Source organism: Colossoma macropomum, unplaced genomic scaffold, assembly GCF_904425465.1.
Source record: "Colossoma macropomum unplaced genomic scaffold, Colossoma_macropomum, whole genome shotgun sequence".
Lineage (NCBI taxonomy): Eukaryota > Metazoa > Chordata > Actinopteri > Characiformes > Serrasalmidae > Colossoma > Colossoma macropomum.
Window position 1 is genome coordinate 44408647 of NW_023494791.1, and position 60948 is coordinate 44469594.

The 60948-nt window shown below is 37.0% G+C and overlaps 1 protein-coding gene and 1 pseudogene across 1 annotated transcript; both read left to right on the forward strand.

The window, feature by feature from the left end:
- The first annotated feature begins 31189 nt into the window (after positions 1-31189).
- LOC118811104 lies at positions 31190-42866 on the forward strand. Its single transcript, XM_036575314.1, has 12 exons — positions 31190-31354; positions 32004-32348; positions 32690-33040; positions 34594-34695; positions 34778-34864; positions 34961-35053; positions 36186-36260; positions 37658-37759; positions 37880-37981; positions 40383-40481; positions 40786-40887; positions 42838-42866. Exons 1-12 carry the CDS (start codon positions 31306-31308, stop codon positions 42864-42866), a joined length of 1536 nt encoding a protein of 511 aa, XP_036431207.1. The 5' UTR covers positions 31190-31305.
- Positions 42867-49253: 6387 nt separating this feature from the next.
- On the forward strand, positions 49254-57190 carry LOC118811105 (annotated as a pseudogene).
- The last annotated feature ends 3758 nt before the right edge of the window (positions 57191-60948 follow it).

Consider the following 60948-nt stretch of genomic DNA (forward strand, 5'->3'; position numbering starts at 1 on the left):
ATCCTCAGAACACACTTCAGATTTTAAAGCTGCACTATGTAACATTTGTTTGTTAAAATTGAAAGAATTTGCATCACTGAGACAAGAGGAAAAATCTGCCAAAACATGATGTTCTTGCACTGTTGCAAGTCTCCCTGTAAGGTCTGAAATATTGAGTCAGAAATCAGGATTTGTCAGAAGTTCTTCAGGCCACATCAGACGTCTTTATGTATTGATGGCACATGCACAGACTCAGAAAGAAGGTCTGCCTTGATATGAGCTGGTTACCTGAGTGATGTTGTGGGTGGCGTAGCTCCCACTGCTGATCTGTGAAAGGACAAGAATCAACATTGGCTTGGTTTTTCAGGTGTGGTCACAGCTCCATGACCTGAAAGAACCTAGGAGCAATGCCCAGCTCAGAGCTCGGGCCCCCTCTTCCCTGCCGGCTCTTGTGGCTGCCATCAGGGCCCCGGGGAATGGGTGCACGCAACATACCCCCCCACCCAGCTCAGGCCGGGAACCCGGTCCGAACAGTTATCCACCCCCTCTCACTCACTGTTCTCTCCCTGCCGTCCTTGCCGGGGTTCGTTCCCGCTTGGAGCTCATCATTGGGTCCCAGGGGACAGGCGCATGCCAGAGCAATGTACCCTTGTAATTTTGAAGTTGTTTTAGCTGTATATCTAACATTAGCTGACTAATTTACTGATATCAGCCAGTTACTTGGCTAAATGTGCCTTTGTTACTCCATAGTTCAATCTCCACTCAGTTTGAGAAACTTCTTATTGTGAAGTTGTTTTAGTTGTATAGCTAATGTTATCTGGATAATATGCTAATATTAGCCGATTACTTTACTAATGGTGTCTTTTATTGCTTTGGAGTTCGTACCGTAATGTTTGATAAACCAGGCTAGCCATTATTCACAGATCAGTTTCAGTGCTACCATGTGTCTCCTTCCGTAACCAATGCAACCAATATAAAATATACTTGGCTAACATTTGCCTAAATAGCTATCTGACTGAGTGGAGGCTTACAAAACTAATGGACACATGTGACATATGAATAATTATGTTAGTTGGCCATCAGTTATCTGTGGTGAAGCAGATAACATATTCCTACTTTACCCATCAGTCATGAAAAAGATCAGTTCAGATTAATCTGCTCCTGAAAATGGACATACAAAGTGCAGATTTAATGTACAACTACTGTTTATTTGCTGAATTAAATATTTGAAAAATAAGAAATGAATACATAGCACAAAAAATGCAATGCATTCATTTCCATATATGGACTGTATGGACTGGAAAGTCAACAGTATGTCTTGAAACTTTAACAGTGTTTATGTACTGTATGAAATTGTTTTAGTTTTCCAGTCAGTTTTAATAAAATTAGTCATTGTGTGATAGAGAGATGGGCTTTAAGTACCGGTAAATTATATCAAGAATAAACCTTGTGTACTGATATTTGTTGAGTGAGCAAAAATATTAAATTCCTTATCATTAATGTAAAACATTAAAAGCCTCCCAATAACACTGCAAATCTCTGAAAACACTTAGCAATGATGGCCTTCTTTACATCCAGTGACTTCTTGCTTCATCTGCTGACATTTTTTCAGTGCTCACGTTGCAGGACACCCGCATTAGTCACAATGGCCTGCCATTTTCATAGTTATATTTCTAGGTATAGCCAATTTATAGATTATAGTAATTATAGTAATGCCTTAAATCTAGTCAATATGTTTAACATTCCCCATTTTAAGATTGTTGAAAGGTTCTAAAAATATTTAACTTATTTCCATTTTTTACTTGTTTTGAGTAATTTTATCAAGTAAAATCATTTACCTATATTGGCAGATAATTTTGCTTATTTTAAGAAATATGCTTGGAACCAGCAAAGTGATCTGCCAATATAATTCAATGATTTTACTTTGTAAAATTATTTTAAACATCTATACATTCTTTCATAAAATAAGTTGTAGAATCATATAATATTCATACAACCATCTCAAAGTGAGGAAATTTAGGTATTTGAACTAGATTTAGGTTGATTTCTAATGTGAATATATTTTTTTTTTTTGCAGTGAATAGGAAGCATGTACATGCAGTTCTTTCTGCTAAAGGTGGTACAACCAGTTGTTAGGTTTAAGGTGCAATTACTTTTTCACACAGGTGATATAGCTGTAGCAAAAGATTTATTTTTTTTTCCTTCAATGAATGGAATTCAGGATTTGAAACCATTTGAAACCTTATATCTCCACCTTTGCTTTATGTGACACTATCAAAAATGAATGCTGTAATTTTTAAAGTATGCCATAAAATAAGCATCAACACTTTTATAACTTTATTTGTTTAGATCTGTGAAATAGGCTACAGTATGTAAGCCAGTGAGTCAATGTAATGTTGCCATGCAGTTAAAATGTGCATGTTATAAAAAGTTGTTAAAATTACTTGTGTTATAGATTTTCTTCAGTGTTATCCAGCTTCAGTCCAATATGCTCAGTACCTCGGCACAGACATTAAGGAGATGTATGGGTGGTGCGCTGCCGTGTGAATCAGTGTGTGCAGCATGCGTGTGGTGCTAGCATCCCAAATGGTCGGTTTCATCACCTCTCCCAGTGTCCTTGTCTCCTAGCAACCTGGAGATATTTGCTAGCCAGCCTTGTTAAGTGTTGTCCCAATAGACAAAGAGACGAGTGGAGGAAGCTACATCGTCCTTCAGTTATCTCCTTCAGTGGGGGCTATGCTGAAGGATACTTGACTAAATGCTTCATGGAGGAGAATTACATCAATTACATGAGGTGACTCCTACGTGTGAAACAAACCTGTGTAAAAAAAAACAAAAAAAAAACACTGTTTTTTATCCTTCTTATGGAGCTGAGCAGGTCTTCAGACAGATGGAGTCAATACCAAGTTCAAAATACAGTTTCTAAACTTTATGATGAACTTGGTAAAGAATGTGTGGAAAGTCAAGGATGGAGAATGAAAGCAGGTATCAAACCACAAGGTCAAAAAGCATATTTTATTGATTTATTTATTCTTGGGAAGTATGTTTTTATTTTACATCACTACCTTCAACACCAGTACTGGGGAGCTACCTTCTTGGTAGTCTCAACCACAACTTGCCACATCTGCTCCAGCTAATCAACCTCTTCCCAAGTCTCTGATTGGCTGGATCAGATGTATTAGAGTTAAGTAAGGGGTGGGGCAGCTTATAGGATACACGTTGGAACTAAACTCTGCAAGAATATGCCTCTCCAACACCAGCGTTGGAGACCACTGCACTACGATATGAGCTCACAAATTGGAGACAGACAGGTTTACAGGTTGTCACATAATACTTGAACTAGGTAAATGGGACACAGTGGAACACAGATTTTCAATGTACTTTATTTTCAAGAAGAATAAAGCAACACTTTATTTTGAGAGACTACTGATGCTTTGTAGATGCTCACCTTTAAGGTGAATGCAAAATGTGGCTAATTGTGCCATTAAAGCCTTCAGACACCACGTGATGTGAAAAAATGCAATTAAAATGTGAAATTCAGATTTGGCTGCCCTTTTTTTGCATCAAAATTATACACATTAGACATGTCAGTTTTTGTGGGGGAATTTTGCTACGGTTTTTAAGCCTAGAAGCAAACCAGCAGGGAAAATTATATATATATATATATATATATATATATATATATATATATATATATATATATATATATATAAAATGTAATAAAAATATATAAAATATTCATAGCCATATATTGCCCACAAAATCCCCAGATTTAAATCCTCTTAAAAATTTGTGGGACTTATTCTGTTGGAAATTCTTGATGCAAAAGTGGCTGAACACTGATGTTGCCTACATCCAGAAACTTGTCCAGTCCAGGCAAAATTGAATCACAGCTGTTATTTGTGCTCATGGAGGTATTATACTCTATTAGGTACGTTTCAGTCACAGGTGACTAATTTTTTGTCCGGTGAGATTAATTAGCTTGTTTATTTCCTATTGCTCCACCTCAAGCAAACTGGTGCTCTAATGCAGTAAAATGGTTGAAGTATTATATAATTAAGTCATTAGATACCCATTTCTCATTTGGCTAAAATTGCAGAGATCCAATAATTCCCTCAAGTAGTCTGGTTGTTATGGGGCCCCACCATGTTATATTTGTCACTGAAAGTACAAACCACACCCATAAAACTGTCAATCATGTAAAATCTAACGACAGTCATTTAAGCAGTAAATAAACAAATCACCATACGACACTGTCACGATGATACATTGGGCTAGACGAGTTTGTGCATGTCTTTTTCAGAGATTGCTTTTGTTTGACAGCAATTGCAACTAAATTTGTATCAAATCAAAGGTTTTCCCAGCTGTAGACGTCTCCTCATCTCTCCTACTTCCCTCTATTGCTTGTGAACTTTGAACCTAGACTCAAATAACTGTTGTTCCAACTAAAGCTCTCTTCAATCAGCTTAACAGCAGCCTAAGCCTTCAACAGCAGGAGGCCGTCTGCGTGTACTCACCGGCTGTGGGCGTTCCTTAAGCATAAATCAAGCCTGCACTCTCTCAGAACGCTGCTATTTGTGTGATGCAAATGAGCTTGTTGATTCATAAGCTGCCACATTTACCGTAAATATCAAAGAGGAAAATAAATCCACTGAATTCACTCGCGTATTCCCATTTTATTGTCTATTGTGTGTCTCTGAATGTCAAGCTGTGAGCAATTTGAGTTATAAACGGAGAGCAGGTGCACTAAGAGACTTCCTATACAGTCATGCATGCATTTAAGGACACATACATACATACATACATACATACATACATACATACATACACACACACACACACACACACACATATATGTGTGTGTATATATGTGTGTATATATATATATATATATATATATATATATATATATATATATATAATAAGGGGAAAGCCCCCATTAATTGACTAAGATTCTGTCAGTCTACATACATACATACATACATACATACATACATACATACTCTAAACCACTTATCCTTCTGGGTCGTGGTGGGGTGCTGGAGCCTATCCCAGCTGTCACTGGGCAGAAGGCAGGACACACCCTGGACAGGTCGCCAGTCCATCACAGGGCAGACAAACAGACATACATTAACTCACACCTAGGGGCAGTTTTAGCATGTCCAATTGGCCTGTGGGAGGAAACCGACACAGACACGGGGAGAACATGCAAACTCCACACAGAAATGACCCTGGTCACCCGGCCGGGGAATCAAACCCAGGCCATACTTGCTGTGAGGCGACAGCGCTACCCACCGTGCTGCCCCTGTCAGCATACAACTCACATTTAATTTTTTTATTAATGTATTAACCTGTTTCTTCATTTGTAACATTTTATTTGAGGCCTAATTTTAAAGGGCCTATATAACACATGCATCAGCACTGAATCATGCATTTATGAAGCAATATTTGAATATTTACAAGGAGTTTATTTCAGTAATAACATGGCAATATCCATCCATCCATCCATCCATCCATCCATCCATCATCTAAACCACTTATCCTTCTGGGTCACCGTGGGGTGCTTGGGCGGAAGGCAGGATACACCCTGGACAGGTCGCCAGTCCATCGCAGGGCAGACAGACAGACAGATACAGTCACACACTCACTCACACCTAGCACGTCCAATTAGATTAACTGCATGTTTTTGGACTGTGGGAGGAAACCGGAGTACCCGGAGAAAACCCACGCAGACACGGGGAGAACACACAATGACCCAGGTCACTCAGCCAGGAATCGAACCCAGGCCCTTCTTGCTGTGAGGCGACAGCGCTACCCACTGCGCCACCGTGCCACCCACATGGCAATATCAAATGCTAAATAAATGACAGCATGTTGACACGTGGAACCTCAAACTAAACTGACAGCATTAGTTCTATTTATAACACTGTTATAAAGCATCATTCCAACTTATAATTCAGATGCTTAGTTAAGAACGTCTAAGATCAGTTCTATAGAAGATTTTGATGCCCTTTTACATATTTTGATACGTATGAACATACATGTACTGTACATATGGTTGTATAAAACCCCTATACTTGAGTGAAATTGAATAAATCCATAAAAACACCCCCTAAGACACTAACTTAATAATCATTTAACAGTTTATTAACAAATGACAATACATATGTTATAATTTCATATGTATTAACAGTGCTAGCATTTGAATTCTTAACTATATTTTACTGGCATATGGATAATGAATCATTATTGTAAATTCCAGAACTCTTATGAATTATGGCTTGTTCATAATGATTTAATTATTTGCTAATCATTACTCAAAAATTGTACTGCAATATTAAGCACTTATAATTAAACAATTAAAAATTATTAGGAAAGCTTTGTCTGTCCTGTTTTCAGTTATTAAATATTTATTTACTGACATGCTGCACAAATGCTTCCAAAATGCTTTGTTAATTATTAAGTTATTATACACATTTTAAAGTGTTAGTCATCATTAATTTGGCCTCCATTACAAAAGTATAATCATTAATTAAGCAAAATTACTAATTACAATTAAAGATAACATATCAAGAAAGTTGTGTGAGACTAAGATGGTAGTTAATATTTTAAATGGTTGCACTTATTAATGCAAAAGCACAAAAAAATACTGTTAGTATAAAGTGTTTGTTTTTCATGTGCATCAGTCCTGCACTGGATACTGAAGAACAAATCAGACACAGCCTGAGAAAATACTGTAAAAATTCTCTAAGTGGGTGCACTTACAAATATGTAATCGCTATAATTGGCATCTTACAGCACAACTTCTAATATGATGTAGGACTGAATATAAATGTGGTGTAGGAAGGAATGTAAATGTGTAAGACATGGTTCTACTGAATTGTAGCCAGTCATGCTTTAAAAATGTAATAAAAACATCCCACTGAGGCAGACATGGTTACATATTCATTTTATGTAATAGCTAAAATCGAACATGTGACTCACAAGCATAACCATATTTACAGTCTTTCTCTGAGATGAATTTGTCAAGCTGCCGGGGCTATTTTTTAGTGTACCAGCTCCTCCATTTAAGTAAGAGAATGTATGCTTGTTTGGATCTGCACTGGTCAGTCCTAAACTCATCACTATTTTAACCTGCTGAACTTTTCGACTGCACTGGTATTGATTCTTAGGCTGTTTGAGTCACAGTTCTGTTATAGACGTCTGTCATCCAAATGAGATGAATCAAGATGTATCCATCACTATTTATATGGGAGCACATTGCTAAAACTATATGATAATGTCACTGTAATGTGACTGAACTCTTAACCCTTAAAAGTTATTACTGTTCATTTTCTGTGCTATACAGATATAATCACAGTTCTATGATTAATTACATATTAGTTACATGGAATTACATAGAATGTGTCAAGTTTTAGTCTACACTTGTGACTTTTTTGTAGTTTTGACAAAAAACATGGCAAAAGATGTAAAGAATGGAGATTTAGCCTCTGTATTCACAACAGAGCATTGTTATTGCCAGCAATAACCACAGCTTTTAAGACACGTGTCAGGCTCCAGTCCTCATGGGCCAAAACACTTCAGACATCAGCACACTGCCCCATTAAACACATCTGGTTCAGCTCATCAGCTAATTAGCAAGGCCTTCATGAACTTAATTCAGAGCGTTAGATAAGGGTAAGCGCTAATCTTTGCAGCACTTTGGCCCGGAAGGTCCCCAGTTTGACACGCCTGTTCTAAAGGGTTAAACTAACATGGACTAACTTAGACATAGAATTCAGGAATTTTCTGTCATTTTGTGCAAAGAATATGCGGTTAGAAGACCACTCCCTAAGAATTTGTGATTTCTACAGTAATATACTGTATTCAAGCTAGTGTGATACTTTAAATGTATTTTATAGTTTTACACAGAATTGCATATTCAATTCTGGGAAAACATTTACAGTACAGGCAGACTATACTGTATCAAACACCATACTGTATGACCACAATAACCATACATCAGAATGTATATTATCATTGCTTTGCTGTACTTTTCTGAAACAGCAAGAAACCATGTTCTTCACTGCAATTTAATTTTGTTTTTCAGTTTTTGATAATTTAAATGTCAAAATAGCTGAGCTGCATTAATATCTGTGAAGTGGTGTAAACAAACATGTTTACACTTGCATAGTTCTAGATAGCTAATGCTAACATGATGTATAATAACATGCTAGCATACATAGCCCCGTATCAACATAAAGCACTGCTAAGATTATGGTAATTTCAGCTGGCTCAGGGATTCAGTCTCTATGGGATTTGTAGTGTCATATTAGCACCTAGCTAATGGTGGTGTACATTCACTTTCCCACATTTAGTTTGATGCTATACAGCTTGAGCTTAAACACTGCTGTTTGTAACATTTTTTTTATTTTATATCAGTTTTTAGTGAATAATTTCATAAATACTTCAACTATGAGTATTTTAGAGGAGCCTGTTAGTATGTTAGCATTTAAAAGAATAGCAAAAGTGTGTAAAAAAAATAATAAAAAATAAAATAAAAAGAAATCTTGAAATTTGACTCTTCAAAAATATTCAGAAAAGAAAAAAAAAATACAGTACAATGTCAATTTGCTGAACAAACATTGAGTTACTATGAGTTACAGTAACTACTTGGCAACTTTGGTGCTGGTAATTATTTTTAAATATTCAATTGTCTCTTTTGTTTTGCTTTGTGATTCTCCTTTATTGCCAATTCATTCATCTCAGGTCACTAACACATTTGTGTTCATTGGTTATAAACCAGAATAATCATTTGAATCATTGTCCTAATATTCATGTCGGCTAACTCTGATGTTCTGAAAGCAAGATCATAAACTCCCAGAGGCCCCTAGTCTCCTTCAGGCATCTCCCTCATTTTCCATATTCTCCAGGCCGCATCCTTATTAGGGCCGCCACATGCTTGAGTGAGTTAAAAATAATGAGGATTAAGAGATGAAAGAGCCTCAAAAATAATGGCGCTTTATCAGCACTGGGATATGATTTATGCCGCTCGCTTTGGCGTCTCACATGTTTTCGCTTGTTTAACACAGATTAATGAGAGACTCGGTCCAAACCGCTATTTAATTGTGGACAATTGGGATCACGATCTTGATGCCCTGCTCTTTGCTTTTGCTGAAGCTCTGTTCTAATGGGATTGAGAGAGCATTACATACCATTTTAAAGAGCTCTGTGTTGTATGTCAGACAGAGAAGACATTCACAGGCATCCTTTTAAAACTATATGTGCACAAGCTGGATGGTGTAAACTTCTAGACTTGGCTTACCTCAATTATGATAAGCCAAATTATTGAAAGAAACAAAATTTCTAGGAAATGAAGAGGTGGTGTTATATGAAAGGAGAGTAACAATTTAAATTAAGGGATATATATTGGGGGTTTATTAAAATCTTGTTTTTTGCTTCATCCTTTGCACTAAATCTTACTTAGTAAAAAGTATGTACAGGAAATAGGGATGGATGGACGGACCAGTGGGACGGGGAGGGATAGGGTGGTAAGGGGATTGTTTTTTTTTTTTTGTTTTGTTTGATTTCCTGCAGTTCTGTAATGTGATAAAATGCTGCTTGATTAACAGGAAACAAACAAAGAAAAAAAAAATTGATCACAAAAAAAAATGTTTTTTGCTCAATAAAACTCAAACACTTCTAAATGGTTTATTCACTGTGCATTGAAATGTATTTATTATGGTCTGTAGTAATACATAACCGGAGGTCTATTCTGTGAAAATCACTAATAGTTGTAATGATGCACAATAAACACTTAAGACTTTGTTATCCAAATTATTTAATTAAGCGTATATTTTCTTGAGAATTCACACTGTATTAGTATTAAGAATTGTATTACTATATGTTCTAGTGTTATGTGACTTCTTAATTGCCTTAGCGTTAATGAGTTTAATAAGATGTATTCCATATTCTAGAGTTTATCACAAATTAGAAGCTAAACATCAGATTCTATCCTATATTCTAAATTAAAGATAATTTTGGACTTTTTGGCAGTCAAATATATGTGCGGTATACATATTCAATATATATGCAGTTTATATTCAAAGTCAGAGTTGAAAACACATATTGGACTTTTAACTGACTTAAACTTTAAACTAAAATCCTTTTGCTTTGAGTGACCTTCTACCTTAATTATGCTTGTTTTACTGAAATAAATGATTGGACATTCCATTTTATCTCTACCAAAGCAATTGTAACACTACTGCAACTTTAACAAATGTTTTAGTATTGACACTCATTTTGAGCAGAACTTTATTATTATAATTTCATTAAAACACAATAAGCTTAACTAATTATAGAAGTTATGTTTATGTAGTAATTTTTCTGATTTTTCCAGACATTTACTTCAAACCAATAGGGTCTAAGGGCTCACCGTGTGGCCGAGAGAGAGAGAGCGAGAGAGAGAGAGAGAGCGAGAGAGCGAGAGAGCGAGCGAGAGAGAGAGAGAGAGACAGACAGACAATCTCACTTCTTGCTCTAAAATGCAGCCTATGGACTTAAACTCTTTGTATGTCATGTCGGAGCTGAAGCAGGTTGCAAATGAGAAGAGGCTTTATTTGGGGCAGTCCAATATACAGAGTCCATACAACTGGCAGGGGGCAAAACACAAGCAGACAATAGCAAAGGCAGATCTATATTAACAAAACCAGGAGACAAAGTGAGGGTCAGAACAGAAAAACAACACAAAAGAATTAGGCTTAAAATATCAGGATAGAAAACACATATTAGAGGGTCAGTTTTCAAAAGAAGGACACTGAGGTGAAAACTCAGGACATCTGAGTAATCAAGGCTACTATTTCAAGGTGTTTGATAACAGGGCATTCCCAGAGCATACTTGTAGTAATGCCAACTCAACCGATACCATGCTGTCACAGCTTCCACTCTTCTGAGAGGCTTTCTACAAGATTTTGGAGAGTGTCTGTGGGAAGTTTCACCCATTCATCCAGAAGAGCATTTGTGAGGTCAGACACTGATTTTGGACGAGAGGGTCTGGCTCACAATCTTCATTCTAGTTCATCCCAAAGGTGTTCAATGGGGTTGAGGTCAGGGCTCTGTGTGGGCCAGTCAAGTTCTTCCACACCAAACTCACCCAGGCATGTCTTCATGGACCTTGCTTTGTGCACTGGGGCTCAGTCATGCTGGAACAGAAAAGGTTCTTCCCCAAACTCTTCCCACAAAGAAGCATACAATTGTCCAAAATGTCTTGGTCTGCTGAAGCATTAAGATTTCCCTATACTGGAACTAAGGGTCCTAGGCCAACCCCTGAAAAACAACCCCATATCATTATTCCTCCTCCACCAAACCTTACAGCTGGCACAATGCAGTCAGGCAGGTAATGTTCTCCTGGCATTCAACAAACTCAGACTCATCCATCAGACTGTCAGATAGAGAAGTGTGATTTATCACTCCACAGAATGCATTTCCACTGCTCCAGAGTCCTGTGGCAGTGTGCTTTACACCACTCCATCTGTTGCTTGGCATTGTGCTTGGTGATATAAGGCTTGCATGCAGCTGCTTAGGCATGGAAGCCCATGCCATAAAGCTCTGAGCTCTTTAGAATGATCAATTCTTTCACAAATGGTTGTAAAGACAGACTGCATGGCTAAGTGCTTGATTTTATATATCTGTGGCAATGGGACTGAATAAAACACTTGAATTCAATGATCAAGAGGTCTGTCCCAAGCTGTTCCTTTCCTTTTCTTTTTGTTTAAATACCCACCTGGGCTAAGTAGTGTACCAGTCACCCCTCTACAAAGGTGTGACAAAGCTGTTGTTTGCCACAGCCTTAAGTAGAGGAGTCCACAGGTGTGCCAGTTTGGGCCTAATCAGCCCGAGGGCTTCTGGGAATTGGAGTTTCCTGAACTTGCGGTGCCTCACCACTGTCGCCCTCTTCTGGCCGCTGGTGGTGCAGGACTGGGCCCTTGTAAATAAGTAATATGCTTTTTAAATAATAGTTAAATTGTCCAATCAAATGTACTGATAATGCATTAAAGGAAAAGAATCTTGACATTATTCAAACACTCAGACATGAAAATCTACAGCAAAGCACAAACAGCTCAAAGGGCTGAACAGACATGCTGAAACACATCAGTCTTTGCTAGGATGATTCACTGGAATGATTTGAATATATGATAAGACCGCTGTGAAACTATTTAGGTCTGGTTCACGAAGCAGGTTAAACTGCTTTCTCGCAGCACCTACAAAGACCTCAAAACCACATCCAAAATGGTTTTGATTACTCTGTAGCATTCAGAAGTAAAACTACCAGACAAGCCAAATGTTTGTTTTTAACACAATGTGGGGAATGGCTCAGTTAAGGATCGTGGTGTATTATAAAGTGGTACAGAAAAGTGTTTAGAACCTAAACATTTCCCTCTAAAAAATGCTGGGCTATTTTTTTCTAGCAAAATGTTGGGTTCAGTTTTTTAGGGGTTATTTTCTTTACCCAGCAGTTGGGTTTCTGCTCCCTGTTGCCACTGCTTAACTTTCTGTGTGTACACATGCTTGAATTTGAAGAGGGTAACAGACAAATGGGAGATTTAGTGTGGCACATTTAAGGTGAGTTTCTTAATTTTATCAATGTAAGAGTGCAGTATTCCATACAGTACTTCAGAACTTCTTGCATTTCAGTAGTTATTGCAGAAATACTCAATGTCATATAGGATGATTGGTTGGACTCAGAAATCTGCCTAGCAACCAAAATGCATTTTGATTGGTCATATTTGAGCCAATACTCTTTTCTAATAAATAAGAAAAAAATGTCATCTGTCATCATTTTGTGCTGTCAGTATTCCATACACCAGCGTCCACATAAGGAGTGGTTTTCTGTTCAGTGTTTTTATGCATTTATTTTAAGTTTTCCGAAATATAATTGCATAAAAATGTACATTAACTGATTATACTTTTTTAATTAATTAATACAAACAATATGTGTAATGAATGAGGCTACAATGGGGAAAAAGCCTAGTAAAGTGAGGCAGTGGTGTGAAGCTGTGCAGCTGCAAGGAGTCTGCTAACCTAACTCAGCTGACGGCTGAAAGTGCATTTTAACTGGCCGAGAAAGTTTTCCCACCCCATTCACGTTCACATCCCTGTGTTTCCCCACCTGCCATTTTTGGGTTGCGCTGGGTGATGGTCACTGTTTACACAGATTTGATGTCCAAACTCAGCTTAGATGGTCCCACCAACCATTTTGATGGAAACAAGGATATATGACAATGTCTCAGATGTATCATGGATAAATGACAAGAAAGTGTTTTTAATTACACAAATAGGAAAAGTTGCAAGTGTACGGAATACTGTGCTCTTATGTTACTGCTTATGAACACATTGTTTGAAACAATTCCAACATTGCATTTTGTTTAATTATAGTTTTCATTTGGCAGTTTTTGTCTGTATGTTACCAGCAAGTGGTAAGTTAGCTAGCTTGTTGGGTTGGGTTGTTTTCAGCCCAGCCTTTTTAAGTACTGGATTTACTTTAAATTCTTTATAATTCTGTTCAATAATAGAACACATTAATATTGTTCTACAAGAACAAACAATACATACCAACAGTACATAAGGCCATCATGTCAAAGGATATCAATCTACATTAACATCATTTATATATGACTTATTCCAGTAGGCATTATTTATCATAAAGGCTAATGTTTTCAACATTTATGTCAATGTCAGTTGATGATTTTTTCTGACATCGATTCCTGTCATGACACTTTTTATGCAAAATGATTTAGCACATTCTGACAGCTGAGCTGCTGCTCATGTAGCTGAACACTACCAGTCCAGGCAGCCCCACAGCTGCAGTGCAGCATCATCAAAGCAGCCAGGCTAAGCTGCCAAGTACCTGTGATGTAGGGTAAAACCAGGGTGACCAGTCCAGGCAGCCTTGTGGCTTGGTACAGCATTACTCAAGTCATCAGTCCAGGCAGCCTCATTGAAATACACTGACACTTATGTGGCTGGTCCTGGCTGCATCATAGCTGCAATGTAGCATTGCTCAAACAAACAGCCCAAGAAGCCTCTGAACTATGGGTAGGAAATCACTCCTGGCCACTATCTCAGTGGATATGATGGCAAATCTATCAGCCAATGAGGGAAACATCCAAACATACAAACAGACAACATAAAAAAAAAGAAAAACTGTTATAAACCTGACATAGATATAGTCAAACTGATATGGAAGCTGACATATGCAACTTAAGTGACAAAAGATGCCTATTGTAATCAGTGTTTATAATATTTATGTAGGTCTATATCAGTTGTCCTGCAACCCAGAAGGATAAATGGCTTATAAAATGTATGTGTGTGTTTGTGTGTATTTCAATGATCATGAAGGGCTTATTTAGGTGGTATGTAGACTTATGAACACTGCCCTACAGTAGTGTTACCAAATATTATACAGCCTTTATACAAAAAAGGTTCATACAAGCAACGTCTTTCAATGTTAAAAAATGGTAATTAATTCCAACCTTTTTAACATTCTCATTGTACTTTGATTAATTCATAATATTACCCCACACTCTTAAAAATAAAAGGGCTAAAAAGGGCTCTCTGCATGATGCCATAGAACAACCATTTTTTAGCTCCCTTGGAAACCTTTCAATAGATAATTCTTTGTAGTGGTTTGCATGACCTACTGGGAGGTCACATGTGGGGAAGAATGAGTCATACGGAAGATTGGCATTTTTTGTTTCATTTTCCTATGATCGCACAACTCAATTAATCATGAGCCAGTTCATTTTTCTGAATTAGACTGCTGCCACTTGCAAAGTGCTCCTGTTACCAGGCTTTTTACACTGGGCATGCATGGCAAGTACGGCCTCACCTGCAAGAAGTGTGGTTATTAAGTTTTGCGCGAATGACAACAGATTGAACATATTGTCACAGCACTCAAAGCTTCAAATCTATATTTTTGCAGCTTGCTTTGAATTGCATTCCACTACAATCATGTAAAAAAGTTTCACTACTTACTCGCCACTGGTTATTTCCAAGTGATCACTCTTGGTGATCAAAGCACAGAGCTGGATAGCCTTATAAACTAGTTGACAGGATGGAACAGTAAAAATGTATATAATGTAGAAGTCATCAAGGAAGATTCCATCCAATAACAATGACGGTGATGGTGAAGGAACTTCCTAAAGTTCTCAAAGGAAACAGTATTAAACAACACTAGAATGGAAAAAGCTACAGAGATATAGTCAAAATCAAAACGTTAAACAATTCTGTCAAGGTTGATTAATAATATGGAGTTCAATAATATGCAAGTGGAAAGTTCATGGAACAACTGTAGCCATGTGCAGTTCTGTCTTCCACCTATATGGGAGAAACCTTAGGGACTACGCTCTTACACACATAAGAGAGAGGAAATTTCAATGGTGGAAGCAACCAGTATTTGGGAATCACATTGCTTAGGATTTGCCTCAACTCCCCTCAGCGAAACTGTTAATTATAAGGCTGATTTAAGTCAAAGCTGTTGTTTTTGCGTACGCTTGGAGCTGGATGTTTATTTTGGTTATGGGTGCCTTTTGGCTGTGAGATTTTGCTCTTGGTAGCCTGATAATGTTTGTTAGATGTCTGCATGATGCTAGGGGTTAACCTGGGTGAATATTGGCTTTGTGTTCACAGGAGTTTTTTTTTTTTTTAATTGGTTCTTTTCTACTGGTTACTGCATGTACTCGAACCATCACAGCAGTGTTCCACTCAAACTAACTCCTACTAACAATCCCACTTCTGGATGATTCTACCAACTTGCATAAGGCTCCAAAGAAAAAGGAAAGCAAATGACACCGATCCTTTGCTTTCTTCGATCAGTTTGGAGGATAGTTTATACAAAGACTAAAAGACAATAATTGTGTACATTGTGTAAATTATGTAATCAGAACTATTTTGGAACATTGTATTCTGCTCAGACAAAACAAAAATACTGGCAATAGTTCAGTGCATCGCGTTTGGACAAAGAATGGAGGAGTGTATGATCTCAAGAACAACATACTCAGAGTGAAGTATGGAGCAGGAGGCATCATGATATTGCTCTGCTTCTCTGCAGACGGTACTGGGGCATTACATGTTACCAAAGGAAACACGAAAGGAATGATGTACCAGGAGATATCAAAGGAAAATTCAAAGCTTTTCTGTTTTGTCCCTTTCCTTTAGTATGTTCTATAGCTTTTGTGCAAAGTTACAAAGCTCAACATACATGCCAGAGACTCTCTTCCACAGAAACTGCTTTTCTCAGCTGCCTGAAACAAATCGTTGGAGTTCCAGCCCTTTACCTTTATTACAAGATGACACAATCTCATAACACTATCCATACTGCCCACGTACCGGCAAGCTTGGCACACCCTCACACAACGCACAGCAGCTACTGCAGGTAGGAAGAGCGTATTCAGTGTTGTAGCCATGTGGAGAAGACACTGGCCAGACTTTCTAGATTTGACTCTGGCTCAAACTTATATGGCAGAACCAATGCTATCGAAAAAATAGCCACAACGGAGTTTACAGCTGCTCAGGAGAGAAGGGTACGTCTGGAGACTGCAAGACAGGGGTGGAACCACTCTGGTAGTTGGCCAGTCAGAACAGAGTGGATGAGATGACTGGGCTTATTGGAAGGCAGGGCTTAAAGACACCAGAGCTCTAACAGAACCTTTCAGACAGAGGGTAGATAGAGTTGTACAGTATGAAAAAAATAATATGTTTTGGAACATTGAAGCATGTAAATCTATTGTAGTAGACACAAATAATAAAATTGCAAAACACTAAGAAGTGAGCAAAATCGATCCCCTTTAATCTCAACCACCAAAAAACTAAATCTGATGAAAGATGGATGTTTCAACAAGACAATGACCCCAAATGACTCCCTCTATTTTCACTGTATAAAATATTTAATGGGTCTCAGAACAAAAGGCACTTGGGTCCTGGCATGAAATCTCAGCTTCAGAGAACCATTTTTGCATGTGAGATATGTGAGTTGAAGAAACTTTTTTAAAAATTTATAGAACCTCTGAATGATGATGCTTTTAACCTCTGCTTATATTGATGTAATGCCTTTACATTATGAAGAGCTTCTTTAAACCTTAAAAAGGTTCTTAACACCTCACAAATCTCTTCTCTAAATCATTACTTAGAGTAAAGAAACATGGTTCTTCTACAGCATCACTTAAAGATGTCCGTAATGATTTCCTTCATCTCAGGGTTTGTTGGAAATGGTTGGTCATAAAAGCACCAAAGACCTTGCCTAACAACATTTTATTTAGGATTTACATAGTTATCCACCTTATACTGTATCTCTTCAGGTGCCGGTGAGGGTGGCACGACAGCACCTTTACCAGGCTGTTGATGGATTTGGCAGGAACATATATCTCCCTTGGAGAACTGTTGATTTCTTTGCTAACTTCCCTTTGCTTCAGTATTGATTGTGCGGTTTAGCTTGAGGGCATCGCAATAGGAACTTTACGGCATAGCCTTTCTCCAGAGAATGCTTTATTTAGACATAGTCTCACACAATACTCATAAATGCTGCTTAAAAGCATTGGCGGCTTTCTATTGCACCCTGGAGATCAATATTTGAAATTATTTGGGAAGAGATGGTTCTCATTTTCTAGCCTTAGAAACAAAACTATGAAGTGTCATAAATTGATGTTACAACTTTATCGCCAACATAAAGTCCATGTGGAGAACATAGAGAACTTTTTATCACTTTCCATGATTTAATAGGCAATGCAATTGTGTTGGTTTGAACATCATTGCCTTTTTAAATGATCTAATAAGCCATAACTGTTCTCAATCTCTTCAAAACATGTTTGCAAATTCAAAAGTCTGTGATGAATTATGGTTAGACCTCATCTGACCATATATGTTTCATCATAGCAGATGAAGCAAGAACCTCTGCAATTTCCTTTGATTTAAGTGTATTATCTTGTATTGATTAGAAGGTGCTGAAATGTTTAGTGTTAGAAAGTTTCATCTTAAAGATGCTGTTTCTTTATGAAGAACACAAATAAGTACATGTACATGGTCATTTTTAAGAGTATAAAAAGAAAAAAAAATGCTGGTGTAAATATTAGAATGGATGAAAACATTGTAAACTAAAGTTTTTTTAGAAAATCGTGTAGTTTCAAGAAATAGTAATCATGTGTTGACACTTGTTCTGCTGAAGAAATGACAAGTAGGAAGAGTTGCTTGGCCAGGAGTATTGGACATGCAATAGACATACACCGATTAGGCATAACATTATGACCACCTCCTTGTTTCTACACTCATTGTCCATTTTATCAACTCCACTTACTATATAGGTGGTGGATCATTCTCAGCACTGCAGTAACACTGATGTGGTGGTGGTGTGTTAGTGCATGTTGTGCTGGTATGAGTGGATTAGACACAGCAGTGCTGCTGGAGTTTTTAAACACTGTGTCCACTCACTGTCCACTCTATTAGACACTCCTACCTTGTCAGTCCACCTTGTAGATGTAAAGTCAGAGACAATAGCTCATTTGCTGCAGCACAGTTTGTGCTGGTCATCCTCTAGTCCTTCATCAGTGGTCACAGGATGCTGCCCACAGGTTGCTGTTGGCTGGATATTTTTGGTTGGTGGACTATTCTCAGTCCAGCAGTGACACTGAGGTGTTTAAAACTCCAGCAGCACTGCAGTGTCTGATCCACCCATAGCAGCGCAACACACACTAACACACCACAACCACGTCAGTGTTACTGCAGTGCTGAGAATGATCCACCACCCAAATTGCACCTGCTCTGTGAGGGTCCATGGGGGTCCTGACCACCGAAGAACAGGGTAAAAGGGGGCTAACAAAGTATGCAGAGAAACAGATGAACTACAATCTGTAACTGTAGAACTACAAAGTGCACCTATATAGTAAGTGGAGCTGATAAAATGGACAATGAGCTTAGAAACAAGGAGGAGGTCATAATGTTATGCCATTTTGTATACCTGACTATATATTTATAGTCAGGTATACAAAATGACCATCACAGTGTTTGGTCCACCATGAATGTTGAAATCTGCCTAATTTTATTTTCACCACTTCTAAAAATGATGTTGCAAATTCTTGCTTTAGCATATAGTAAACTCATCTTACTATACATTCCTAAACTGGATGTCTCTGTAGTGTTTTTTGCAGCTAGAGCTGCTCTGTTTTGTCTTTTATATTTAACCATGCTTTGTTCTAATAGGTTTATAAATTGATGCACTCATTATTTTTTACTCTATAACATTATTAATGAAATAAAAATTCAAGTAGCAAAGTAAAAGTATTTTATTAAATATTAATTCAAGCAAGATTTAAACAACTAGGATTCGATTCTACTCCCATTACAGGTGAAAATGTACTCTTACTTTGCACCTCTGAGGTTCAACAGTCACAATTAACTTCCTGTTTTACTGGGGTATAAATGTGTGTTGACATAAGAGAAAATACACCAGACAAAAGTGTGTTGACCTTCATAAATCAGGAAATGTCTATAAAAAAGCTAAAATAATTAAGAAGTTTAAAACAACTAGAGCTGTAGCGAACATACATCCGAACAGGATGCATGTTTATTTTACTCCCATGCACAATGATCATGTTTGGAGATTTGCTGAAGATAGCAAGTCTCCAAAACTACTATTAGACACCACTTTCATGCCAGCAAAGTATTTGAAAGGTGGGCTTGAAGAAAGCCTTTTCTTTCATCTAACCCCAAACCTAAGCCCCTGAAGTTTGGTAGATGCTTCTGGAACCAAGGTCTGTGGCCAGATCAGACAAAATAGAACTTATAGATAGAACAAACATAAAGTAAGCTTGGCATGAAAAGAAGGATGGTTGTATAAGAAAGAACCTTGTCAGCACTGTTATGTTTGGTGGGGGACCTTTGATCTGGGGCTGGCTGTCCTCCAAAGGCCCTGGGAACCTTGTTAGGATACATGGCATTGAGAAGTGCCAGGAGATTTTAAATTAAACACTGGTTGCCTCTGCCCAAAATCTGACAGTGGGTCATGGTGGGATCTTCCAGCAGTGCAATGATCCAAAAGATTCATCAATATCCACAAAAAATGAATCAGTGACTGTAGAATCATGCTTTCACTTGTCCATCTCAACTCCCTGAACTACATTGAAAACCTTTGAGCTGAAGAGAAGAGGAACTATGACCCTGGAGGAACTTGAACGATTTGAGGAAAGGTCTCAAATTCCTTGTTCTGTTTTAACAAACATTATAGGAGAAGATACATCACTGTTGTGGTGGGTGCCAAAAAATTACATGGTTTTGTTAAAAATATAATTTTGATGAGAGTTTTTGTTTTCTTTGTTTACTTAGATCAGATTTACTTCAGTTGACCTCTTAAATGGCCAGGGCCCACCAGCAAGCTCAAAGTTTTATTACACAATCTAAGAATAGCTCCATTAGTTTGCACTGAAGTCCCTGTAGTTACTTAGTATGTAATAAGCCTGGGATTTTAATGGGTTGAACGGTACATTTTCTCATGTTTTCTCATGTTAGTGCAAAATTGAACTAATTAACCACAAAGACATGTTTTCCTTTTTTCCCTTTTCTTTCTTACCAAGGATTCTAATAAATAGTTGAGCTGACTGTTCTAAAACCTTTCTGATCTGTAAGCATTTATGGAATAAACAGTGGTCAGCTGATTGGTGTTATCCACAGATGCATTCACACCTATGTGGTGACCTGAGATCAAGCTGCAGCACACACTCTGTCATACATCATCACGTCATCAACTCTCTGCAGCATAAGGTTTCTAGCAGGGGGCCACGTTCATAATCAGTGGGAAACACAGGTGCTGTCAGAGGGCACCTCAAAACAGCCAAGTCAGGCTTATTTTTCTGGATGATGCATTTAGTTTGAATTCACCGCATTTAGAGTGACCACATGTATTGCAGTCCCGTACATGCATCCTGTCTTTTGGAACAGAGTGTATAGTTTTTGCTAGAATATTGTTCAGAATCCGGATTCTGTCCATGCTGTTATGTACAGTGTTTCTGAGTAAAACATGACATTAGCTGTGGGAAAATTAATAATTTGTAGTTCATTTTTATTTAATATAATCATGTTGCTTGTTGTGTTTAAACTCTGCAAGTATTGTAGAACTACTCTTATTTATTGGATCGAAACAAAGGGTAAAATTCTTGAAATGCCAAATGGAAAATTATCCAGTCAGGATTTGTTTTCTCTGTTGTGTCTAAGTAGATACAGCCCAGTTAGCTTTCCTATTAGGCCTTCAGGAGCTGAACTGAGGGACTAATGCTTCATATTAACCACTAACATGATTAGAAACTGGTAGTGGGGTCAAACAATCATGTTTTGATTTCCAGTGCATGGGAGTAATTTTTGTGGGAAAAAAAAATCAGTCCTTCTGGAAGTTCTAGAAAATGTCACTAACTGTAAACGTAAACCATAGTTTAACCAAGTTTCAGTCAGTTCTTACAAATAAAACTCAGTGGTTGCTTGATAGCTAGAACCTGGCAGGGATTTCAGTGTCATTTATGTACACTGTTTGTGTACTTTGGAATCTTTTTTGAGATAATTTTTACCTAAATAAATACACAGTATTCAGAGCATGTAATTCACACTTACTTAGAAAATATCTAGAACCTGCTAAACTGTCTAGGAACTGCCATGTTATCCTATGAATGTAACATATTGCCTAGTACTTTGGAAATAGTACCACACACTTACTTGGGTAATACATAAAACTTAAGAAACTTTAAAAGAAAGCCTTACTGAGATTTTGAACTAAAATGAAAAGTGCTTTATAAATAAAGTTTTATTAATGTGTAATAAGTGTCAACATTAATAACTAGATAGCTAGAACCTGGCAGGCATTTCAGTGTCATATGTTTACACTGTTTGTGTACTTTGGGATCTTTTTTGGGATCATTTTGCCCTAAATAAATACACAGTATTCAGAGCATGTAATTTACACTTACTTAGAAAATATCTAGGACCTGCTAAACTGTCTAGGAACTGCCATGTTACCCAATGAATGTAACATGTTGCCTAGTACTTTGGTACCACACACTTCCTTGGGTAATACATAGAACTTAAGATACTTTAAAAGAAAGCCTTACTGAGATTGTGTAACTAAAATGAAAAGTGCTTTGTTAATAAAGTTTTATTAATGTGTAATAATGAGTCTCAACATTAATAACTACATATCTAGAACCTGGCAGGCATTTTAATGTCATTTGTTTACACTGTTTGTGTACTTTGGGATCTTTTTGGGAACATTTTGCCCTAAATAAATAAAGAGTATTTCAGACCTTGTAATTCACACTTACTTAGAAAATAATTACACCTGCTAAACTGCCTAGGCATTGGCATGTTATCCAATGAATGTAACATGTTGCCTAGTACTTTGGAAATAGTACCACACACTTACATGGGACTAGCCCTAGCTAAGTTTGTGTAAATAAAGTAATAAGTGATTTATAAATAGTTTTATTATTTTGTTTTAATATGCATTAACATTAATAACTGTATAATAAACCTGCAGTTTAATGTATTAGGAAAATGTCTCTTCCAAACGTACAAACATTCAAACAGGCATATCTAGGACTCTGTGGCTTTCAAGCTTACCCACTGTTGATGCGGGCACTGATGTCAATGTTGCCCTCTTAGCATCATTCCTGTTCCGTATGTAGGTGACTAAACCTTTCTGAAAGCTTAGCGAAGCTGTCTGTGCCATAGGCACCTCCATTTTATTAGAATGCGTGGCTGGTTAGGAGAGGTGTCATGCGGATTTCACCCTGCCTTAATCCTCGCACTGATCCATCCTGGGCCGAGGAACACCTGGAGTTTACCCGATTCTGCCGCGTTAATGTTTAAATATGGAGAGCTGTCTGCGGCTCCCTCAGGCTGTGTAAGTATCAAGTAGCCTAATGAGAAGTGAGAGCAGCTCTCTTTGATTTCTCCCTGTCTGGTACCCCGCAGCGTGCCAGGTCTCTCCTGATTTCTCTTCTTTTGCACTCCTTTCCACTGCCTGCTGACTGTCAGTGCTGCTGCAATCATTTCCCTGAGACACTTCATACTGGTGTAGCAGAGTAGAGTAAGTGCCATTTATCAGGGATAGAATATGCTGAGTTTTAGGGTGCCCTACCGGCACCCTAAAACTTTATGCACAGACCCCTTTTCCTCATACCTCATTTACCTCAGGAGATCCTGTCACAATATTAAAACAAAAATCTTCAATAGCCCTGCTCTTTCTTTTGCTGCAGCTTTATCATTTCAACTAGCATGCAGCAAGCTGTGAATATGAATATGAGCAAAATGACTGAATATCAAAATACTGTATTCAGCTGGCTGAAATTTTTAAATCTTTCTCAAAAATGTTGCTTTTAAAACATGCAAAAAAAAAGAAACCAAAAGTATCCAGCCAGAAATGGCTCTAAGGTCAGAAATTGACCATTGATGAAGGAATGCACTCTTAAACAGAAGGTTTTTCAAGGGACTTGTTCCATATAGAACCAAGAACATTTGTGGAACCATTTGCATGACTAAAAGTTTCTTTGCACCATGAAATGATTCTTTAGATTGATGGAGAGTGTGCTTTTGATGGTTCTATCTAGAACCTTTTTGATGAGGATTCTATATAGCATTCAAAAGGGGTCTTCTATTGTTACAAGCTTGACACCATACCAATAGAAGAACCTTTTGAATGCTATATAGAATCCTCATCAAAAAGGTTCTAGATAGAACCATCTATAGCACATTCTGAAGAACCTTTTTATGATGCAAAGAACCCTTTAATCATGCAAAGATTTTTTTTTTCATTGTCCATAGTTCTATATAGAACCATTTTCTTTACTAAAGAACCCTTAAATTATTCTTCTACTGTTACAAACTTAACATTGTAACAATAGAATAACTATTTGGGTGCTATAAAGAACCCTTTTCAAAAAGGTTCTATATAGAACTATCTACAGCACATACTGAAGAACCTTTTATGATGCAAAGGACCCTTTAATCATGCAAAGGGTTTGTTCAGTGTCCATAGTTCTATATAGAACCAATTTATTTACTAAAGAATCCTTAAAGAACCATCTTTTTTAAGAGTGTACAAGAAGGATGTGCATACTAAGCACTAGTTTAAGATCATTGCGAGTTCCACAGTGATCAGTGAATGGACCCGCACTTACATGTTCTACTGCAACATTTGCTGGCTTGTCACTTGTGTCTTTATGGGTAATAAGAATGCCATGTGGTGGGTTGGTCTCGACTGTCCTGTCACCATGCTTACAGTGCCATGATTCCACACTGCCAGGAGGGAAGGCTGTTCTGTACTCAGTTTTCTTTCCTGTGGGACAGAGTTGAGGAGGAGGTCTTTAAATAAAAGATGTCCTCATGGGGCATCAGGGTCTGTTCACAGCCTCAGCACCGGCAGGGAAAAGTTTCTACAGGGAGAGAGCTTAACTTTAAAACTCTAATCAACTGTATAAGCAAGGAAGGTGGAAGAAGGATAGACAGAATAACACAGAATTACACATTAAAAACTTGAAGAACAGCTTAGAACATCACAAATACAGCAGAATTTGTTCATAGATTGGCATCATTTACATTTGGTTCATTATGATTTAAAAATACAGAAGGCAGTAAACCTCAGGATTCCTTCAATCTACATGCAAGATAGCCACAGATAAATTTGTTGTAATGTGATGTTAACTACCAGATATAGGGACTAAAGTCAGCAACTCGAACACAAGTCGCACTTGATTCACATGTTGAGTGACTTAAGACTCGACATGCACTTGCTTTTAACTCATTTATGATCCTTGAGATTCATGACTTGTGAAATTTCAGCTTGAGAAAGAAAAATGATTTTATTATGACCACCAACATGAAAATAATATTTTTTTTTCCCTTGAACATCATATTTACTGCATGTAATTCTTCAGTTCTGTCCTTCAGACTAAAGGTGTTCTGTAATGTAAGCCTCATTGTTTGAAGTTGTGTCAAACCAGACAGGATTTCAGTAGGGATTTACTTTTGTACAATGCAATGCTTGAAGCTAATAACAAGACTATAAATGTTCTACTAAACTTTATGGACTGAACTCACACTCAAATCTCAGAGACTTGACGCTCGACTCGGACTAGACTCACACCAGCGACTCGAAACTCAACTCACAATCTTGCCCCAGAGTCTCCAGACTGAGTCAGACTCACATCCCAAGAACTCAAGACTCGAGTCTGATTCAGACCCCAGAGACTCAACCCCCACTACTCAAGACTCAACTTAGATTCACATCTCAGATATTTGAGGCTCGACTCACAACCCAGAGACTTGAGATTTGATTCAGACTCCCCAGATACCCCAGAAATTCAAGACTCAACTCAGACTTGTACCGCTTAGACTCAAGATCCAACTCACATTCACATCTCAGAGACTCAAGACCCAACTCTGACTCACACCCAGAGACTTAAGACCACACTCAGACTCATTTCCCAGTGCTTTAAGACCTGACTCAAACTCGTACCCCAGACACTCAAAACCCAACTCGGAGATTCAAGACTAGACTCAAACTCCTAACCCAAAGCCTAAAAACCCAATTCAGACATACCTCACAGGCTCAAGAACAGATTCTGACTTATACTCCAGATATTCAAGACTCAACTTAGACTCGTACCCTAGAGACTCAAGATCTAACTTGGATTCACACCCCAGAGATTCAAGGCTCAATGCAGACTCATACCTCAGAGACTCAAGATCTATCTCTGAGTCACATCTCAGAGACTCAAAATCCAATTCTGACTCACATCCAGAGACTTTGAGACCAGACTCAGACCCATACCCCAGAGATTCAAAACTCAACTCAGACTCGTACCCCAGAGACTCAAAACTCAACTCGGACTCACACCTCAGAGACTCAAGACGCGTCTCAGACTCACACCCCAAGAACTTTAGACCTAACTTGGACTCACACCTCATAGACTTAAAGCCTAACTCAGACTCACACCTCAGAGACTCGAGACCAGACTTAGACTCGTACCCCAGAGATTCAAGACTAGACTCAAACTCCTAACCCAAAGACTCAAAACCCAACTCAGACATACCTCACAGGCTCAAGACCAGATTCTGACTTATACTCCAGATATTCAAGACTCAACTTAGACTCGTACCCCAGAGACTCAAGATCTAACTTGGATTCACACCCCAGAGATTCAAGGCTCAATGCAGACTCATACCTCAGAGACTCAAGATCTATCTCTGAGTCACATCTCAGAGACTCAAAATCCAATTCTGACTCACATCCAGAGACTTTGAGACCAGACTCAGACCCATACCCCAGAGATTCAAAACTCAACTCAGACTCGTACCCCAGAGACTCAAAACTCAACTCGGACTCACACCTCAGAGACTCAAGACGCGTCTCAGACTCACACCCCAAGAACTTTAGACCTAACTTGGACTCACACCTCATAGACTTAAAGCCTAACTCAGACTCACACCTCAGAGACTCGAGACCAGACTTAGACTCGTACCCCAGAGATTCAAGACTAGACTCAAACTCCTAACCCAAAGACTCAAAACCCAACTCAGACATACTCACAGGCTCAAGACCAGATTCTGACTTATACTCCAGATATTCAAGACTCAACTTAGACTCGTACCCCAGAGACACAAGATCTAACTTGGATTCACACCCCAGAGATTCAAAACTCAACTCAGACTTGTACCCCAGAGACTCAAAACTCAACTCGGACTCCTAACCCAAAGACTCAAAACCCAACTCAGACACACCTCACAGGCTCAAGACCAGATTCTGACTTATACTCCAGATATTCAAGACTCAACTTAGACTCATACCTCAGAGACTCAAGATCTATCTCGGAGTCACATCTCAGAGACTACAAATCCAATTCTGACTCACATCCAGATACTTTGAGACCAGACTCGGACCCATACCCCAGAGATTCAAAACTCGACTTGGACTCACACCTCAGAGACTCAAGACCCGTCTCAGACTCACACCCCAAGAACTTAAGACCTAACGTTGCCTCGCACCTCAGACACTTGAGGCCTAACTCAGACTCACAACTCAGAGATTTGAGACCAGACATAAACTCAAATGCCAGAGATTTAAGACTCGACTCAGACTTGCAGCTCAGAGACTCAGAACCCAACTTGGATTCATACCTTAAAGGCTTGAAACCAAACTCGAATTCGTACCTCGGAAAATTACCCATGACCCATAAGAAAATTTTCTTTTGTATGTAATATTGTTTGCTTTTCTAACTCTGCAAACTCATTCCTGGTGCTGGGGTCTCTGTTTTTCTTTTTTTTTAATCTTATTTTTCTATAATTGTATAATCCTGCACAATCTAACCTTTTAATTCACCATCATTTATCCAAAACTCCTTTGTTTCCATTCACAGAGGGAACACCATCAATATACAGATTTTATCTTCCTCTTTGAAAACACACAGAGCTGTCATGTGCTTTATAAATGTCACTGCATGGGGACGTTGATGGAGTGAATGTATCACACAGCCATTCATCACCAGCTTCCTGTTACAGATCACTGAGGGGAATGCCACTAGAGGACCCCATCTTTATGCAGTACAATTTCCATCCAGACATGACTTTATGACTGCTGAGCACAGGTGCGTTTAGGGTCCCTTGATATCCCTTCAGAGAAGAGATTAATTTATTTCAAGCACATTTCTTGAGAAAACCTAAATTGTCTGCCAATGAAAAAAGTAAAACAAGTAAAAATGGCTAGAAATAAGCAAATTAATTGTATTATATTCTTACAACAAACACAAAATGAGAAATATTCAATACTTAGAGTAGATTTAACTTAACTTGCAAAGATATTTTTTTGCAGTGGACTTTATATCCAAAACTTTGTAAACACCTGCTTATTTAGCATGACATCAAGGATACTAACAGGGAGTTTGTTCCTCTTTGCTGCAGTAACAGCCTCTACTCTTCTAGGTAGGTTTTACACTAGATATTGGAGCATTGCTGTGTGGATTTGATTGCTTTCAGCTACAAGAGCATTACTGAGGTCAGGTACTTATGTGAGATCAGGTCTAGATCATGAAAGCCACTCTAACTAATCCCAGAAAGATTAGATGGAGCTCCATCGCTCCAGAGAACACCATTCCACTGCTTATATTCTTTTAATTGATGCTTGGCATTGGACATGTAGACCTTAAGCTCATGTGCAGCTGCTCCACAGTGTCTCATTATATTGAGAATGGAGATTATACAGGAAGATTCACTCGAAAAGAGGCCCCAAATATTCTGTTATAACTCTTGCTAGGACGATGCAATCTGAACGAAACAATGTGCAATTTTCTCATCAGGATGGTGGTGTACAGTATTGAGCAATGTGTCTTAATGGTGCGAACCTATTGGGTCACCAATTCATTTAAGCAATGTCAGAGTGAATTTAGGAAGAAATATGGTGTTTGTGACGTACCCTCAAAAAATGTTATTCAGAAGATGGTGCGGAAACTGGAAATGACGGAATCATTGATCGTTTCTCATGGCAGAGGCCATCTGAAAATGTTGCAGGACACAATCAATGACGTGCAGCATCGTCTGCAGCAATTGCCCACAAAACCTCTGAGACACCTCACACAGGAGACTGGGAGGTCTTGCTCAACGTGTCAGAGAGCTGCAAAAAAGGCAAAACTGCATGGAGAATGTCAAAAGGTGTCCGGCAGAAAACGGAGATCACTTCCAGCATGGCATGTAATGCAATCAATTATACATATGTCAAGGTATGTGGCGTATTTTTTGGTTCAGATTGCTTCATCCTAACGGGAGTTACAGCAGAATATTCGGGGCCTCTTTCAAGTGAATCTCCCTATACAAGCTGTGTGTGTGCAATTGAACACCTGTGTCAGCAGTGGGTGCACCTTAAAGTAGCAGAATTAATTGATTACAATTAACGTCTGGATACACTCAAACTGGATATGTAGTAATTTCTCAGTTTATCTCAAATTTTTATCACATTTTAAAGTCATTAGCAATTTGACATTGTTAGAGTATATGTCAGTTATGACAATGACTGACATATTTCATCCTTCAGCTTGTTGTGAAGTGTTCGCTTATTCAAAATAAAAAAAAAATAAATTAAATAAAATAAAGTGTAGAAAATAACAGCACAACACAATGCCATTGCTACTTTATCCCCACAAGTAATATGAAGTAGTGTAATTTGGTTTTAGCTCTTAGTTTTACTTGCTGATGAGTCTTCTAGCCAGCTGCTCCATATTAAAGGGCTTGAAGTGTTAATTCTAATTTTGTTTACCGTAATCTTAGTCATACAATTATGAGGCAGCCATGACTGTCGTTAAATACCAATAGTTAATGTAGATACATTTCATTTCTCTTTGTGAATTTTTTTACTTATTACCATCATTAGCATAACATTAAGTTCTCCATCTCTGTGGGGTTCCCTGTGTTATGTTAGTAATATGGTACCAGTGGTGTATATTTTATGGCATTTATCGCAAGCATTCCAGCATAAAAAATTGAAAATTGTAACAGGCGTTAAGGTATCATATTATTGAATGTACATTCTGAACTCTGAATATTGCTGGAGGAGCCTGCTAGCCTGTAAGCCTATTTTAATTTCTGCAAACTCTAATGAGGTCAGAACATAGTCCAGCTCAGAGAACACAGAGTGTACACCAGTTACAGAGAGTGTCTTCACAGCATTCAAAAGTCTTACAAAGCTATTTAGGGAAAACAGCATTTGAAAATACTTTGATAGGGAAATAATTAGAGAATGTAGGGGAGATCAAGAACTCATAGATTGAAGTATGTTGTGAGAGAAAATGGAGAGGGTGAAGCAATACTGCAATGACAAAAATTATACCAAGGAACATATGCATAAAATGTTTATATACTTACAATCTCACATTATCATCATCATTTACACATATTTATTAATTATTTATTTTCTTTTTAATATATTTTTGTACTTTAAAGGCCTCCCTCCTTGTAAATGTTCACATATGGGTTGTAAACTCCCCTATTGCAGTTCACACTACTGGTAATAAGGCAAGTGGAAACAAGACATTAGCTTGGTTCTGAATTGAGTTGTATTGACTTAACATTGGAGATTTATAATTTTAGGATTAGCCTCGTCCAACATGAATTTTTTTCTTTATTTATTTTATGAACTTTTTGGAAAACATTGGTGCAAGCTGAACATAATCCACCACTGGCTGTGTTGCTACACTTTTAATTACACTGCTCACCGTTTTTGTAAAATGAGGTTCCTTGTGTAGGAATGTAGTTGTACTAGATGTGAATGTTCTCTGGTAACCATGCTGTCATCACTGCCAAGTGCCTGTCCAATTTGCTCTCATGCTCAGTGACAAAAAAGTAGCCTTTCTTTAATGGTTAAACCTTAAATTATGAAGTATAGACATGCTAAATGAAAAGCAACATTCCCCCCAGTATTTATAAATGCATTGTACATTATTTGGCACTTTCATTGGAAAGTCAGTGGAAGGCCATTTGTTTATGGTTAGCATTAATCTCTGTATGCCTCTAAATATGTGATGAAAAACATTACAGTCTAAATATAAATTAACTTACACATGAGATGGTAAAGGTTTACTATGTTTCTCTTATCTGTTTAGTTAGGTTGGGTGAATATTTAAGAAAGAGTAACTTCTTTGATAACAGTTTATTTGAAGCCTGCTACATAACACTGATGTGTCATGGTGGATTTCCCATGCTGTTATAGGTTTTAATGACAAATTATATCCAGTAATTTAGCAGTGTTATATTTTCAATCTCAATAATTGTCATGACAAATGTCAAGTTTGATGTCATGACAGCAAACTAGAATACAGAGCAAAAACATGAGATGTGACATATGCATTTGGCATGCTTATGGCATATTTATGGCCTAGTTAGGTCAGTGCTATAGCAAGGTTTAAGTAAAGTGTTACCATATTTTTTGTTAATGCAATGAACTGTTGAACCACTGTAGGATCAAGAGAACTAAGATAAGGACAAATGAAGTATTGGTGGAAAAAAATAGTACAAGAAACTGAATAAGCAAACAATTGTGTTCATTGGGTCTCTTTTAACTTCCCCATGCATGTCCCTTCATTTCCCCTTGCCCTACCAGTTTAAAAGAATGTTTTCCTCATAGCAGCATTCTGACGGCTGCATGACGGTGATTGTTTAGAGTGTGTTTAGAGTTGATAGTGAGATGTGTGGATTAAAGTGTGCCGGTCAATTAGTTGTGTTTTTTAACTACTATTTTTAAATCATTATATTTTCACGTCCCACATTCTATGGGGAATGTATATTTCATTGTTCTTAGTGCTTCTTGTTGCTGTTGGATACGAAGGTAAGGATTTATTGTAGTTATTTATTACAGCTGAAATAATCAGCATCTGGGTACCCAAGAGTGTAGAATCATCTTGACTTTAACCTAGATCTGCCTATTTCTTTCTGCCATTTTGTTATGCATTTAATTTACATGCAACTAATATTATATGTCATTATATCATCAGTTGCACAGTGTTTTAACTAAATACATACAGTTTACATTTGTCAAGTTGAAATATATACATCTGAAATTTCCCAATATGTCCTCCTATGTCCTATTCTAGTGTGTAGAAACATTTATGAGGTTGCTTATGAGCTAACATATACTATTCTAACATATATGAGTATTTATTTATGTTGTTTATGGACTAATATATCCTACTATAGTGAATATGAGAATTAATTGAGGTTGTTTATGGAGTACTGTATCCTATTCTAGAGTTTATGAGTGTGTATGAGGTTGTTTATGAGCTAATATTTCCTATTCTAATGCACAAGAGTTTTTATTCAGCTTGTTTATGGACTGAAAACTACTGTGCTTGTGTATAGAAGTGTTTATTAAGGTTGTTTATGGACTAATATTTCTTATGGTAGCATGTAAGAGTGTTCATTGAGGTTGTTCATAGACTAATATCTCCTACTCTAGTTTATAGGAATGTTTTATCTAGGTCTCCATGTCCAAGGCTCCTCTGGTCCTCTTGTGGCCCAGCTAGGAGACACAGTCCTCCTGCCATGTTTCTCTCAGAGCCCCCTGCCTCTGGAGGGTCTGCAGGTGGAATGGAGAAAAGCAGATTCAGAATCTCTGGTGATCCTCTTCCCGCGAGGAGAAAGCAGACCAGATTTGCAGAGTCAGTCTTTCAGGGATAGAGTCCACCTCTTCCCAGATGAGATATCCAAAGGGAACTTCTCCATCCTGCTCAACAATGTGGTCAAAACTGATGCTGGAGTTTACCGGTGTAAAGTCAGTACAATTGAAGAGTCCAGTGAAACTGAGGTGGAACTTAAAGATACTGGTGGGTAACCATACTTCATCTCCAAACAGTTGAAAGAAACTTCCTTTCTTTTCTTGATTTTGCTTGATCTGGTAGCTATGTAGATCCACATGCTAGTCAGCTCTGCCTTTATATTTAGTGAGGTTATGAGCAACAAATCAGGCAAAACCAAGGAAAACAGATAATAAAGGATGTTTCATTCATTCAGACACAGTCTATACACAAATATAGACTCCATTGTGGGACACTTGTAATGTAAGAGATTATTAAGAAAGCATGCCAAGAAACTCAGTAATCCTTTTGCTACCACAGCAAATACACCACTGTTTTTAACTCCATCTATCTTTGCCTGTTTTTTTCAGAGCCTCTGGTGGTTAAAGGGGTCGACCATGCTATCTTGGCCTCTGTGGGTGAGGAGGTAATACTGAACTGTTCTGTAGACTCTAATGTACCAGCCCACATGATTGAAGAAGTGTCCTGGAAAAAAAGAAGTCAAGACCAAGACAACCTTATTCTGTTCTTTCAAGACAATGAGGTCTTCCTTTCTCATGAAAGTTATCAGGGAAGAGCCGAGTTCTTTATCGCTGAAATCCCCAAAGGTAACTTCTCACTGAAGGTGAAGGATGTGAAGCTGGAGGATAAAGGAGAGTTCATTTGTGAGGTCCACACTAGTAACTGGTCAGCACACACTACTGTGGTCCTGCAGAAACTAGGTAACAATATAAATTCTAAATTCTAATTTAAATATTTGTTTTTGGATTTCATTTGCATTTTAGTGCTGAGGTGATTGCACTTGCTCGAACATTAGGAAATAATCCAGAAAAAGGATACATTATAATGCCCTTATTAAGCCTCGACACTCATTACTGCATTATTAAATGATTACTAGGCTAAATTAAACATTTCCCAGAGCACTTTTTATTTGTATACTAAACATAATAATATTTTGCATAATATTTTAGGTATCAACAAATAACTACTTATTAACTGGCTGCTTATTACTATAAGTGAGTGTTGGGTCTGTATGAAATCTATGCTAATCATGAAAAACATAGTCAATTAGTTATTGCAATGCTTTCCAACAGAATTCCTTTTTTCTTTTTTTAATACAATAGTTTGGTGTTTCCTTTTGATTTTTGTTATTAATTGAACAGCAAATCACCAATTAAATCTAAAGTAAAATCTTAGATTTCCAGTTAGTATATACTTCTACAAAAGTGTTAATTCATAGTAGTTATCGCTTAATAACTTAGTAATAACTAGCAATTTATATCTGTTATTGCCTTAATAGAAGCTCAAGGGCATAATCATTGTAGAGTTCATTAATAAACACACTCCATATAGACCTGTTGCTCAGGTAAGTGTTGTGCACAAGATTATAATATATAATTTGCAAATCAATCTGCTTTGAAAAATACTTCACCCTCATTATTGCTGTGATAATGAGCAGCCAGTGAACTTGCAGCTACTGGCCTTATGTTAGTGGCCAGCAATTAAATTGAATTGTATTGAATAAACCTTATTTGTCCCCAAAGGGCAATCCATAACTAATCATTTAAACATGACACAAACATATAACATAGAGTAAATTACTAAATGACACAAAGAGATACTAAAGACATACATATTCATAGATAAGTTAAAAAAATACACAGTAATCACATAGTTGACTGTGAATGATTATTTATCAGCCTGATGGCCTCGGGCACAAATGACACTCTTCATCGGACAGATCAGCATCTAGGGCAGTGATAATCGTGGCCTGGGGGCAACAGCTCAAATGCAGAGTGGATGACATGTGAAGGGTCTTCAATGATAGGATAACCTTTTTATAGAGTCTGTTGTTTATGTAATAAATGCAGTGACTGGAGCAAATAGATTTCAGGGTCTGTAAATGTTTTTTATTTCTTACACTTATCCTAATAAGGCTTAATAAAACCATACTAATGAACATCTAAAATATGTAGAAGAGTATGATGTATAATACATAAATGAAAGTAGACAGTGGTTATTTCACACAAGTCATTGTTTATGCATTAATGGGCAGTCAACTAACTACCAACTACTGAATTGTGAAAGCTTAATAAGGGCTTTATAAGGGCATTATAATGTCCCCTTGGACTGAAGTGCCACCAAAAATGAGTGCTTTATAGGATGGCAAATCACAAGATCTTACAGGTGAATGATAAATGTGTTATTGGAGACTTAATAAAACTTTTTCAGTACTTTTAATTAATACCTGTGCATGTACCTGTGCATTCTACAGGTTTCTCCACAAGCCAAATATTGATCTTGGTGCTGTGCTGTATTGCACTGCTGCTTTCAGTGGGATTTTGTATTCCCATTTTCATCCTGTTGAAAAAGAAAGGTATTTCAGACATTGTCCACATAATACATTCCTATGATATTCATCAGTCTCATAAATATCAAGCCCATTGCTTTCTTTTTAGCTACTAGTGGAAAAGTGATGCATGCTTCTCTGATCATCTGTCCGAACATTTGTATATGTGTTGCTTTCATCTTATGGTCAGCAGAAGGTGAGTTCTTGTTCCTTTATTCTAACAAATATGCAAATGTCCATACAATCTGTGTAGCTCAAGTATTCAGCACTGACTTATTCTAATTCCCTACAGGGTCTCTGATTGAGATTGTGACTTGTTCAACAGTCAGTATCTTACGGCCCCTCATGCTGATGAAGACCTTTCCTCATCTGGACAGATTTCCAAGTAAGTCTTTGCAAAAATGTTTCATCAGTTAGTCTTAGGCTGCTTACAGATGTAGGCCCAAGCACTTTGTACCTTGATGTGACTGTAATATGCACTTACAATGTGTCTGAAAGAAATATTTGATTTACTAGAGTTGTAAAGAGGATGCAAACTGTGTACAGGGCTGCCTACTAACTGTGCCATCATGAAGCACAGAGTTAAAGGTGGCTAGAGTTTTTATGGAGCCATCAACAAGCTTGAAACAGAATACAAATTGATTGTGAAAGGTTCCGTAATGAAGAGACAACAGATGTTTTACCCACCAAAACATTCTATAGTGGTGTAACTCAACTCAAGATAAAAAAGAAGAGCTGTGCAACAGCCTAAGTGTTGGCCCTAATATCAGGAAATTGCAACATTGATCCCCACTGAAACCTGCTTCTCAGGTTTTCTGGATAAACTGCATTGTCTTTACCCGCATACTCTCAAAAACAGAAGACAACTGCTTCAAGCACACAGTTGATAGTGTTGGCCCTATCATCATGAGATCGTGAGTTCAATCTTTGGTGATTTTACAGCCATCCATGGCTGGGTGTCCAAGAGAGCACAATTGGCCTCACTCTCTTTGGGTGCGTAGGATGGTCCTCAATCTCCCAGCATGATGCTAGCCAGCACAGGTGTCTGTTAGCTGACATAACAGATGTTGTGGTTGGCACTTTCCTCTGAGTACATTCAGCTGTCCAATGACATTGTGTTACCAACAGTTTGTAAAGATGCAACGGCACTTCACAGGTCTCAGAGGAAGTCTGTGTTAGCTCATAGTGCTGATAGTATCGTGTGATTAGGGGAGTCCTAGTGGGTAGAACTGGATACATCTAAATTGTGAAGAAAACCAGGAAAAAATCCAGAAGGAAAAAGATCTCAAACTATTGATTTATATATATATATATATATATATATATATATATATATATATATATATATATATATATATATATATATATATATGTGTGTGTGTGTGTGTGTGTGTGTGTGTGTGTGTGTGTCCTTATTGCAATATTGTCATTAGTTCTTTTTCTATGTTTGAGTTACTTGTAATTAAATGTTGATTTACACCACGTTCTCATAATAACTAAGCAAATGTAATCCACAGAGCGCTTGGCAACAGCAGTGAAGGCTTTGGTTGTTCCAGTGTACCACTCAATTATAACAATCACTGCATGTTCAAGTAAGTAAAACATAAAATTTCACTTTGCAGTAAGTGTATCAGGAATGACTGTTTGTAAAATTCCATATGCAACATATTTCTAATGTTTAAAAGAAAACATTAATTGGCAATAAAAAATAATGGTAAGTATAAAAGACACTGAGAATGACACTAAGAAACGCTTCCCTTACTGAGCGCTCAAATTAGCTTATGTATAAGCCAATGCTACACATGCCCAAAAAAAGGTATGGTTCTGATTTGATCTACAACATAAACAGAGGTTAACAGAGGTTAAATTTACAGCACTTATGGGAACCATATTAATTAAGTCTGTCTCTCTTTTAGAGGCTCAGTCCTAATGTGAGGAACTCTAGCATCACAGCTTTTTCACTTATATCTTTGAGCTGAGAGCCTGTTTACACCTTGCATTATCATGTGTATTGTATTGTGTACTTGGCTGGATTAACACATTTTCATAAAATGCATCCCCAGTGTGGCTATATGAGATCCAATTGTGCTTTTCCTGCATAAAAAAGCATGTAAACACACATGCTTTCCATTTTTCTTTTGTCAACTTTTTTACCCATTATAATAAGAATGGACAAGATTGGCTTGGATGCTTTCATTGGCCTGAAGTGCCTGAAGGTGCTTGGTTCTGGAATAACTCCAGCCTCATGTGTATTTAATCTTTAATTTCCTTGTTTATTCTCTTAATGTTAGTCAGCACTCAGCATTTCTTCATGTATACAGTTAACTAAAATGCATTCTGTCTGCATACCTGTAACACGGTGGCTGGCTTATCCCATGTGAGGGTCAGACTTGCAATCTCCATGTTAGAAGCCTGGTGAGCTATGGGATAAGCCACTGACCAGGTGCAGAGATGGACTTAAATAGAGACTCAAGAAGAGAGACATGCACATGTCAGCACAAACTCAAGACTGAGCAGTGAGCTGTGGGAGAGCTCTCCTTAAGTAGAGTGTACACAGCTGCACCTAATCAGCCTCAATCAGCTCATCCCAGTTCTCCGATTCCTCCTAGTGGTTGGAGGTGGCTTAGCAGGAGGTTGGGACATTACAATATCCATATATGTTTACAGACCTCCCCCTGAATGTGTTTGGTCCTAATCAGTGTGTTTTTTTCTGAAACTTCTCCCTGACTGTGATTGGTCCTAAACATAGTGTCATTTGTTCTTGGACCTCCCCCTGACTGTGATTGGTCCTAATTAATGTGTCATTTGTTCTGATACATCCCTATAACTGTGACTGGTCCCCATCATTTATTACATAAAATTCAGAAATAGACCTCATAACAATGTGTTACCAAAATAATAATAATAATAATAATAATAATAATAATAATACATACTGTTTTTATTACACAATTGTCTCTCTCTTTGCTTTTTCTGTTGTCTTATTTAGTTTTTTCACAAAACATTCGCCAAATCCAAACAGGAAGTGAACATATTTTGATTGTTATGGTTGTACTAGAAGGCATGTGTTCCATTGGTGCTGCAGTATTAGGTAAGGAACATTTCTTTAATCACATATTGGTTCCTTGTTTTATCATATTTTACTGCAACATTATGTCATCGAGCTTAACTTGAAAGATAAATGAGAAGTTTCCCTTCATTGTTTCTATAGCTGGTTGTGGTCTCCGGATGCATTCGACTGTGGTTCTAGAAATATGCAATGGTGCTGTGCTGGGTTTTATTTTAATTATCCGAAGCAAAGAAGATTTTCAACGTATGTATTGCTTGTTTGTGTGTAAATAATTGGAAGTACATAATGTACCGAAAGGTCACAAAGTAATGTAAGCTAGCACTTTACTGTACATTTTGGAATAAAAACAACTGTGCCACCTTGACATCCCAGGCTTACTACATACAATGGCATATTATTCAGTAACTACAGGGACTTTGGTACAACCTGGCTGAGCTATTCTTAGGTTATATAACTATTTAATAAATATTTGGCCCTGCCAGTGGGACCAGACCATTTAAGGGTTTCAATCTTTTTAAGAGTTTCACTATATAATTTCCTGAAAATTTGAGCATCTGTAGATATTCTACAAGGGACTGTCAAAACAACATGTGCGCATCCTGTTTACATAAAATGGTATAGCCAATGAACAGAATCTTGTCCTGAAACAGACAGAACTTCTTAGTGCTAGCCTGAAGCAAGAAAAAGAAAACTTATTACATTTATATTTAGTGTGAAAAGTACTGTGCAAATGTCAGAATCCCCAATTCATTTATTTAAATTCTAGTTAAAATGGCCATTAAGTACAAGTTTGTCAGGGGATTTCTCAGGAGTTTAGACCACTTCGATGGGGAAGTCAGAGGATAGGACAGGACTGGAAATTAAATGACCAAGTACTATATTCAGAAGAAAAGTACGGTAACACTTTCTATGAATGTCATGTTTGTAAGCATCTATAAACACATTTATAACATGTTATAATGCATTCAAACGGCATTATAAACATGATTATAAACATTTATAAAACTGAATTACACTTTATAGCCATGTTTATTATACATTATGAATTGTTAATATAATGCATTATAAGTAGTGTTGATAACATGTTATACTGTCAGTGCCAAAGAAGTCAGTCCCAGCTTGGAGACTGCAAAGTAAAGACAAATACCAAGCTAACGGTGGTGTACATTACCTTTCCTACGTTGGGTAAAACACTGATGGCAGCACTAGTTTAAAATCTGACATTTGAAGCCTGTAATGAGCTTTATTGTGTATGTTTTAGTGTTTCAGTAAATTCTTCAGTAAATACTTCAACTTGAAGCCTCACTCTTAACACTGGAGGAGGCTTTAGTACAGTACGCTTCACTTTACTTAGAGCGGACAAATATGACTTATGACCTCTTATAATTTGTTATGATCAGTACTTATAATGTATTATGTTAACAATTCGTAATGCATAATAAGCATGGCTATAACGAGTAATGCATTTCAATAAATATGTATAGCCATGTTTATAATGCCTTATGAATGCATTATAACATGTTATGAATGTGTTTATAGATGCTTACAAACGTGACATTCATAGAAAGTGTTACCAAAAGTACTTCTTTGGGGGTTTGTGTTCATGGACATGTTTTATTAAAGCAGCATTATGTGAGAATTGGTATTTTGGCTCTTGGGCTCTCCCGACCTTTGCAGAGTGTAATCTGTAGTGTCCATATCCCTGTATAATGCATGTTCACGTGAAGGGGAGTCAAATTCTGCTGACAACATCAGAGGAAACAGAATATTAGAGGATTTAATTATAGTGTGTTGCAAAATAGTATGTTGCAAACTCTTAAGGCTTATTTGGAATGAGATTCATCAAACGTTTGGCATAAAATGAATTTATTTCTTTGCATGCTAACCTAAAACGGGAGTGAGGTTAGATGTTTTTGTTATCAAAAAAGCTACAAAACTCTGTGAGACAGGAATGACACAGACAAGGTCAGAGGCTTCATCGCAGACTTTCATAAATAACACTAGCAGGGATGAACACTCTGCTGATAGTTTTTCATAGTTTACTCATTAACCATGAGCCTATCTTGCATCTTTTTTTTATCTCTTTTACCTCTCGTCAAAAAGTAAAAGCCAGTCTGAGATTTACTCAATCTCTCTCTCACTCTTTATTTTCCTCATTTCCTCTGACAACATTTTTTTATGTCTCTTCACAACCTCTGCCATGACGTTATAGCCATAGTTGTTGGTGTTTGGTGCCATAAAGTGTTATGCAGTTCTTGCGAGAGGTCTTGTGCTGCTCCTCCAAAGTTACATAGCACTATATCAGATGTCCCTGGCCCTGAGTAGCAATGACAGAGATGCCATTCTCCCTATTATAAGTCAGTGTATCATCAAAATGACTTTGAAGCTGTTCTTTTAAGGTGACTTGTTGCATAATGCTGCTTTAATGTTAAGTATTCTGGGTCTTATCTTGCTAAAATTGCTTCTACTGAGAAGAAAGTATGGCACAATTCTTTTATTTATTTTTTTTTCATTTTACAATTATATTTTACAATATACTGAAAACAAATGGAAAATACACCAGAAAAGCACTATTGAGAGTATAGTCTTGAGTTGCTTTATTTTCTGTATTAAATCCATTTATTTATGTCTGTGGACATTTCAGAGAGCTTTCAGATACCCGCAATACTGGTTCCAGTTATCATAGGAATTATGATGGTCCTCACTTTGCAAAGGCACTACTTTCAGGGAAAATCCTTTAGATGTAAGTAGCTAACTGATTCTTTACTTACACAAAAATGTAACTCCTTAAACCCTAGACATATTATTACACTCATTATTACAAGGTTTATTACTCAGTAACTACATGGATTACAATGCCATCTGAGTTATCCTTAAGCTATAGAAGTATGTAATAAAAATTTGAACCTGTCAATGGGACCCGGCCATTAAATTCAGGATTTATTCATTCATTAACTTTCCCACCTTCTGAACTTAAACCTAGATTAATTACAGATTAAAAGGGCATTGTCTCATCAATGATACCACTGTTTTGTTTCATTTCTCAGGTCTCCATATTGTTCTGTCATCTATTATTCTGACAATATTCAGCCTGGCTGAGCTTAGTGTTTATATTCTCATCGGCATCTCCACAAAGAATTTTACTACAAGTAAGTATTTAAACGTATTTTACTGTAAAGGTAAAGCAGACTCAAAGAGTATGTACCCAATAATGTGTGTGCAAGCTTTAATCATATTTACATTTAGTTGAACAATTTATCTTTATAGTTAAGAGGGGAACTAATTTTACAAAATGTCTACAGAATTAAATCTTTTAGATCTAAACAAAGTCATTCAGAGAAATGTTTAGCCTAAAGTGTGTGTGTTTTTTTTTTTATCTGTTCATGACAGAGAGATACATTTAGGTGTTGTGTGGCAAAAAGTCCATGCTATCATCAACATCACTGTTAAAAAAATAAAAGTGAGCTCAGCTTAAAATTAAGAGATAACTGATTACATGGCTTTTCTTTAGTTAACTTAATCTGAGAACAGCCAAGAGTTCACCTAACTCACATTTCTTGGTTTAGTCAAAGGTTTTCCTAACTTTCTTTTTTTTTTTTATTATTTCTGCCTCTAAGCTTGGTATTTTTTTCTTTACTCATTTTTTCCACAAGATGGGACCCCATTACACAATTTCACAAGACATTTTCTCCACTTGGATGCCCATCTCATGTTGGGGGTGATGGCTTAGTCCATAGCACCACTTAGGAGTCTCTGAAATTACTCAGATTTTTGGGTCTAGAAATGTTTAATACACTGTAGAAATGTGTTGTTTTAATTTTGAAACATAGCATGGTGCAGCTGTCTAAGAACTCACCTCAACTTCAGGATATTGTGAGTTTAAATCCAAGTGGTCCCATATCTAGAACCCCAAGAGGAGAGAATGTCTGATGGAAATAAATACAGCTAGTGGGGAAACTGAGTAAGTTACTAATTCTGTATTATTTGACTAACTGAAATGCAGAACTAGAAATGGGAGTTAAAAGAACTTTTTTATTAAACTGAGTAGTTTGATTTGGGTGGACTCAATTCAAATTCAAAAGTGATTGGATGTAGAGTCAGAATTTTTGGTAGCACTTTGCTGTTTGGCGCTGTTCAAGAGGCTACATGACACCTACATAAGCTCACATAGCAACTATCATAATCCAACATAAATGTTTAAGGCTACTTCAGCTAACTTTGATCAAAATTGGCAAATGTAATCTTTATAGTGAATGAAACCTATTGGAATAAACATGTATAAACATATGTTAGTTGTCATGATAAGCTTATGTATGTGTCATGAACAGTATCCAACAGTAATTGTATACAACAGTGTTGATGGAAGCCAGATGTCTGAAACTTCTAATGTGTCTTAAACCTCCCTCACCAAATGTTATTACATGAAATGGTTATGAATTTGCTGCCGGATGCTGCAGACCTTGTTTTTTTATAGATTTGTATATACAGGGTTTTAAGATTCAAAGTAAGCCCCAAATACCTGCTTTTTTGTTTGTTTTGTTTAGTTTTATTTTAGTTGTTTTTTTTTCGATTTTCCACAATTTTACCATCATCAACATTACACATAAACATGTATGTAGGTTCACTGGTGGTTTTGGATAGTAAATTAAATGTCTATATTTGGTTGAAAATCGCTATATTTAGTTGTAGACATCACCTCCCCTTGTTCCTATCACCATCACTGTAAAATCAGAGTTGTGAAAATACTTTTAAGTGTTTGGCTGCCCGTTTAATAGGAAATGCCACTGATTTTTCAAAATCTGCATAATTCAATAGTTAAGATGTGAACAAAATCATTCAGAGTGGTTTGATGTGAACTATAACCCATCATTCTAGAGAGACTTATCAACTCAGATTCTCTTTGCAGTGTTGAGTTGTGTTATATAGAACTTTAAAAAAAAATATATAATACCTCTTAATACCCATGTGTTTAATGTGCATGACTTTGCTGCATTTAACATGTTTTGATGGTTCTAATTTTCAGCTTGGATTCTTCCACTTGAGGCTGTAATACATGCTGTTGCATGGCTATCAGTGATTTTTCTGTTGCGTTGTGATAGATGTCATAAACAAAGATGTCACTTTGTGAAGAAAGGGATAGGATGTAAGTATGATGCTCTCATAATTTAATTTTTTCCATAGTGCACAATACTAATCCTGTTCACTTATTTGCTTTGTTTGTCTTTGTTTTATTTTGATTTCAAGGTCATTTTTTAAAGTTTCCTTCTTTTATTCATTAAATTTAATTAGTAACTATATTTCCAATGAAATTTGACCAGAACAATGACAGTCATAAAGTTTAATACAGGGTTTATAATATTAAAAGCTTTTTGAAATAAAAGTGCTTAAGGTCGACATTGTTAATGTAAACATTGGTAAAATTTCAAACCATACTGTTCAATTCCCAGATTATACAGTCTGCCTATGGAAACTAGATGGTCAAAAGAGTCTGTTTTGAATTAATTGTTTTTGTGATGTCATGAAAACCCAAACATTTACATTTATCTGCCAATTCAGCGTACAGCAGGTTTGCCCCTCCCATTTACAGGGAAGCTATAAGGAGTGTTTAAGCCCAGACTGCTTTATGATTTAGGCACAATACAGGGCAAGCAATCAGAACATTTGCATATCCCTGTCTTAAAAGCACAGCAACCTGTTTAATTCTAATGAATAATGAGAGGCTGTAAATTGGTCATGTAAAAAATATGACAAAAATGTGAGTTTTGAGCCCTTTAAAACAACTTGGATTAACAAAATTAAAGCTTTTATATTCGACATAAGCCTAATTGAATGAACCAACCATATGCTAGTAAGTAACAGCTAAAAGGAAATATTAACTCTATACCAAACTTAAATTCTATTTGTTCTTGTTCTTTTAAAGTGCCTTAAACTGCCTTCATCTCAAAGAATATTGTTTTAAGTTTGCAATGGTAAGGAAGCAGTAGACCAGTATAGCTTGTTGACTAGCAAAAAGAAAGTTTTAATTTGAAATGAATGGTTTAGCTGGTTGACCAGCATGACCAAATTGACCAAGCTTGTCCACCAGCATGGTGTCTAGTCCAGCTTCTTCAGCTGATTGACCAGTATAGGATGTGTTTTCATTTAGTCAAGCTTGTCAACCACTAGACCCCCAAAGAAAAGCATAGAAATTGTCACTGGTTGAGCTGGTAGACTAGCTAGGAAGGTTGACCAGCATGACCAGCATGACCAAGTTAGTCGACCAGCATGACCTACACATCCAGCATGACCAAGGTAGTTGACAACTGCTTGACTAGTTGGGTTAGGTTGGCCATTCTGGCAGACCAGCTAAACCATCAAACTCACATAAAGACAATCTCTTTGCAGGTCAACCAGCTAAGTTGCTCTATACCAGCTTATCCAGCTCTTTGACAAGTATAGTTTAGTTGGATGTCCAATTTTCAACCATACAGCCCATGCGCACTCAACCAAACTTGCAAGGGTCCTTTGACTTAAATCGTTCACATAAATGAATTTGACTGAATAAACTGCAGTCCAGGACTGCAACAGATGCTGCTCTGGCCGCTAGATGATGTTCATGAATATTGTTAAAATATGAGCATTTTTTACATACGTCAATGGCATTGTTACAAATATTTTCCTGGTTCAGTCATCTGAAAGATTTTGCTAGGTCCACATCAGACCAGCGTCTGCCAGTCAATGACCCCTGACCTCTTTTTCTCAGTTGGCAAAATTATTTTTTGTTTAATTTAGATATAATATGGTATTTCTTAATTTCTATCAAATAAACGATTTATATATGTCTGTGTATATAGAACATCTAAAGCTGCACCATGAGTTCAAAATTACTTTGCAACTTAAAAATCCACTTTTCTTTTCTTCAATGGGACTAATTCCTTAAAAAGGACAGTTATGCTTCATTAACAAATTAAAAAAAACAGACGTGCTATTCATTGTTCAGTCTTTTTTTTTATGATAGAATGAAATGGGCCTGATGTTTTTATATTCATGCTCCAATGCATTTTTCTTTTCAGATGTGTGTTGCACTGTGATGGTTGCAGTTCTAATCATTGCATTTGGTGTAGTGTGTATTTATTATGTAAACCTTCACATGGAAAATTACAAAGGTAAAAAAAAAAAACATCCCAATTCAGTTTATTTATGATCCTCTCTTTAACTCCACACAGTAAACTCAACCTAATTTCATTGGTTTTAAGTTGCTTAGCGCTAAAAATGACAAGTGAATCTTATTTTGTTTTTCAGATGAAATTAATTGTTTGTCACTAACATCACAGAAACATTGTTATACTAGAGTTTCTTTGCATGTTTAGTGTTTGACTATTATTGCATTTGTATGTAATTTGTATGCATTTTCATAAATGTTTCATATCAAACGCTAAGCAAGTCTTTTCACAAGCATTCCCTGGTCAAAATCAAAAGAAAATTATTTTTAATGATTTTTTTGATGATTGCAGATCGTGGTGGATACATGGCTTTGACTGCATTCCTCCATGTCCTGTCAACAATATCCCTCTTCAAACATCCAAAACATTTGCCTGGTTAGTCTATTCTGACTTTTCTTTACAATATGATGCTTTGCTTATAGTAGGAGCAACTTCTATGATTAACTTTGAAAATAGATCAATCCATAAATCGGTTTACTCTGAATTACAGATCTTCCTCACATTCTGGTCTACTTGTTTGGAGCTGTAGGACTGAATATTGTAAATTCTATCACTCTAATAACAGAACTAAGCCTGAAAGCAGGTAACCTTCATACTGTATGAGCAAAAATGGTCATTAAGTACAAGTTATTAATTTCTCTGGAGATATTTCTGAGGAGATTAGATATAAATTAATCCACTTGCACAATGAAGGAAAAAGTCAAGAAAATTAACTGAAAAGTTTTAGAAATCAATGCAGCTGCCAAGAAGCTATTCCTGACAAAAAGAAATAGACAAGAAGAAAATTTGCAATTTTAGGTTGGTGATTTTAGGACATTAGACTGACCACCCCATAGTCCAGACCTCAGCATCACTGTGATTGGGATTACTTGGCTGGGGTTATATAAACATGAATAACTTGTATTTAATGGCTGCTTTGATTAAAACAGAAATAAATGACTGGTGAGCTCTGATTTTTGCTTAGATTTGTTTACTTTTGTTGACATCTAGACAAAGGAGCACCAACTTTAGACTTACATGTGATTGTCTTACCATTTGAAACGGTCTTTGTCTCTGCTTGGCTTGCGTTGCAAATCTATCATTTCTGTAAGTACCTCCAGAAGTTTATTTTTAGACTATATGTGTTCTGGGAAAATATTTCTTGCCTTGTTGATAGACTATTAGATAAAACAAAGTTGTGCATTGCAGTTGCTTAAGCAAAATTGTAATAAATTGTACTTTAAGTTGTTTTAAGAGAAGAAACTTCATACAGTTTCTTGAGTATTTCTGCAAAGAGGGTCACATTTTGCATTATCCTGTTTCTCCAATCAAATGAAGCCAGTTACGTACAGTGAACTAGTAATTGGGGTGAATTTGCAATTCTACTGCAGACCAGGAGGACCACAGCGATTAAATTGGCAGGTGATTCTATGGAGGGAGATTTGTGCTACCAAAACAACCAGTCACATCCCACTAAAGAAACTTGAGTTTAGGGTTTACAGATACTAAAAATTAACAACTATCTTATGTATACAAACGTACCACTGCTGGCTGGATATTTGTTGATGGTCCTCTCTTAATACTGACCCCAGCACCATTGCTGTGTGTGATACACTCCTACTAGCACCACATATTATACATGTGGAGATATAAGGTAGGAGCTCATAAAATGGCCAGTGAGTGAAACCACATATTCAGTATATTTATGCCGGTGTTTTATTCCACAAAAAAAAAAAGAAGAAAGAGAGAAAATTCTCTAGTATTATGACATGTTCTTGTTAGTACTATATTGTGATTGGCTCTTTGACTGCTGTTATCTAACTGACTCTTTTTATGTGATACAGGGATGGGGACAAGACATAGGTAAGCTCATTTAGTAAGATCAATTTAGAATAATGAATCAGTAAATCACAATAAGTAAATAAATAAATAAATAAATAAAATCACACAATCTTATGACATAATGCTTCATTGTCATTTTTCATAACAGAATAAAGCAAAACTTTGAAGATCAAAAGGAAGCAGGACCTCAGGTATGAAGCACTGTGTTAAAATGCTGCCCTTGTTCATGCCTGAATATTTGTTTTGGCTTGTGGGTTTGTCCCCATCAACTCACCTACACCATGATTTAAATGTTTGAAATTGCCATTTTCAATAAGGAAAAAAACAATTTGGTTGCAAATGCATCTATAAAATGACTCTAATATGATGCTACAACTGTTAGAAAGCTGTAAAAATGATCTTTACAACATTGAAAAGTCACACCTAGAATGCCTTGTTTTGTTGGTCCCACCTTTCAAATGAGCTGAAATATAAACCATGCAAATGCAAATGCAAATTATTAATAAAATAGTATTTCATTTTAAATCAAATAGTTTCAAGTTGGCATACTGTCACAAAAGCATATATATTTATATATATATATATATATATATATATATATATATATATATATAATCTGTGTGTATATATATTTTACTTTTAATGTTAGGGGTGAAATTAACTTTTTCTTCTTCTTTGCATGTCTTATTAGATATAGAAATTGCTCATTTTCAAAACAAATTCAATTATGATCATAATATGGTCATATCACATCTGTAAAATTAAAGATGTATATTTTGAGAAAGGTAAACATCTCAAACAGATTTTTTGTAAAGTGTGTTTTTATAAAATGCATACAGAAAGTATTACATCCATTAAAATGAATACATTGTACTAAATTCATACGAGAAAAAATCAATTTTAAAATTTTAATTTTTGTCAAAATGTATTATTATTATTATTATTATTATTATTATTATTGTTGTTGTTGTTATTATTATTATTATTATTGTGTTATTATAGTGCATTTTTTACGACATTTGAATGTTTGCCTACATAGGTTCTTAATGATAAAAAAAATCTATTCAGAGCTTAATTTATGTGCTTATGTGATTCGAAAAGTAGATTTAGTTTTAATATTATTAGAAATCCATTATGTTACCTGTTAACCCACAGTTGAGTCAGCTTGGTTTTCATGAAAATGGGTTACATATTTAGTTTCTTCACATAGGATCCTCAAATGATGGTGGCTCTGTCTGCCTCTGTGCTCAAACCTTCTGACCCCTCTGAGGTAATCACTTGATGATATGCATTATATGTCTTTCTTAGACTTAATTACACTCATAAACATTGTTTTTGTGCACAACATATTCTTAAGAAGTGTCTCAGACTTTTAATGGTGACACTAACCACTGTGTTATTTCCTGAGAAGCTGCAGTTTGTTTGCTGGAGTTGGAGATTCTGAAAAAAGGTGTAATTTATTCCACAGGATGATCCATTATCTTAAATGGACACTGCTGATGAAAAGATGCCTGATATTCACACTGGATCATCTGTTAGTGGCTCAGCACTTCCAGCCCTGATGACAGATTCTGCATTCAGTTGCTTTTTTCTGGTCTTTTTAATTCAGTTCAATGTTTCTGTCATGCATACGCACAAGAAGTGACCTCAAGGGAAGAAACCAGAAGTTGAGGTTGTTTTCCTGGTAATGGTGCACAAGTAAACTGACTGAAATACAAAGAATTATTCCTTATTGTCCATTCTGAGAGGCTTGGGATGAGATGCTGGCAAAAAACATTGTGGGGTCTGATGACAGTCAGCTGAGCTCCCCAGCAGCCCCTCCTAGAGAACTTCTGTGGAATGAGATGGTGGCTAAAGCTGCTCCTGAATATCACTCCATGGAGGATTTGAGCAAAATTTTTCAAAATGTTCCCTAGTCTTGCTACCTTCCTCTTCTCTGCCACTGCCTCCAGTAACTCTAGAATCAGACCTTGACTTTCCTGATCAGTATATTGAGGCACATCTCCCCCAGCAGACTATCACATGGTCAAGAATGCTGGCCACAAGTGGAATTACCCCAGTGACCTGTTGCACACATTGATGGACCAAAGCCTCTGTAGAAAACAGAGCCTGCTTTGGCCTTTCTTGAACATGGAATCTGTGTCACCTGTCCAGTCCAGTCTGTCATTCAGGTAGACCCCCAGCTTTGTACAGGATTGCATCCTCCATAGATCCTCTATCTGGATGGTGACTGATTTCACAATCCCCCTTAAACACCTGAATTTCACTACCAAACCTTTTGTCTTGCTGATGTTAAGCTTAGCTAAGACTCTACCAGCCTCCTACACTCTGAACTTCTGCAGGTGGCATGAGCTGGCGTTGCACTGGATGTCTAATTTGAAGAGGAAGGGGGACGGTTCCCAATGATTCCCCAGTGCTGCTCACTACCATGTCTGACCCAGCTCTAGAGGCCTGTTGACCCAGTAGTCCATGATCCAGGAGACTATAGGGTAATGATCTGCATCACCCTGAGCTTGCTGGCCAATCAAAGAGGCAAAATGGTGTTGAAGGAACCAAAGAACATGATCCAGACTATTGCTCTGGATTTGTCCAGGTGTGAGTGAGATCGGTGCAGCTTTTGATCAAAGCATCATCCAAACTTTCACGTGCCTTGTAGGCAAGTGGAAGGATGTCTTCATGTTCCATGACCAAGAGCTATATGTGTATGTATATATAGACCCTTGATGGTCTTTATCATGTGTGAAGTGAATGTGATGAGTGTGTAGTCCTTCTTGGCATCCTGTCTTTGGTACTAAGGCTATACAAGTCTTTCTGCAGTTTTAGAAAGAAAACAGATAAGCCACAGAGCTGGCTGGTGCAGGTCTTCAACTGGGAAAGCTTTGAATCATATGAGGAAGCTGTAGAACAAAAATGAGTTTCTTTAATCTTACTGATAATGGTAAATCCATTAGCATTTTGATACTGTGTTCTTTGTAGTCACATGAATAAAGACAAAACATCTGATCACTCAGCATGTTGTTGACTGTCCCTATATTCATCACTATCCAAAGTAATGGATGACAGGAAAACAGCACAAAGAAAATGCATGGAAAAGGCTAATGTTTGGGGGTTGGGGTTTTTGGTAAAACTTTGGTAAAACAAGTCAAATCTTGCTACATAACAGTGAGATAACCATGCCATAAAGAGGTAATAGTAGACGTCATATGCTGTCATGAGTTCTGTCCAGAAATATATTAGTATGAAGTTACTGTTACTAATAACTGCAATGAGAGATGTCATAATGTTTAATGTCATGATAGCTAACTAAAGTTTACTCAACAGAAATTAGCATGTGATATAAGCTGTCATGACATCAACCATTATGGCATTTGTTACAGTAAAATGATACATTAATCAACAACATCTGCCCTGACAACTCACAAAAGCATATATGCACCATCACATTTTTGTGGCATGGTTATGTCAATGTCATGTGACAGGGTTCAAGTAAAATGTTACTTGCTCTTGTAATTAGCCTCGGTCCTCGAATATTGACAGACATATAATTCCTTTTCCAGAGCTTTTCCAAAAACTTGTCTCAATAACTTGCCTTAATATTGACAAGGTTCTTTTTATCAGAAGAACTTTGTCCATGTTGGTACAGTGCCAGGCCAGTGATGGCTCAATGGGACATCTGCTGTTTAGCCATCATTGGTTCTTACTCTGCCAAGAAATAACGGCCAATCCCATTTCTTATTTTTACCCCTACTCTCTGTTTTCGAGTGTCACCTCCCCCCTTGGAACTGAGTTACAAGTTGTAGTGGTTGAAATCTTCACTTACGAAATAGGGACCCTCAAATAAAAAGAGCATTACTTCATTAACAGCTACTAGCGCTGCTCTGTAGGTGACTCTGCCAGTCTGCAGTGATAGCAGAGGAGGGTAACGTTCAACAACCCTTATTCTTTGGTGTTATGAAGCCGAAGTCGGCTATTCTCCAGCTTCTTTTTTCGAATTTTCCCATTCCACCTTAAATAGTACAGCATTTCTGATGCCTGAGGTGCCAAATTGAATTTGGAGGGCCATGTAGCCCTAACACTTCACCCTACCTCTGTATCACAAAAAGAATTGGGACACCCTACCCCTAGACATTAACACGCAAAATGGGGGGTAGGAGAAAAGGGTGAAATGGGATTGGGCCAACATCTACACTTTTAACCTATTTGGCAAGATGAAATTGCATGCTATTTTCAAAGCATCACTGCTACTCAGTAGTGTGAGCTAGAGAGATGCAGTTATTCCCCTTGAAACTAGAGAAATAGTACTGAAATTCAAGCCCAAGTTTGTGTTTGTGGATCATTTTTTTCCTAAGTAAACCTACAGCGTACATTTATAGAAAACATACAGACCCTTTCCATGCACTTGCCATGATGCTTGCTCAATCATTTTGTTTATATATCACTTTAAATATGTGACATGCCATCTTCATTTGTGGCATGTCATATGATGTGAAGTTCACATTCTGCTTTTGATTAGCTTTGGTCAGCGAGCCACAGCTAGTGAGAGTATGTGATTTTGGAGATTTAAAAGTCATAGTGGCTGCGTCCATACACAGTGCTGGAGAATGAGTACACAGATTGGCTTTGGTTAGGTTGTGTCCGCCAATAGGAGTCTCTGATTCAGAGAAAGTTGTAGTGGGAGTGTTTTTGGGCATTTTTGAGAGGGAGGAAAGAGAAAAGCAAGAAACGCAACCCCAAATTAAAAACAGAAAAATGCAACAAAACCGCTGCTCTAGAAATGCTGTTCCAGCACAGAACAATCAAGTCAAGTCAAGTCAAAGTTTATTTATATAGCATTTTTACAACAGGTGTTGTCACAAAGCAGCTTTACAGAAAAATCCGGGTCCAAGCCCCCATGAGCGTTGCCGGTGGCAACAGTGGCAAGGAAAAACTCCCTAAGAGCAAGAGGAAGAAACCATGAGAGGAACCAAGACTCAAAAGGGGAACCCATCCTCCTCTGGTCGACACCGAATAGCAAACAGCGTTAGTACAAAGTACTGTAATGTACAATGTGACAACTCTTCAGATCCCAAAACATGTGATTCAGAAGACGAGAGTCTCCCTGTGTAGGTTTGCAAAGAGCTCTTTTGTAACTGTGGACAGAAACTGCCAAGAGAATGTAAAAAAACAGTTTTCTATAAAAACACAGAGGGGCACTGCCCAGAATGAAGGGAATAACTTGAAAACAAAAAGAAGTAAAAACGTCTTTTAATTAGTATTTTAGGTAAAAGGGTTTTGTGCTAAAATTGTCTTTCTATGTCATGGTTTAATAGTTTTGTAAATGAAACATGAAAAAAATTGTTAATGGCTAATTCACAAATATAGTGTGTAGAAATGTTTGTTTAATGACATTTTATTAGCTAAGGTTGCTGAATCTGGAGATATGTAACTCATTATGATTCTGTCCAAATGTCCAAAAAAAGTGCAAATCACAAAAGTATGTGAAGGTGTAATTGTGTCAAAGTAGGTCGTAAAGGGTTAAAATTGCAATTTGATCTCCCATGTTTTTCAATCAGAAGTTCTTTTTAGGAATGTAGTTGTACTAGAATTATGTGTTATGATTATCATGGCACCCTCACCTGTCCTGTGACTGAGTGACAGGTGCTTGTGCTGTTTGCTCTCATGATCAAGGGTGAAAAGTTCAAAAAAGAATAACTTTTTACTCTACTTGAACCCCAGAATTTAGAAGTATAGAACAGAACACAGTTTAATCTGCTGATTTGAATGAATTTTTCCAAAATGTGTAATGGTGTGGCTCATTAATGTACATTATACAGGGTGATTCAAAAAGATTAATCCGATTTCAAAGCACCATATATTTATAACCGTGAGGTGCCTAGGAACCAATCACATACCAATTGAAAGAGGGGGTCATAGAGTTTCTGACTGTCACCGGAAGATGGCTCCCTTCAGTCTTCAAGGAGATGCGACCCCTGACCAGAAAGCATTCTGCATTCTCCACTTCAATAAGAGTGAATCTGTCATAACTGTGCAGTGTGATTTTCGTGGTCAGTGAACCTCCAACAGCTCAGAGCGTTTGTCGTTGGTTCCACAACACTGGACGATCTCTGAAATTGCATTGACAATGCTGTGAGTGCAGCGACACCCGACATGCTCAGTCGAGTGTGGGATGAATTTGACTATGGCGTTGATGTTGTCTGTACAGCTGGAAGAGGTTCATATTGAGCACTTGTAAAATTACATTATTGACTGCTCACATAAGCCATTTACAATTTACTGCATTATTCTGTAATGATGCACAAGTTAAATGTATCATTTTGAAATCGGATGAATCTTTTTGAATCACCTGTACATTGAAAATCAATGGAAAGCCAGTAAAAATCACCATGTACAGGAGAACTTGGTCAAGGTCAGCATTAATCTCTGTATGCAGCTAACATGTCCCTTTTTTCTCCCTTATGGACTTGCCCAACCAGTTCACAAAAATCTTTTCCTCATTACATTCTCACTACAGCCTGCATTCGAATGTGATTGGTTAGGCAGCAAAATGTGATGACTAAAGTTCATCAGTTGTGCTTTATGATGTATATCTTTATATTTTTTCATGTTGTGTAGAACCGCTTGAGCATATTATGGGGAGATGTATTTTTCTCTGTTCTTAGTGCTTCAACTTGCTGTTGGACATAATTGTAAGTAGTTAGTTTTTTCACTTGAACCTAAGAATGAGCTCCCAAAAGTTTTATACTTCTTTAATCATTTTGACTTTAACAGTGAGCTTTAAGTGAGCAATTATATTGTATATTTTCATCATGCTAACTGACTTCATCAACACTGCCTATGAATCCTGCATTCATAATACATTACAATTTTCTTTATAAGGTGTTATATGGAGTATATCGCTGCTGTTGGAAGAAAACCTTGTATCTCCATTTTTGTCGTTTTTCAGTTTTTGACATTTGAAAATGCCTGTTACCCTTTACATTGTGTGTAAATTTCAAGACGAATGGACCAAAAGAGATGACCCAAAATGACTTAGAAAAATGTCTGGTTCCTTTGACTTACATTAAAAGTAAAGTAGGTTTTTTCCTTCTCCTGTAAAGTTACCATTTTGGAGAAGGTTTTCTTCTGACAATAGCAATATAAGACTGGGCATAAGCTTATATAATTGCTCTTAAGTAGTTAGAATTTCATGCATACTATTTTATAAAGTAAGAATACATGCCTTCATAAAGTCAGATTCCATAATTCATAATAATATCCATAAGAACATCGTAGACACTTTAGAGCACTAAAAATACAAATAACACTATGTAGAGTTTCATGCCAGGTCATAACAGGCTTTAAGTGAAATGAGCTTTTTTAAAAATATCTTTTAAATGTTCAGGAAATGTCAGTATATAATAGCTTGTAGGGCATTATAAGTGCTCTTTACAGGCTTTTACTGAAGTGAGATAGTAAAGATTCATAACTGGTAACACTTTACACTGAAGGTCACAAATTATCATTAATTATCTTTGTTGTCCTTGATTACCTGTTATTGACACTGTTCATTATGCATTAGGTATGTAGTAACAAATTAAGCACCTATTAAATAATAATTGTCAAATGAATAGTTTAGCTTGTCATTATTTTATAGCTTATTTACTTTATTAACTGTGTAATAACCGTGGCTCATTACACGTTTAATGAACTGATAAGTATGTTTTGTTCATGTAAAGTAATAACATGAAAACTTGCTAGTACTTATGCATTAGTCCTGTAAACTTACATTGCTTTCCTCCAGCTCTCCATGTTCAAGGTCCCTCTAGTCCAATTGTTGCCCAGCTAGGAGACACAGTCCTACTGCCATGCTTTTCTCAGATCCCCCTGCCTCTGGAGGGTCTGCAGGTGGAATGGAGAAAGACAAATTCAGAATCTCTGGTGATCCTCTTCCAGCAAGGAGAAAGGCAGACCAGATCTGCAGAGTCAGTCTTTTAGGGATAGAGTCCACCTCTTCCCAGACGAGATATCCAAAGGAAACTTCTCCATCCTGCTCAACAATGTGGTCAGAAATGATACTGGAGTTTACCAGTGTAAAGTAAGTACAACCCAAGAGTCCAGTCAAACTGAAGTGGAGCTTAAAGGTATTGGTAGGTAACCATACTCCATATCATTTCTGAGCATCTGTATAAAAGTAATATGTTAACACATGGCAGATGCTAAATGAATCTAGATTTGTCCATCTAGACAGGGTTAGGATAGCTACTAAAAAAATAGTAGCTACACTGTTAGAAATATGTTCCCTGAAAGGTACAACAGTGGTTTTAAGTTCAGTTGTGAACCTTAAATAAGTTTTTCCCAGTGGAAAAGTACACATTTGTATCTTTTTATAACCTAATGTTTTCAAATTGAACAATAAAATAAAAAGTCTGGAGATGAGACGGGGTGTGTGGAGTCAATACAACTTAAAAAATATAATTTCAACGGATAATGGTATAATTATGTTCCCTGCCTAAATGTACTGAGATGTACCCTTGAGGGTACCACCCCAGCGACAAGAGGGATACTGCCTCAGTGACAGCTTCATACCTTTTTTTGTAGCTACTTTTCCAAAATTTGTAACCAGCTGTAATTTAGCTATGAAAAAGTAGTGGCTACTTTTTAGTTACTTTTTGAAAAGTAGTGCGATTGCCAGAATGTTTGTGAATCTCCACCTGATACACCAAACAAGCCTTACTGATAGTGTGAACAAGACAGTGCATTTACTCATGTGCCAGAAAGAAACATGCAACTGAAAAGCTGCAAATATACAAAAACATCACCAAAAAGTAAGGTGATTTGTAACCAACCATCAAACTTACACAACCAAAGGTGTGATATCCAACAAAAATTTAGACTAAGTAAAGGCAAAGTCAATCATTCCAGGTTTATCCTAACAAAAATAAATGTATACAAACCAAACAATTTTGTGCAAAGCATTGTCAACTGAAGTAGAACTGCTCCCATTTAAACATATCAGCAAGATCTGTACAGCCATGACATTCAGAGACCTTTATTAAGTGTCACAGCAGTACATTGTGGTGCCTCAGGCACCATTTAAGGTGGAACGGGACATTTCAAACAAGAAGCTGGTGATTGAGAAGCAACTTCAGCCTTGTAAAAAGTCAAACGTTAAGAGACATTTTACAAGAGGTGCAAGAAAAGCGGCTACAGCTGACCTAAAGGTTAAAACAAAGCAAAGTTTGCGTTTTCGTTTATATTATATTTTAGTTTATATTAGCACATCAGCACATACTGAGACATCATGACAGCCATGATGGTAAACCGGATATAACATGGTAGTGTTTCATTTTTGTTGAAAGGACAAAATGGCTCTTCTTAACATTTTGGTTGTGACCCCTGAGCTAAGCCTACTATTAAGGTGTGGTCAGCATGTGAGGCAGCGGGTGACTGCTTACTCGAACTGTCCACGGCTCAGTCAGGATTGCACAGGTGCCAGTAGCCCAGTTAATGACCGTGTTCTGTGGTTCAAATTTTGGGCGGACTGCCTGAAGCCTGTAACGAAAATTGTAGCGAAAATTATCGCTACAGCTACATGAAAATTTGTAGGCGCTACAGCTATTAGCTACATTTCATTAAACTGTAGCGGTTACAGCTATTAGCTATAAAAATTTGTAGTTAGCTTCAAAAAGTAGTGCGCTACCCAGCTACTACCCCATCTCTGCATCTAGGTCAGGACTTTTTTTCACTTCTCAAGCCATAATGCTGTTGTGCCCACTGGAGATGTCCTTGTGTTTTTTTTACTGACAATAATGACCCTCAATATGGTCCCTGTCTGTTATAGAGCATTCAAGACTAGACAAAGTCAGATTCAATATCATGTCACGTTTCATGTCACTAAGGTCATTTGTTATGCCCATTCCAAAGAGATTCTAGACTCAACCCAGTTCACATCATTAAATTTTGTATTTGTATTTATTTCATTGTTACAAAAGTCTAATTTTGTCCATCTATGCCCTCCAAATTCTTTAAGAGCCTCTGATGGTTAAAGGGGCTGATCATGCCATCTTTGCCTCTGTGGGTGAGGAGGTAATACTGAACTGTTCAATAGATTCTCATGTTCCTCCAAACAAGATTGAAGAAGTGACCTGAAGAAGGGCAATCTGAGACCAAGACATCCTCGTTCTGCTCTTTCAAGACAATGAGGTCCTCTCAGACTCTTCACATGAAAGTTATCAGGGAAGAGCCGAGTTCTTTACCTCTGAAATCCCCTAAGGCAACTTCTCACTGAAACTGAAGGGTGTGAAGATGGAGGATAAAGGAGAGTTCATATGTGAGGTCCACACTGGTGGCTTGTCAGCTCATACTATTGTGGTTCTACAGAGACTAGGTAATGTGAAAAACTATCACTTTTGTTATTTCTTAGATTTCATTTACATTTTGCGTAATTAGTAATTTTAGAATTGTCCTCACTGGCAAATCAATGCTTGATGATATCAATCCAAGATCTTCACTGTAAACAAAAGTTGTGCCATTTTAATAAAAAGATTCAACAATCAGAATATGCACTGTAAGTGAACTCATCCATTTGTCAACATTGCCTTTTGTGTAATCTGAAATGTAAATATTGAGTTCTCTCAACTCTAGGCAGTCAGTGCTTTGATTTACTTGATTTCCATAATAGTGGTTGAAGGGAGATTCCAGCAAAAATGAAAAATGAAAATAAACATTTCTTGTAAGCTACAGTGGAGCCAAAATAGTCTCTAGAGTGAGATTTTTAAAGACTAGAAAATCCCATCTGATGATGTATCTTGAATGTGGTTAGAGCTTTTGAAAATCTACAACTGCTTTGGAGTGTATTTTTATTTATTTATTCTTTTTAGTATTATTGATTGATTGATTGATTGATTGATTGATTGATTGGCTAGCTGGTGAATGCAAAAGAAAGCTAGCCAAAACCCCTTCTGATGATGTATCTTGAATGTGGTAGGAACGTTTGAAAACCTACAACTGCTTGAGGTCATTTTTTGAGGTTATTTATTTATTTATTTATTTATTTATTTATTTTTGAGCTATCTGGTGACTGCAGAAGAGCAGAAGAAAGCCATATATCTACTTTATTGCTAAGATGCCAAATATCTTATTACAGTGTAATAATAAATTGTTTACAAATTGTGATCAAGTGAACATGTTAACAGGCTATCTAGATGTCTTGCCCCAACTGGCTTCTTTTCTGTGACTGAAAGAGTTAAAAAATCTTCTCTTTGACATGAATTATGTGCTGAATAAATTTGGAATCACTGTTTCCCTAATGATGTTGTTTGACAACTGATGTAAGTGTTACCCTACTACTAGCTCAGTTTTACTCGGTTATATTCTTAGCCTGTAGATGGCTAGTGGCTAGGCTAGCACTCAGGATGGTTGTATGAAGTATTTGTATAATGCATGTACTCAGAAAGCAAGAAAACAAAACTAAAATTGTAAATTCTGCCTAGCTGATTAGGTTGAGGGATACAGTGCAGCACTACTGAATACTGTATATCATGACAAACAACATAATAAAGTGTAGATGTAGGCTGGAAAGCCCCCATAGGCACCCATGGGCTTAGAAAAGCATTGCTGGTGTGAGCCTAGTGGAAGACATCAATAACATTTCTGCTTTTGTCTACCTGCCATGGAAATCAAATGAAGTCTGTAAACACCACAATGTAAGAAGAAGACTCTGTGTATCACTTCGCTCCTACAGGTTTCTCCATTTTCCATATATTGAAATTGGTACTGTGCCTTACTGCACTGCTGCTTTCAGTGGGACTTTGTGCTCACATTTTCATCCTGTTGAGACAGGAAGGTATTTCACCAAATGTTTTCCATCTATTACAATAAAGTATCCTGTACTGATATCTGCATAAGTGTAAAGTGTGTTGTCTTTTTCAGTAAAGTGTGTTGTCTTTTTCAGTAACTAGTGGGAAAATTATGAAAATGCATGCGTCTCTGCTCCTATATTTATAGCTATGTTTATAATTTCTTATGAATGCATTATAACATGTTATGAATGTGTTTATAGATGCTGACAAAGGTGACATTCATAGAAAGTGTTACCGAAAAAAAATACTAAAAATACAGCAGGTGCTAGCCTACCTCCCTCAACAGGTAAACAAAGAAAAGGACACATCAAAATAAATGGCACTTACCCCTACATAGTTGTGACTAGTGAGTTCTAGTTATAGGTAAACAGACAAAATGGTACAAGTGTCGAATAGAAAAAAGCTAAATAACACCGAGTCAAAATCACTAATACAAACTTCAAGTCTACTTCATGATTCTAAGTGGTCTATAACTTAAAACAGAAGGCAAACAACAAACATTAAGATAGTAGCAAAACCACAGCTTTCCCAGAGATCGCCATGGACCAAGTAGTAAAACACCATGGGCCAAATGGCAATTCATGGCTGTTGCTTTTTCAATCTTCATTCAGCCACCAATCACAGCATGCACTGTAATCAGCTGACAACATCAGCTGACCTCAGTCACACCAGGTCAGCTGATCCAAGCATCTCCACCTAGGAAACAGAGAGAGAAAGAAAAACACATGACCAGCAGGGGGCAGCAACAGAGGTGTTTTGGACATAACACTAGTAATGTAGATGTAATAAGAAGCTAATCATGTAATTAGACACAAAAAAGTGCCTTTTTTTTAAAGCAAATAAATAATTTGGGTTCAATAAGTTGCATAAAAAGGTATTAATAAAGTGTATATTGTGCATTACTACACCTAATAATGCAGTTCTCAGTGATACCTTCAATGTACCTTTAATTATGCATTAATACATATCTTAATAAACAAAGATCAAGCCCCTTAAAATCCCAGACCTATTACATACTAAGGTTTATTATTCAGTAACTACACAGACTTCAATGCAAACTATTTTTAGGTTGTAGAAGTGTGTAATAAAACTTTGGGCCCTGGCCATTTAAGGGGTTAATGCATTGTGGTTACATCATTTATATTGAATAAAGGTTATATGGCTATAAACCACTTTTTGTTTTCTTTTAATAATAAACAACTAAACAACTAAAAATGTTTTAGTTATTGTCTTGCAGCATAATGAAAGAAGCCTGACAAGTACATGTCCATATGATTATAATGCAGATTTTAACACATTTTATTATTTTATTTAAATGCAATGCAAATAGTTTATGCAAAAATGTTTATTTACCTTTTCCATGTTTTTTTAGCTCTGAAAAATGCTAGATGGGTACAGACGGCATCAGACTGTGTTATTACCGTGTTGGTGGGTGCAGCAGTGGTGTGTTTCATCAGTGGTGTTATTTTAGGTGAGATTATGGCAGCATCTTGAGGTTGTGTTTTTATGTTGCTGATATAATAATTTAATAAACACACTTTCACTGGGCATATAAAGTGATGGACATTAAAAATTCAAACTCCCTGGCCATTTAAAAAGTGTAATGGTGCACTTTGTAGCTGTACAGTTACAAAGTGTGGCTCATCTGTTGCTGAACAGTTTGTCGGTGCCCCTCACCATGAGACCACCGCTGATCAGATATTAACTGGGTAGTGGTCCATTCTCAGCACAGCAGTTATACCAAAGTAGTGGTTGGTTCTAAGTATGTGCAGCACTGGTACAAGTGTATTAGCAGCACTGAAAAAGTTCTACCACCAAGGGGTGCTCAAATCAGGGTCTTAGCCCATGTCACATTTACATGGTCACATGGTCACACAACCTGTCCACTTTATTCCAGATTGCCCCAATGTAGACTGTTGAAAAAATAAACAAATAAATAAAAAACCTGCCAGTTCAAACAAAAGAAAAGGCAATATCTGACCCATATCTGTGTCTCCGATGTTGACTGACCCATCACATTAGTCAACATCGGAGATGCATGTGAAATGGCATTGAAAGAGTTTGCAACTGCTGAAGTTGCTGCAGTGATTTTGGAAATTAGCAACAAAGATAATGAAGCATTTTGCTATGAAACATATGAGTGTCATGTTATGTGCAAACACCATTTTAATAGATATGCAAAAATGTAAAAAATGCCCTCAGACCCCAGAGGGTTAAGAACTAAAAGAGGACAAAATGAAATGTAGTCACATAGTTCTGACGGGACACCAGGACACAGATGGTCTGTGTGAACTTGTACCTGGCATCTCAAATGACTATATTTTGTGTTGTCCTGTTTTACTTCATT

Coding starts and splice junctions, on each gene's coding strand:
- LOC118811104 (XM_036575314.1), top strand. CDS start 31,306: ATGTATATTTCATTGTTCTTAGTGCTTCTTGTTGCTGTTGGATACGAA. Junction 35,054..36,185: donor TCATCTGGACAGATTTCCAA/GTAAGTCTTTGC, acceptor TGTAATCCACAG/AGCGCTTGGCAACAGCAGTG. Junction 37,982..40,382: donor AAGCAAAGAAGATTTTCAAC/GTATGTATTGCT, acceptor TGGACATTTCAG/AGAGCTTTCAGATACCCGCA.